Source organism: Ostrea edulis, chromosome 2, assembly GCF_947568905.1.
Source record: "Ostrea edulis chromosome 2, xbOstEdul1.1, whole genome shotgun sequence".
NCBI classification, from domain to species: Eukaryota; Metazoa; Mollusca; class Bivalvia; order Ostreida; family Ostreidae; genus Ostrea; species Ostrea edulis.
The window spans coordinates 101,618,790-101,690,878 of NC_079165.1; the positions used below are offsets into that span (position 1 = coordinate 101,618,790).

The 72,089-nt window shown below is 33.7% G+C and overlaps 2 protein-coding genes across 2 annotated transcripts; both read left to right on the forward strand.

Annotated features, from left to right (window-relative positions):
- The first annotated feature begins 6,938 nt into the window (after window positions 1-6,938).
- On the forward strand, window positions 6,939-36,581 carry LOC125682397 (paired mesoderm homeobox protein 2B-like). Its single transcript, XM_048922935.2, has 5 exons — window positions 6,939-7,305; window positions 11,853-11,894; window positions 33,669-33,862; window positions 34,254-34,473; window positions 35,087-36,581. Exons 1-5 carry the CDS (start codon window positions 7,053-7,055, stop codon window positions 35,254-35,256), a joined length of 879 nt encoding a protein of 292 aa, XP_048778892.1. The 5' UTR covers window positions 6,939-7,052; the 3' UTR covers window positions 35,257-36,581.
- A 9,343-nt stretch (window positions 36,582-45,924) lies between these two features.
- Window positions 45,925-51,451, forward strand: LOC125681805 (zinc finger protein 236-like). The gene is made up of 5 exons (XM_048922033.2): window positions 45,925-47,106; window positions 49,591-50,003; window positions 50,158-50,266; window positions 50,413-50,586; window positions 50,708-51,451. Exons 1-5 carry the CDS (start codon window positions 46,995-46,997, stop codon window positions 51,013-51,015), a joined length of 1,116 nt encoding a protein of 371 aa, XP_048777990.2. The 5' UTR covers window positions 45,925-46,994; the 3' UTR covers window positions 51,016-51,451.
- The last annotated feature ends 20,638 nt before the right edge of the window (window positions 51,452-72,089 follow it).

Consider the following 72,089-nt stretch of genomic DNA (forward strand, 5'->3'; position numbering starts at 1 on the left):
ATACAGCATAATGGAAACAAGAGTTTGTATTACATAATGAAAACAAGAGCTTGTATTACATGATGAAAATAAGAGTTTGTATTACATGATGAAAACAAGAGCTTGTATTAGATAATGAAAACAAGAGCTTGTATTACATGATGAAAATAAGAGTTTGTATTACATGATGAAAACAAGAGCTTGTATTAGATAATGAAAACAAGAGCTTGTATTAGATAATGAAAACAAGAGCTTGTAATACATACAGTGTAATGAAAACAAGAGTTTGTATTACATGATGAAAACAAGAGCTTGTATTACATAATGAAAACAAGAGCTTGTATTACATACAATGTAATGAAAACAAGGATTTGTATTGCATAATGAAAACAAGAGCTTTAAAACGCTTGTATAAAAGTTGCGTCAAGCGAAAGGGGACCTACCGATCAATATTTTCAAAATTGGGTTTTAATTTTTTCTTCTGAAAGCATACATCTTCCTGATTATTTTGATACCAAAGTTTACCTTGAACGTTACACCTAACCCATAGTAACACTGATATGAAATGCATGGATTGATCCTGAGATAACGTCATGAATTATTTGATAACGTCATATAACGTCAATATCGTTGGAACATCATTGTAAAGAAAACAAAGACTTAAATATTCAATACAATTGAATTTAATCAAATGTAATAAAAGATTATACCAATGGTGACCATTTTAATGACTATATAAACAATGCTAAGTTGATTTATGAAATAGTGATCAAATATGGACAAGAAAAATGAATATCGTAAATCATCAACAACAGAATTTCACCATCTTCACTCTTAAACATTTGGACAAGTGGTATCCTTGTTTGGGTCACGGGCTATGCGGAACAGGTAGCGTCGCTCCAATTTAAGGCAATGCACTGGGAGGAATGTCAGGCATTAAAGTAACAACAACCGCGCTCGCTAGGTGGCTCGTCATGTTCTATTTTTATTTCTACTGGAAGAGTAGGACGAGGTTCCACCCTGTTTTTTACGGACTAGTATGAATAAACCTAGAACCTACGACTGATGCGAAGTTGATCGTTCGGATCTAAAATAGCTATATTTATCGTATCTCACGTGATTAGGCACATTCCAAAAAATTCCTTTGAGATTGAAGCGGTTAAGCAGAGCGAATATATGTAAAAATTGACTTAACGGTGAAATACGCAACAAAGAGTGAAATATTAGTAAATTTTATGCATAAATAAATTATACTGAGGTCAAACATGGACGATAATTGCCCGTGTTCATATAGTATTTGATTGATTTCAATATCCAAGGAAAGATAACTCTCAATATTAACGTACACACAACGTACCGGAAGTATACAATAATCAATGTTTATTCATCACATATGAGTGAATCTTTATTTTCATCAGAATATTTTTCATCACACTCACAGACCAGGTCCCCATACCCCTACCAGTGTCGATTTATGACTGATAGTAGTGCGGTATTTAATTTGATATACATGTAGTCTAGGCTAGAGGAAATTCGAAATATAGTGACATTTCTTCCTCACTGAATTAGCTGGATTTTTAGTGTTTAAAGAAAAGTGGAGTATGGACTAGTGGTGGTGGTGGGCTAAAAATGCTATTTGCCAAATTTTCAACAATATTAATTACAAGGCAAGACAAATTTAAAAGGGGTCATAAGCTACAGATGATACAATTTTCACTTGCAAGTTACAGTGCCACTAGTTACGCTTAGTGACTTACTTACAGATAAATAAAGTAAGTTACAGATAAATATTTTATTTATCTATCATTTCATTTCATTTTTTTTTTTAAATATCATGGCTTGTACTTGAAGAGCCATTGCAATAAAGGGACAATATTGGTGTTACAAAAAAATCTGATCATTGCAGTTTTTAAATTTCTGAATTCTGAAAAAATAAAAATAACTAAATAATAAACATTTCAACCTTTCATTCTCAGACAGATTCTGATTCAACTCAGCCCCCAGACTGGTCAGAAAGTCCAGTGTTTCTGTAAATTTTGATACAACTCAGCTTCTCTCCCCCCTCCCCCTCCCCCGACAGCTCTACCAGAAGTTCTCGGAAAAGACTTGCTGATGTTTAATAAATCAGTTTTCCTATTAGTTTTACTTTTGCTCCTGTTCATCAGTTCATTAGGCTATGGCCCAATCTGATTAAATTTAAGATCTTTGATCCGCTCCGTATCTACCTCTTCCTTTCCTGTATCTGTGAAGTCCAGAGGTGAGATATATTTTTTTCCAAAACAACTAAAAATATTCATGGAACAATTTAGTATCAATTGTTTTCCTTTCTAAGTTGTATGCCTTATTTTAAGAAATAACTTTGAGTCACTTTTTAATGTGAAATGGAACATTTTCCGTTTTTTACAACTTGACGGTAGGGCTGTTTAAGACACTATACCTCATTTTCTGTAAAAAAAAAAAAAAAAAAAAAAAAAAGTGGAGTAAAACGAATTCAGATTATAATAATAATAATATAATAAGACCTTTATTTAACCAGGATTACATATTTAGCGATAACGCTAGTTTTCAATATGGTCCTGCATATAACATACATACAGACAGATATTAGTAAAATAAACACAGATTAAAAGAAGTAGAATACATATAAACTTAAGAAATAATTATGAATGTAAGATAAATAGAATACAAAATGAAGCTTAAAAAGTATGGTGATAATCTCTAAGATAATTTCTCTTAAAACACGCAACACTCGTTGAGTTTCTTATGTTTTGACTCAAGGCATTCCACACTGTGCTCCCTAAAATGCTGAAAGATCTTCTATAATATTCTGTTTTTGCCCTGGGTATATACAAAATATTTGAATAAGAATTTCTAGTTTGCCTCTGACTGACTTCTGATACATATTTAAAAACATTTAAATAATCTGGCATTAAACCATGTAAAACTTTATACACTAAAATGACTTTTCTATAGACAAAGTAATCTGATAGAGGCAACCAGTTAAGTTCTGTAAACATGACATTAGATGGTGTTTCAAAATTTCTGATGTTAAGAATTACCCTTGCAGCTCGTTTTTGCAATATAAAAAGCTTATTCACATTTTTAGCATTTCTTGGATTGCTCCATATAGTACAACAATATGTAAAATGTGGAAAAATCATAGTATTAAAAATCTTCAGCAGCGCATCGTTTGACATAAAATATCAAACGATTTGGATTCAGCATACTCAAAATTGGTAATTACACCTGATTTTTATTGTTTTGGATAATGATGTTTCAAGAAATAAAGTTGGGTCACTTTTTGATGTGAAATGAAACATTTTCCATTTTTGGCAACCTGACGGTAGGGGTGTTTAAGACACTATACCTCATTTTCTATAAGAAAGTGGAGTAAAAGGAATCCAGATTTGAAATTAGCATACTCAAAATTGGTAATTACACTTGATTTTTATTGTTTGGGGTAATTTTTAAAAAATGGGTGGTGGTTCCTGCTGTCAAATCTTCTGGTCTGATGGTGGGCTTCAGCAGAATGATTTATATCACTGCATCTTCTGTATCGCTGTTAACAAACAGCTTCACTGTGTATAGATTGATCTATAAAGTATTCCAAAAAGACGGTTGTACAAATATTACGAGTAAACCATGGATATGGAATCTTAATACTGTCCTATACGGAACTATCACATCAAATATATTGAAATTTATATCTAGACAATCCGTCAAGCAAACCTGGAGATGAAAATCTGAAGTCTTGTAAGTTGAATTTTTCGTATGCCTTTGACGGACATGATTCAGAAGAAGAATTCAAGGGAATGGTAAATGTCTTCCAGTCGTACCACTCTCATGAAATCTCACCTGGATTTCTCAAAGAAAACTTTGATATGTCGAAACTTGGACTTAAGTTTGAGGTTTTACTCAAATTTTGACTGCTCTAATAAAAGAAAACTCAAACTTAAGTTTGAGATTTTAAAAAAGAAATACAAGAATATTTGTCTGCATCATTAGTGTATAATTATGATGGAGACGTTAGTAAAAACCTTTGTCTCTCATTTGGATATTAGTTGGTTGCCATTATTATTTCACATTTACCTTTCCCCCAAAATGGAATGAAATATTGAGAACACTCCTTTTGTAGCGCACACTAATATGACTAAAAATATTTGATTTTGATAAAAGTACCTTAAAATTATAACAGAATGTTTATCTTTAATTTTGAAAAATAAACTGACAATATTTTACCATAAATTGTAACCTTAATTACGGACTGACTGTAAAGTCGTGCACTACACCGTACCCGGAGTAAAAGCATTAAACTCGGAAACCCATAACGATGCATAAAACGAGGGACACATTAGACCAAATGAATAGACGGATCATTGAAATTCTTCCGGAATAAAAAAAAATTGAGAGGAGAGCGCTTAATAAATGGGCGATTAATTTTAGTAAATCAACTGTTCTTTTCAATTTTCTCTCCATAAAAAATTAATTAATCAAATCGGTTTTAAGTGTTATAATCAAAATTCCCAAGACAACTTTGTTCTCCAAAAGAAGCAAAATTCATATGGGATGAAATTCATAAATCTTTATGGGTAAAATATGATGAGAGACACCTCGACAATTAAAGTATCGCATTACGAAATTTAATCAGGGCCAATTTTCGGGCTTTGAGGACATCGGGATCGAGTAACACCGCTACAAAGACGCCATGTTTCACTGGCCCTTGATTAACTTGTTGTACCGTTTAGTTGTTCGTATTTATAATGATAATATTGACAAATGGCGAGTAATAGCAACCCGGCCTCTGCTCTCCCCAGTCTGGTGTCTATTTTAACTTCAATGTGGCCTTTCTTTGTTTCAGTCCTTCTTTCTCTTTCTGTTGGTTCCTAGATTCAGTTAAAGAACACATGTAAGACTACTTCACGACTCTGTAATTCGTAATGTTATTTTCCTGGAGAAGAAATAGAAATAAATTATTGCTATGAGCTAAAAGCTTCGGGTTATTTCCATTTCCAGTCGCTTAACTTCATCGAGAGAAAAAAATTCAATGATTTCTTCTAGAACCGATCTAAAAAGCTATTGTATACAACATTCTTTCTAAAAAAAAATTCTTTAAATCGTCTTAAATTTTTTATATACAATTGTCATATAGATTATTGAACTTGTCTCGTTGATTACTAAACTGCAGCGAGAGTTGATAATTGGTAAGACTGACTCCCGAGACAGACGGTACAGATCTTTGAAGTTTCTTTGATATTGATTTCATATTCAGAATAATTACATCGAGTGGATGCTCTCCAGTTTTGGATGACTTTTAAACATTTGGTGTATTATTCTATAATCAGCCCGGGTTGACCTTGCCTTTTGGAAGGCACTCAAGTGTTCTTCTGACCGGATGAGGAAACGAATAACTTTTTATATTTTGTAATTGAGAGAAAATGTTTTCTGCATTTAATTAGACATCTTTCTCTTTTGACATCGCTTGACCATATGACAGCATGGTTGACTTATAATGAGGACACGGTCTTTTAAATAGAAATTATATGGAGGAATCTTGTGAGAATTTAATTAAATTTAATTGAATTTTCTAAATTCCCATTGGAATCTCAGATTTTGATTTGAATTATAAATGGAGAAACAGTATTTACTTTTTTCTTAGCATCGTTTGGTATTTGCATACTTTACTAGGATAAATTTTAGATACATGGCATTGTTTCAGTGCAAAAAACACAAGTGAATGTTTTTAAACAGAGGACTTGTAGCCCATTGAGCAAATAATGATTTCAGATACAATATTTACACGTGTTCAAAAGCGAAAATATGGTTAGACATGGAAAGAGCGTAATAGAATACGAATATTAGCCAACAAAAATCAAATTAAAAGTAAAAAAAAAAAAAATGTTTGGGATAAAACATTTTGAAAAACGGTTACGAATAGACAGTAAATGGAAATACGACGAAACACTACCATTACATAATACTGGATAAAAAAGTTTTTTCTAGTTTTCTTCTTACGTTTTAGCTGTGGTATTGTTTACAAAAACTTCTCGGCCGTTTAAACCATTATATTGGTTTTAATGTTATAAACTGTATTCCAAAACAATTTATAGATCCCTTTGTATAACTGTGTGAATGGTTAAACATAGTTTCTTGGATCGGAATATTCTGGGCATTTGAAGCAGAAAGAAAAGCATCTCCAATTTGATTGCAATTAAAATCTGGATAATTGAATATACGATGATTATATTGTCGCAAAAAGTAAGCATGATATTTTGATATTAATCATACCAGTCATTTTAATTGATTGATTACAAACTGAAACATATTAATTAATTGATATGAATTTTAAGAACGTCTGTGTGTCATCTCTCGTCATTCTGTTTCTTTCATAAATGTCCCCCAAACTTTGGAAAAAATCAATGAAATAAAATTTAATCCATAAAATATTACGTAAAAATTATTGTTCAAACCATGAATTGTCCCTTTCTTAAAACTAAGAATAGTATACGCATCCCATTAATAAAATTATTTTCAATACATAATTTAGAATACGCCTACAATAAGATATCTTATGATATTGATACAGAGTCTATGTTATGCTCATCATGGATGATGTTCGCCGATACGATGGTCAACAAAGGCCGGAGTCGGCAGACTGTCAACAGTATCGTGTTTCACACCACAGATATCTATAAATATTTGTAGAAGTAAACCTGCGTTCCCTTTAGGAAACACACTACCCCGAGAACGTCGGAATTGAATAAAATCGATGATCCCGCCTCAAACTTTCCATTCTCCAATAAACGCACAGCACTTTGCTCATTATTACTCTTCTAAGGAACATTATAATTTAATCATTTTCTCCATAAATAAATGTCCCAGGAGTTTGCAAATTTCTCACTTTGTAAACTTCATCAATACCCATTTATCCTAATCAAAATATAGCTTTCGGGACACCAGTAATTCGTTAAAACATAAGTCCCAGTTCTGTGGCGGGCATCTGTCGTTCCAAGTTTTGCAGTCGACTGACCATCATTTAGATATATTCTCTCTAGAAGATCACCCAGATCTTGATAATGGAGTACTCGTATTTAGGACAGAATTCATTTGATGGTGGTAATTGTACTCTTCCGGGGATGGACAATCCTTTGGTAGGGTGTAACATCCCCTGTACCTACGGGGACAGCAACCCCTTTGGTCAAATGACTGCCCAGGGATACCGTTATAATGGAGTAAGGAGTTTCCCACCAAATCCGAGCATAAGTTCTGCAAGTTGTAGCATGGTGCCTCGCCCGCGAGATCACCCACAACCTCCAGTTTTCCCAACTGGTAAGTAAAACAAAATTTACGCTTATATTGCTCAGCCGTTCTCCAACGAAATAAGATTTGGGGAAAGAAAATTGTTTTACGTGCGTCTAACTGTGTTAGTGGCGCGTACTTAACGCTCATGATTGTCGCTAAATTGGATTACTTAATGTACAGATACACATTTTACATAATTTTCGCTTAAGCTGAAAAAGTTCTGTTTATTTACGAGGCAAAATTGATATAAACAGCAAAATTGTCAGAAAATTTAATAAGAAAGGCCGTTCTTTTCAAAACCGATTTAGAAAATTTGACTTAGTTAAATTTAGTCGCCGCGAGACGGATAATTTGAACCGAGTTGTTCGTGAAATTGGCAAATAAGATTTGGGTCCTCCGAAGAATCGCATTTCCAATTTTGATTCCTTTATTTCATTTTATTCGTAAATTAAATAATCTATCGATTCCAATATACAACAGACACAAAGCCTTTGATTTATTGGAAAACTGATATACAATTGAAGAACAACTTAAGGCATACGCCGAACTAACAAAATTACACGTAAACTGAACCTTTTCATTGAGTTAAGTTGTCATTTCCTGGTAACGTGAATATAATATACAAGGGTACCATTCTGAGAAACATACAACAACGATCTTTATCAATGATTGAGCGTTGATTTGAGGGTTGAATGAACAGGCCGTTTACTGGACACAATTTATTATATTTGAAAAGGATTTCTAAAGAATAATTGTTTATTTGATATGAACGGACTTGGAGATGGAAAAAAAAAGACATTTAATTTTTTTTTACCAGTGTTTCGTGTCATCATCACCAACACCTTCATGGATATATGGATATGTTTAGTTATTTATCTATTTAATCAATTTAATTATTTATTAACATTTGATTATGTGATTCTATAGTTGAATATCCATTGTGTAATCTATAATAACGCACCTCAAAAACAATGCGTGCATGTACGTATATTATACAAATCATTATGTGATGTAAATCAATCATGAAAGGATACTTTTATTCAGTTTCAATACAAATGAAATAAGACAATGCAATTATATTTATGATATGTGTATATATATATATATATATATATATGAATGAGATATGACAGTATATTTACTGCTAAAATATTATTTATACACATCATTTTTGCAAAATATAATTGTGTTTTTTCTTCATTATTTTCTAAAATTGATAGTTAGAATTATTATATATAATTTCAATCAATATTTAAAACAAATATATTAAATTTATCCATTTTTTTTTTATTTTGTGAAAATGAAAATCGAGTTAAAGGTACTAGTGTACCTTTTTTATTGCGAAATTGGGAAATTCCACGAAATATTAAACGGAGGAAAAATTTTCAAATGTTTGAATGAGATAAGTAGTTGAATTGATGATACTTTTCACACGAATTTTGTGTTTTTATCATTGTACATTGTGCACTATCGAAAATCCACAGACCCCAGATTCATTTTTTTATTTACACATTTAATTTACGAGTTGTATAATAGTGAAACAAACACATGTAAGTGTATCAATGAGAATTTATTTTGAATCACATTTACATCTACATCCGAATCATGTATTTTTTTTGGGGGGGGGGGGGGGGGTATGAAATATTGTTAGTGCCCCGTTTAGATTCCAATACTTAATTTTTTCCTTGCATTTTTTTTGGTCATTAGTGATAATTATAACATAAGCACCCCTTAGGAAGTAAGCTTGTATATGCTTCTATGGGTAGTTAATACTATCTGTATGTCATATATATATATATATATATATATATATACAAAGCACTAAAATGACCAACGACACGAACAACCAGATTGTCAAATTTTAGGGACGATCCGTCCCTTCTTCAGGACAAACGAAAAGAATATATATATACGAAAAAGATGTTTACACATTCTTTGATAATAAAATGAAGACGATGAAATCCTGACGTTTATTCTTTAATTCATTGTTTGGTAATGAAAAGAAAATAGCAACAGGTATTATTTATTCCCAATCAATAAAGGAATTGAAGTGGTGAAAATGTTAATTCTGAATATCCACGGATTTTAAAATAAAAATTAAGAAAGTTTTATAGATTTCTTTAATTAAAAAAATTGCACAGAGAAAATCTGATGGCATATAATTATTTACATTTTCCATGCAATGAGAAATGAACGTGATATATATAATTCATTGCCTAAGTAATGAATATGATTCGTGATACAAAAAACACAAAAGTTTTAACAATCATATTGTGTCAAAACACGTGTATATGCATCAACATACATTTCTATTTTTATTTTTTGAACTTTTAGTCCAGAATGATAATTAAATCATTGAATTTGATCAAAACGAACATAAGATAATATCTGTTTGAGAAAAAAAATTATGAAAACAACTGTTTTTTCTTGACCATCATCATATCAATGTTAAATGAAGTTGTATTCACAGATTCGCCAATGTGGCGTTTATCGATGTACTATTTTATATCAATATTTATTTTTTTATCTTGAAACTTGTGACTTTTAAGGAATTAATTTTGTTCAATCGAGGAAAGCCATTTTGCTGGTATACTTCTTACATACATGTAAAGACACGTATACGCTTACACGGTATACACGAGAAATGCTGTCACATTGTTCCAACATTTTTTTTAAGGATACGATAATTATAAATGTCAATGGAATACATTTCAATGCAATTCCTACTACATAATTATAAAAAATTATGAAATTTAAAAACACAATATTTTGAAGAAAAAAAATCCAGCAAAATTAACCACTTTATTTCCACAATGATAATTTAAAAAAAAATGTTTTGCTTTTGACAGTTTCTTGCATTATATTGCCGTGTCCACCGCTTGAGAAACATTTTGTTGTGAAAATATTTAAGCATATGGCTGGAGTACAAAACAAAATTCTCATTCTATAGAAATGTACAATCTATAGACATCAATAGCAGACCCATGTCTATATAACAAAGACAAAAGAAAGTATATGTTCCCTATAGTATATCTACCAGAGTTACAAATTACAAAGTACTACCAATCCATTTGACGGCGGTGCAATTCCCGCTACCAATAAATGTACATCAATGACGATAGTGATGTAGTATGGAGTTTTCTGAAGGGATGTTTAAGAACCTCCTTATCTATTCAAATGTAAATATTTGCTTTAAATTCCGATTTATTCATCATTTATTAGTTTAACTATTACTCAATATAGTTTTTTTTTTATTCTGGAGAAGCAGATGTAGTCAAAATCATGAATAAGTGGCGCGAAGAACGGGATTTCATACATATACTTTTGATTTTCCTTTTGTTTTGAATATTCTTTAAGATGAAACACCTCCAAGTTATTATCCAGCAAGGAATCAAGATTGTTTTGATTTTAGAGTGATAAATATTACTATGTAAACAATAGTTATTATTGCATTTCATCATAATGAATGGAGATATGGAGAGATTCATCAATTTCAAAGTTCCTATTCTCGTCAAATATCTACAAATGTACCCACTGGTTTCCCGTACGTTTTAGAAATGGTAGTATGTACATTGATGTGGTTATCGATAATATATTTCTACGAATGTTTGTTATTTTTTTTAAAGCGTGGGTATTCAATTTTTTAAGAAATGGGAATCAAATCAAGATATATTTAAGAGAATTTCATCCTACTTAGAATTACATTAGATTTAATTATTCGCTTTGGTGGCACTGATAAACATTTTAATTTCTCTTACTCGATTAATCGGTAACTTTAAATCTTTACCTCACGCTGATGAAAACCTTTTTCAGTTGTCATTTCTTTTTTAACATATCATTACATTTTAGTAACTAATTCCTTGCTTTCATATGATCAATCGCTAATGTAAAGTATTTATCTTTTTATAGTTTTAGACACAAAGCTCTTTATTATTTCAAGGTCAACAGGAATCAGTCGTTGATGATAAAATAAGAACTTATTTCCTGAAGAATAAAATTGAATCAATTAATCAAAGAATATGAATACAAATTGTCTCTTGTGTTCTTTTAAAGACGACAAGCATCTTGATGTGCGGTGGAAAGGAGAAACGATGTATATCGAAATTTATTTAAAATGGTTGCAGTTTCAAAACCACATTCAACTAATGATTAGCATTATTTTTCTCTTCTCCATGTGTGATATGAAATCAGCAAATGGATACATTCCATGGCTCAAAAAGAATTTTATTTCAGTAGGGGGTCCTAAGCTTATTATCTACATCTTGTGTCAAACATCCATCATCCAAATGTGTTTCAATGTGGTGAAAGTAACACATCATGGAGACACATCTACAATTCCAGTTCTTCGAAAAATTCATTTTTATTAAAAATCTTATCGGGAAATTTGTATTCTTTAAATGGACTTAAAATAAACCTTGATAAATGAATTGGGTATTTGTTGACATCCCTACGAGAAAGTCATATTTACCCGAAAGATAAATGTCGTATAAGGCAAAAATAGCAAATTAGACCTTCCGAATGCTCGGTATGAGAGAAAACAACAGCCATTTCATGGTCACTTTTTCTTTCTGTAGGTGCAAGTCCATGGCTTGGCCAATCCGAAAGTTTTACGAAAGGTAAGTGTCTTTTGCAGCTTTCTGTTGTAGAAAAAAAAAGATTTAAAGAACCCCACCCATTAAATTGCTTCTTCAACACTTTTAAGAAGTAGGTCGTTTCATCACAGACATTTTGCCTATAGATGGGCTTTCCATTCATCTATTATGGATACCATGACAGAAAATTAAGGCAGTTTAATGGAGTCGGCAATTTTAAACCTGTATTTTATACAGTCAGCAATGATGCTTTATGAAACAGAAGATGAACAAGGCATTAAAGTTGACTTGTAACTCTCCGGAGTAGCCCCATGTGTAACTTCATTTTAGGCATCTTTAATTATTCATAATATGACGGTAATTATATAGTGGAGAACTAGGATGATGCCTGCCACAAGGTGTCGCTGTGTTATTGCTGGTATTCCATCCCTTCACGTCGGATGATCGGTGTGTATCGGCCGTCGTCTCCAATGTCTTCTCTCCATTTACACGTGGAATCCAGTGCAATTTAATTCTTTCCTTTGTTAGGGACAATATGTTATGACTAAATGTTTTGAATATAATATTTCTACTTTATATTAATATTGTAAGCTATTACATTTTGAGAACAAATTTCGAGAATTGTCCGAGTCGTATATTGCATACGTATTAAAAATGGCGAACAGCAGAAATAACTCATTACTAATAAGATTAAGACGCTGTAAAATTAAATATAGAATCAAGTAGCTCAAATATATTTAAATTCTAAAAATTGTCAATAATAGCGAAGTTAAGTTACAGTTCATCGTCAGCAAATTTAACTCTCTTTTTTCTTCTTTTAATGTAACAACTGGACCGTTCAGAGTTTCCTAGCTAGGAAATGAAACGAATGATAGAATTAGTATCAACACAAAAAATGATCTTTTTCAAGAAGAGGTAGCGCTTTCATATTTATTCATCTGTAAGCAATTGAAAACAAATCGATCTTCCGATCTCAATCTGTGTCCTTCCTGTGAATTAGTGGGGAACCTCTTTTTATCGTTCTAAAGAAAAATACGTTAACACAAAACTTTCGGATTTTAAAGCTGATTTTGCTGTACGGTGTACAAATTACAGTGATATCAGTCTCTTAAGGACACAAAGAAATGGAAGCATGGGTTGATATTTTTTTGGCTTAATTTGGTTATGATAAATACAAATATAAAATTCCTAAGACATTTTGGTGTTATGATGTTCAAAATTTGAAATATATTACCTACCCCCCTTATATAATTTTTGTCGTAATTAATAATCATTAAAATAAATTACATTGGCATACGGTAAGTTGTATTCATCATTTTGTTTTTACAAAGTGTTTTAAAACAAAAAACTTTTAAGAAGAAGGCGGACAAATGTCTATCAAATCTATTTTCATAAAAGTCTTAAAGCTACTCTTAAACCACAAAGTAAAAAAATAATATTGACAAATGATATTTAAACGAATATCATAATGGCAATACTACAGTTTAAGCCCTTGTTGGGATAGAATTCACGCTTAAAGAGTTCTAACAAACCCCTAGACACTCTACCACTCATCTCGCAACATCACGGTGTTACTTAAATTTTCCTTGTGATTCAACCCTCAAGAAGCTTACTTCATTTTCTAGTATAATCACAAAAGATACGAATGTTGATTACAGACTTCTATAATCAATGGCCTGGTGGTTCTCGGTCCCTGCTCTCGTTAGCTGAAATTTTGAATTCATCTACATGTATAGCAGAAACTGCCAAATATTTGTAGCTGAAGCAAAGATACTCTCACATAAATGGCTCAATGTACCTAGTCACTTTCGTGCATGTTATACATAATTCCCATATTGATTCGAGATAGATTTACTGATAGATATGGAAGAAAAGTGATTACATTTTTTTACCCGTCATGCAGTGGGAAGTATATTTGTTATACTAGTATTCTAAATTGGCATTATCTACCAAACAACAATACAACAGATGTATGCAGTATATATCTGTTTTGTGAAATGATTTATTCATAAATTAATATGCAGTGCATTGTGGCTGATCTAAAAGTCTTCGCATTCAGCATCTTCTAAACCCTCGAGCCAAACAATATAGACTAATATATTTTGTTAGCCTCTCAGTTCCAATTAAGATTTTCTTTTTATTTATTCATCCATTTTTAAAAGGATTGGGGGGAAACCAACATAGACATTTATGAATAAGAATATAAAGTAGATGTTGAAATTATTTCAATCCATAATGATATTAATAAGAATTGTTTCTAAAAAGCTACATGAAAGCTGGCATGATATTTAGTATTGATCTCTTTTACTCAGAAGGGAACATCAGAAGCCATGATAGTAACACTGAGTGTGGTTTAAAAATGAAATTGTTGAACACGTTGCTCCTAAAATAACAGTGTTAGAAATAAAAACAAAATCTCCAGTGCATCTCAATTTCCTTAAAAAATGAATAAGAAGGGTTGTAAGGATATATATGATATTTTCAGGGAATCGCAAAGAAAAAATTCTCTAAATGGAGAGGCGGTGGTTATCCTTTTAATCAATCTGATTAAAATTGAGATTCTTTGATCCGCTCAAGAGAGGATCAAAAGATTTAATTTTGATTAGATTGACTTTGAAAGAGAATGGAGAAGAATATGATATACTGTACCCGTGTTGTGATGAAATAAACCGTACACAATCACAAACCAGTTCCCTCTCAAAGTTTTACATTGGTTACAGTTACTGTACAGCCTGACTCCAACAAGTTAATACAAAAAGTAGGTCGTTCATTAAAATTAATACAAAAAGTAGGTCGTTCATTATGCAATTCTTGCAATTACAGCGTAGGACTGAACGCTTTTGTATATTATGCAGCTGAAACCAAATTGAAGATGAATTTCATTATATTTGTGGAAAATAAAGCATTTTGCAAATTACGTAGAGATTTTTTTTTTGAAATATAGAATATTGTCCTGCCTTAAACATTAAAAAACAAATTGTGAACTCATGTCTTCTAAAGATTCGGTATCTCTAAGAAAGCTGTGTATGTTTATTTTGAAAATCAATAAGATTGTTTGTTCTCCAGATTTTTGTGTCTGTGTGACCCCTGTTACTGTATATATGTAAATATGTTTCATGTACATGTGTACCTCATGTACCATTCCATGGTTTGAGCGAAATGAAATGAACTGAACTGAACAATTGAATATTTGTGGAATATTTTGAAATCAATGATGTTTGGTGTGCCAATTCAAGACATATTCCTGAATGAATTGATAAAGAATCCATACTATTATAGTAACTGGGATATATCTAATTAGGTAATGTAATATGAATGGGATATAAAACCTATCAATACATTTTTTTAAATGATACATTACACACCCGGTACTGCAAATACGCAAAAAGGTTCCAAGATTTAACAAATTTACTCTACGTACATTTAAAATGATGCAGTTATACAGACTAGTAAAAAAAAGTTATTTATTGTAATAGAATAACCCGTAACAAAAGTATTTTACTCCCCCCTCTTCCTCTTTCTCTGTCGTTATATGAAACTGTTATAAACAACGTTAACTAAACAGCAATCAAATTGACTCTAAAGACTTTTTACAGCAAAACCGTCTGTTACAAAGTAAAATTGAATTCTAATGCCATGCCCTGAATTAGTAATTGCAAATTAATTAACAGTGATGAAAAGAAGACAGTGGTTGATATTTGTTAATTTCATCTGAGGAAATATAATCAGATAAGACATGAAAACGGTAGTGTCCCGGAATTTATGCATTAAAATGGGAACCGAATTGTTAATGTTTATTCTACAATCAAAACATGTCGCTGGATTGCTCATTCCGGATGAGCTTTTTATATTAATGTTTGGGTATGATTTGATTAAACAAAGCCCTAGCGATTTCCATCTCTTATTGGTTAAATTGTAATCGGTTAGTTAAATTACACGCGTACTTGAATTATCAATTTAATATCAATCAAACAGAGTAATTATAGGAAATGCTGGTTCGTTTTCAGTCGATCAGATACCAATTATTATCCGGAAACACGAAACCTAAACAGAAAATGGTTTCGACTTTTATTGAACATCAATCACTGAAAAAATGGCGAGTAATTCTTCTAATGTACCGCTGAGATTTGAATTCTTAATTAATAAATCCTGATAGTCGCCCTTTACTTCGGCTTTGAGTTAACACAGTTTAATCAAGCCAATGTCTTCCGCCGGTAGTGAATGAAGACACGTTCTACGTGTGACCATATTGTCTCTGCAGACGAGTAATATTGAAATATCCATTACCAATGGAAATCAGCCATTTTCTGGTTATCAATATCGCTTCTGCCAGCCTTTTGCAAAACTTTAACGCGTGGTTGATTCTAGTCACGTGCAGAGTTGTCATGGATATAAAAAAAATTAGGCTAAATCAAAGGCATGGATTGTTAAATGACTTTATAATAACTATATTAAGAATAAAGATGCCCTTTGAATTCCGTATCCAAACAAGAGTTGTGAAGCTTTCTTTTTGCATATTGCGTACCTAGATCCTTCAATACGTATATATGAAAAAAGAATATTCTTCTTTTTACCACAAAATCATCTTTATGTAACTTATCATTTTAAAGTTTCTATACTACACAGTATGTTTCACTGGTGTATTTCAGAACTACGAATTATATTATTAAGAATATGTATTGTAAATGATTTACGTGTATCATCCTGCACGTGGTTTGTAAGTGTGATACAAAATTAAGACACGACAATATTCTGTATCGTAATTTACACATTTATCTGAGCATTTGTTCCACACAGCAACATTGTGATCCAGAGTAAGACATGCAACTGGATTTTTGAAAAAAATAATTTTATGAAATTTACTTTACATTAATTGAATATTTGTAAAACAAAATATTTACGTTTTTGAATGTCAAAGGGGTGAGAAGTATATGCTTTTTAGAACTTGTATTGAATCCCATTGTCAACAAGACATGTCAACCTTACTGGTCTCTAACTTTCACTTCAGTCAAATTAAAAATTACAAGAATTTTATAGCATTATAATTTCTTACATATATGTAATAGCTGTGGAAAAAAGGACAAAATTTAGAGACACGGATGATGATGGCGGCGTGACAGTGGGTTTTATGACGATTTTGTCTTGTGTAAGGTCGATTCATTTCTCGTTTACTGTACGTGCATCCCTCTTAACTGATGAGAACATTTCAGGTTTTTTGTTCAGTTAATGACATTTAAATAAGATCTTCTCCAAGTTTAGTACACACTGTCTAATTTTCTCGAGTTACCTCGGAGCATCAACATTTCCCCGACAAGCTGTAAGATATACACAAGGAAAATTAATGGGAAGCATCTATAATATATCGCTTTGTTTCAAAATATAAGATAGAACAAAGACATTGTATTTCTGAGAATGAAAGCGAATAACAGTCTCATTTAGAGCAACTACACATTATATTTTATTGTTAAGGGTTATAAATCAAACTGGTTTTGTTTAAATATACTGCCTATTCTCCAGTGTTTTGCATTTAACATCTCTACAAATTGTAATGATAGCCATTTTCCATGAATGCGCCGCAATTGTGAATAATGCGCGCATGAATCTTGATAAATATAGTACATCTATTAAACGGCTGGGAATTGAAATGAAAATAGAACGTATATATATATTGAGCCACCTCTAAGCATACGATACAAAGATGTTTTCTTTTAGAACAATCCAAGAAACATTTTAGAGGAATTTTTAAACTATTGATTAAATTGTCTATTAGACAATAATGGCATTGAATACTAATTCGTGTACATATAGTTAATATTACAAAAGTTTAGTAATAATTCATGGTGTAGACACGAGATATAAGATATTATTAAACTAATTTTGAGCCTTTGGGGGTATATAAAGCATAAAGTTATAAACATAAGATAAAAAACATGAATTAGTTCAAATAGATAGCATCAGTGTGACATGAGAAAAACACTTTACATATTAAATATACATTGTTGTATTCTGTTTTGTCATTATTTGATACACTGTAACAGAGTTTACAACGAATTTTGATGTTTCCATTGATACAAAGTCCTGAGCTTCTATTTCTCTTTAAAAATACGACAATAAAATATGTCCGATGATTTATGAAATGTTATTTCCATTCCAGTATGATTTTGCTATTCAATATTAAACATAAAATATTGAGTGTGTCATAAGACGTTTCCATGTCTCCTGTTTCTTTCTTCCTAAATATTCTATACACTATAATTACAAGAGTACAACCCCTAAATACCCGATACACTAAATACTACAGTACAGCTCCTAAATACCCGATACACTAAGTACTAGAGTACAGCTCCTAAATACCCGATACACTAAATACTAGAGTACATCTCCTAAATATCCGATACACTAAGTACTACAGTACAGCTCCTAAATACCCGATACACTCAGTACTACAGTACAACTCCTAAATACCCGATACACTTAGTACTACAGTACAGCTCCTAAATACCCGATACACTTAGTACTAGAGTACAACCCCTAAATATCCGATACACTAAGTACTACAGTACAGCTCCTAAATATCCGATACACTTAGTACTAGAGTACAACTCCTAAATACCCGATACACTTAGTACTAGAGTACAGCTCCTAAATATCCGATACACTTAGTACTAGAATACAGCTCCTAAATACCCGATACACTAAGGACTAGAGTACAACTCCTAAATACCCGATACACTTAGTACTAGAGTACAACTCCTAAATACCCGATACACTTAGTACTAGAGTACAGCTCCTAAATACCCGATACACTTAGTACTAGAGTATGTCTATATACGTACACTAACACTAAAATGTTTTACTTTTTTGCCTTGTTTAATCTTTTATAGGCCTAGAGTAAACTGGAACAACTTCGTTGATTCAGAAAAAAACCCATTTGTAAATCCACGGATTTGAACCCATAACCACGCACTTGCAAACCGTTAGGCCTCGGAATCTATTACACATATGAATAATCAAGTTTACCACTTTCTAATGTAATGGTTGTAAAGAAAACTTGTCCAAATATTTGATTAATACAACAAATAATAAGTTATTATACATTTTAAGTTATCATCCTTTTTTGATAATCATTCACCAATAAAATGGCAACCTATCGATATCGCGTTAAAATGTTACAGAGTTGTGTAAATTGGGTCAATAATTTCATGTGTTCGAAAAAAAGAGCAGAAATGTAATATATTATTAGGGGAATATCCTCACCATCCTCGTTGTGCATTATTTATCACACTATACAGAACTTGTGTAACAGTACCTGACGCTTTCATCACTAGAAAACTGTATTCATGTTACTATTCCGCATAGTCTTCTTTATTAGGTCATAATTTATATGTTAACCATATTATTGTATAAATTGTTTTATGTGTATACGTTAATCCTGTATGGTTCTTGGTAATAAACAATACAATACAAATTCACATTAATTAACATTGAAAGCGCTTTCGGGGTGATCGCCCTTTGCTCTTTGAAACGTTAATATTTTGAATAAAACTTTGACAGTCCGTATAAGAATTATAGGCTAATAATGTTACGTACGACATGGCAAGCGCTGCAGTATTTCATCTTTTCCATTTGTATAATATTTCATTTGCATTGTATGATATTACAACCCAGGTGACGTCACATTGGCATCACAGTCCCATGCTAAACAATGACGTTCAAGTCACAGCCCAACCAACGCTTTGGTTTACACAACGTTGCGTTTACAGGCACTTAAAAACATTTGATGCATTTAAACATGGTAACATTTAAACAAAATTTGTTAACTGAAAAATGTACTTTATTTTCTGCTTTTACGATTGTTTGATAATACAACGAGGATTTCTGAAACGTATTCTTGGTCTATTATCATTATGGTGTTTTTTTGGTTTTTTTTGCACACATGCAAGTCTAAAACGTTTGTCGAACTGTATATATACTAACACGTGAGTTACCGGGATAGACAGACAACATAAACAAAGAGAAATATGAATGAATGCAAAGCAAGCGTGAATAGTTGTAAAATAGATAAATAAAGACTACGGATGTTGTAATAGTTGGCAAACTGGAAATGTAAAATAGATAAATAAAGACTAAGGATGTTGTAATAGTTGGCAAACTGGAAATGTAAAATAGATAAATAAAGACTAAGGATGTTGTAATAGTTGGCAAACTGGAAATGTAAAATAGATAAATAAAGACTAAGGATGTTGTAATAGTTGGCAAACTGGAAATGTAAAATAGATAAATAAAGACTAAGGATGTTGTTGGGGAGAAAGGAGACAAACTAGTAAATGGCCGTTCTAATTTTAAAATAACCGTACTACTTAATAGACAGCTGTGTAATGAACGGATGAAAACACATAGCCAAGGAATACATCGCATAATACAGAGAAAAAGACTCTATTACAGGAATCCAATCGTTTACAAAAACATTGTGGTTGATTAAATAGGTTTTGTAGATAGAAACAAAACTACTATACATGTATTACTATTGCGCCTTCGACAGGTCGTGTTATTTAACATATAATTTACAGAACGAAATGCATGCATATCTTAAAAGATAACACTGGTAAAGTGAATAAAATTTTCAAGGTTTTTTTCTCTCTCTCGAATGAATAGTTTTGATGGTTTGGGCCGGACTGTTAAATGTTACAAAAAGTATATTTGTACAAGTGAAACATGTTATGATTACAAAATTTGTAGCCAAATATAATGTGTTTATAGAATTTTAAAATTTATTTTTTCTCAATTTTCTGTCTGTTCTTGTTGCAATAAATGAAAGTCTACCCCGGAAAGCTCAAAATATTTACAAGTATTGCTGTAGTTGGCTAAACAGTATTTTACTTTATAAAATGATAAAATAAAATGCAGTTTAACTTCCCCTTCGCAAATGATGAGATTGGCAAGAATTGTTTGATATTGTAAAAAAGATTAACATTTTTACTAGAGATCCCGATATCTCGCAACCGATTTTAATTTAAATATTTCTCGTAAAATAAAGGATCTATTTTATATGAAAATAGATGCTAATATTTTTAAAATGTAAACACAATGTCTATATATATGAGTTATTTTCAAAACTCATATATGAAATTGATATACATGTAGATCCCGACATTGATTTGAAATATTTGACTGGTTTTGATGATATTGTAAATTAAAGTAATACGATGTTTTTAGACGAATCCTTGTACTTGTTCATAACTTGATTTATATCAGTAACTTCTGTTTTTAAAAAATAATTTTAAAAAATATTCAGATATCAAAATAAATATTACATGGTTTTTCTTTCTAACTCTATAAATGCAAGTAAATTGATCGAAGCAATTTTCCTCTTTAAAAATATAATAGTGAGACAAAGTTTGAAGAAAAGAGTAAATTAAAAAATATTGTTAACTCATTCTATAAATACAGAGATGTTCACAAAAGGAGTACCATTTTCAAAAAACAGACTGTTCATTTCAGTGTCAGTCATGTTTTCAAGATGGCGACTTGACCTAAATGCAATTATAACACATAACAATGACAAATATCAAGCAAAAACAAAATCTAACCGATAAACTATTCACATTTTTAGGAACCGCGAAATAGACCACTGGTACTAAATAGATATACTAATTCATTGCATTCACAAATAAAATTCTATGCTGATTCTATATCTAAGATGCTAAATAAATTGCTATGATTAATATCATAAGCTACACAATGAATAAACATTCCCAAACGTTTATTCCAATGGCATAATCCAAAGTATAGTAAAAGACAACCAACGAAAAAGAAACGTATATTCTGGTATTTTTCATCGCGGAAAAACAGTAAATATCAAATACACATAATGTTGATTCCGAGCCACGACAGTTAGGAACATTCCGTGTGTCCGAGGCACAGGAACGGACGGTTTATCAGCTGTCTGCCCAGTGCCTGAAGTTTTCCAGATGTCCCCGCGCCTGTCGGGTCGTCAGAAATCAGTCGCCCGGCTGGAAACATTAGTTTTCTCTTTTTCCTGACATTGTCAAGAAATATTGCATTTTGGCTGGATATAATTGTATTGTCTAGGAAGATAATTCGCCCTGATTTTACAAATGATCTCATACAAAGTGATTATAGATCTAGAGTTAGACTAATCATATGTTATATGCGAAAATTGAGATAAATAACCTCCCGGTTTTATTGGTGGGACAGTGCTGGGAATGGACATAAATTGCTGGGTATAAGCATAACAGACAGTGGCAGAAGCTTTATGATTTTCCTATATATCCATAAACAATGAGGATAATAAATTCATAGCCAATGTAAAACTGTATGTTGTCATTCAGTGGGTTCAAACGTTTAGTTTCGGGAGGGTACGTCACTCAAATAATTGAAAGATGCTTCATTATTAGTACATAACCTTTTTAAGCCACGCCCCTTTGTAAAGATATCGATACCAGTATCGCACAATCTCAAAGTTTTGTCTTTGAAATAGACTTTGTGTCATCAGAGTAATTGTAAACATTTAATTACTGTATGTTTGATGACAGACTTTCATATCTCAGTTGATTATTTTGGAATTGGAACATAATGGGGAGAAATGTACCTATAATTCTTCAATGCAAAATGAAGTTCAAATTTGAATCTTTCAAAGATTAAAAGAAGTAATTGTTTTGTACTATATACCAATCTGTTATGAAATGTGAAGAGTTTTCATTCACGTGTTCTTTCATCAAACAGGTGTGGTAGTTTTCTCTGACAGAAAATGGAGATAAAACGCCATTCTACTGCATTTACATTCACACATGATTAAATAAGAAAGTCGAGGTTTTCCATTTTTTATCCGCAAGTCATCCAAAAAAAAAATTTAATTCTTGATGTTCTGTAAAAATCGTTCTGAAGTGAGAACGTCGAGGCTAGTAAGAGATGGTGGGCACCAAGTGATAGAAAACAGGAATAAATAGAACCCGTCATCTTGACAAAGATGATGGCGGTCAAAATTGAATATTCATCGATTTCAGATGCGCCTACCATACCCACTATCATCGCTTCTGTATAAATACTGAAATTAAGATCTTTGCAGACCATTGTGACAAACAGGAGACAAGGCATGGACAGTTTCATTAGAACCTTTTCACACAAACAACCAAATTTCATTACCGTAACCACCATTGATTTGCTGCTGATGAATGACATGTCTATTCGCACCCTTACTAATCTTTTTCTCCCCTTTATTCAATAATGTTTAAAAAGGAAGGTATTGGGATGAAATTTTTACAGACTCATCTTCTTTCTAGAAAACTCTCTCGTGCGCTGTGCGTGCGAAGATTCTCTGATTGTAAAATAACATGCCTAAGCTAAGCTCGATTTCGGCCTAAATTAAATTAAACGAATATAAAACTGATATCAAAAAGCAAATTGTTCCGTCTTTTATCGTGGTGCTCCCAAACGAACAGCTATCGTGCCGCGGGAAAAATCGGGGGATATCTTAATTCTTCGTAATAAAACGAGACATAGTAATTAAACCTGTGAGATTAATATACATAGCTCTGGAATGGTTTCCGATGTGAGGCACCATCGTAATAGGGTTATAGCGCCCAAAGGAACCTAAGGAAAATGACAAAAAGTCACCAGCCGGGCCGAATTTACGCAATTCTCCAAGAACGTTTGTCGTACCCAAGTTCATTGGACCTTTTAGTGACAATATCAATTCGAATAATTATGCTACATTTCTCTGATGAATTCTATGTCTTCTGTTTACATAAGCATAATAAAATCACAAAAGGGAGATGCACACACTGTACTAGATTATTGGGGATGAGTAGTGTAGAGCAAATGCTCAGTCCTTGTATTGAAATATTGACTTTCAAATTTATATTGAAAATATCACTACTAGTGAATTAAATGGGGAAAGGTTTGGTGTAAGTTCTCACACGACATTAGTGACACGGCTGTAATTCATATTAATGCTCACATTTTGTTACATATGACTTAGAGAGGAATGCAAAGTGTGAAATTGAAACAACCTGTCAAATTAATTAATAAGATTGTTGGTTTATTTAGTTAATTTTCAAGGTACTCCCTACTGTTGTGAAGATAGGGGAAATGTTTTCATGGATTTGTCTTCTATCCGATCAAAATTTTAGCGATTTTTGGATTTTTCTCGTGTCGTTGATTATGGAGTACTTCGTAAATAAAACTTTCAAGAGGGGAATACTTGTTTCCACGTGGTTTCTTTGTGACAGGAATGTTGTCGCTGTTGAAATAAATTATTCCATGCCTATATACTGCACAACAGGAATTTACCGTCTTTGATTTGAAAAGAAACAAGATGACAGAGTACATGAATGACACCCCAGTGGAAACAAAATTAATGTTGTCTATTTAGCTCTCCAGAAATTCGCCCCGGGAGATTTCTACGAATTCTCTCCCTTTGGTATAACGTAAGATTTGACAAAAACCACGTGTGTTTATTGGAAAGTGTAATTTTCCTTAGGTCGACCTCCCATTCTATTTCGCTAATTTGTTCTCGGCAAATAAAGAGTAACAGACCCCGTAATGGAAATTATTAGATCAAACTGCCGATAAATGAGGCATCGCTGATCGCTGCTTTCCTTTATATGAGAGAGGAGGGATTTAGGCTCAGTTCTGCATCTTTATCGAAGGTCGTTTGGCAGTGCCCAGCCTTTTCTTTGTTGTATTTTCTACATTTTTCCCAACATCGATACTGTCTTATATTTGAATTTGCAATACGACGATTTTAATGGTAGAAATGACGTGCTGGTGGCGTCGAGTTACCAGAATGTCTGCCATGATCTGAAGTTGATAAATGGTACAGAGACCCCCTAAGCGCTGAAAAGGCGCAGAACCGTTTTATCACCGTAGTCTCAGCGCATCGTGTGACTGCTTTCTACCCTATATTTCAAAGTAAGCACTTTAAAATCCGTTGCGATGTGAGAAACTTCTACTTTGAAAACATTACATTTTAGTGCAGATATCCACACTGGGATCGTGAGAATAGCGCGTTTTGTAGAAGCGACACGAGAGGTTAGGGATTTCTCTCCATTTCAAACGACGATGCCAAGCAAACACAGCTACAAAAAATTGTTATTTGTTGCAATATCAGACAAACTTCGTTCGACAAGCAATGAACATTTAATGGTTTCAGATACATCCCGAAATATCGCATTGCGCATGCTGCATTGGCTTGTAGGTTACCGTCTATATACAATAAAACCCGGATGTTATATTCTATAGAGACAGAGGTGTAGTCTGATGTGGCACGTGATATATTACCAATAACCACAACTAAAATGGGGAAAATTATTATCAACTATACGGGCAATAGTTATTTGCAGATTTCATGACAAACTGTTTCCTAGGGGATTTCCGATTAAAACTTCATCAATGCCGATTCCGGTCATCACAATATTCTCAGTTTTAACCTATAATCCTTACTTAGATTCCACTTCATAAGAAACATTATATAGGCCTACGTACACCTACGGAATATTTATGCAACAAGAATTATGTCGGAACAGTTATCGTTCTTACTCTATAGAACAGTAGGAATACTTTTTATATTACACATGGCTTTGTAGTAATAAAATCAAATACAATACAAAAAAGAAAGTTTTGACATTATACTGTATCAGACAGACATCACATAATAACATTTATAGTGTATCACACAGACATAACATAATAACATTTATAGTGTATCACATAGACATCACATAATAATATTTATAGTGTATCACAGAGATATCACATAATAACATTTATAGTGTATCACACAGACATTACATAATAACATTTATAGTGTATCACACAGACATCACATAATAACATTTATAGTGTATCACATAGACATCACATAATAACATTTATAGTGTATCACACAGACATCACATAATAACATTTATAGTGTATCACACAGACATCACATAATAACATTTATAGTGTATCACACAGACATCACATAATAACATTTATAGTGTATCACACAGACATCACATAATAACATTTATAGTGTATCACACAGACATTACATAATAACATTTATAGTGTATCACACAGATATTACATAATAACATTTATAGTGTATCACACAGATATTACATAATAACATTTATAGTGTATCACACAGATATTACATAATAACATTTATAGTGTATCACACAGATATTACATAATAACATTTATAGTGTATTATACAGGCTTAACATAATAACATTTATAGTGTATCACACAGACATCACATAATAACATTTATAGTGTATCACACAGACATTACATAATAACATTTATAGTGTATCACACAGACATCACATAATAACATTTATAGTGTATCACACAGATATTACATAATAACATTTATAGTGTATCACACAGATATTACATAATAACATTTATAGTGTATTATACAGGCTTAACATAATAACATTTATAGTGTATCACACAGACATCACATAATAACATTTATAGTGTATCACACAGACATTACATAATAACATTTATAGTGTATCACACAGATATTACATAATAACATTTATAGTGTATCATATAGACATCACATAATAATATTTATAGTGTATCACAGAGATATCACATAATAACATTTATAGTGTATCATACAGACATCACATAATAACATTTATAGTGTATCACACAGACATCACATAATAACATTTATAGTGTATCACACAGACATCACATAATAACATTTATAGTGTATCACACAGACATCATATAATAACATTTATAGTGTATCACACAGACATTACATAATAACATTTATAGTGTATCACACAGACATCACATAATAACATTTATAGTGTATCACACAGACATCACATAATAACATTTATAGTGTATCACACAGACATCACATAATAACATTTATAGTGTATCACACAGACATCACATAATAACATTTATAGTGTATCACACAGACATAACATAATAACATTTATAGTGTATCACACAGACATCACATAATAACATTTATAGTGTATCACACAGACATCACATAATAACATTTATAGTGTATCACACAGACATTACATAATAACATTTATAGTGTATCATACAGACATCACATAATAACATTTATAGTGTATCACACAGATATTACATAATAACATTTATAGTGTATCACACAGATATTACATAATAACATTTATAGTGTATTATACAGGCTTAACATAATAACATTTATAGTGTATCACACAGACATCACATAATAACATTTATAGTGTATCACACAGACATTACATAATAACATTTATAGTGTATCACACAGATATTACATAATAACATTTATAGTGTATCACACAGATATTACATAATAACATTTATAGTGTATCACACAGACATAACATAATAACATTTATAGTGTATCACACAGACATAACATAATAACATTTATAGTGTATCACATAGACATCACATAATAACATTTATAGTGTATCACACAGACATCACATAATAACATTTATAGTGTATCACACAGACATTACATAATAACATTTATAGTGTATCACACAGATATTACATAATAACATTTATAGTGTATCATATAGACATCACATAATAATATTTATAGTGTATCACAGAGATATCACATAATAACATTTATAGTGTATCATACAGATATTACATAATAACATTTATAGTGTATCACACAGACATCATATAATAACATTTATAGTGTATCACATAGACATCACATAATAACATTGATAGTGTATCACACAGACATCACATAATAACATTGATAGTGTATCACACAGACATCACATAATAACATTGATAGTGTATCACACAGACATAACATAATAACATTTATAGTGTATCACACAGACATCACATAATAACATTTATAGTGTATCACACAGACATTACATAATAACATTTATAGTGTATCACATAGACATAACATAATAACATTTATAGTGTATCACATAGACATAACATAATAACATTTATAGTGTATCACATAGACATCACATAATAACATTTATAGTGTATCACACAGACATCACATAATAACATTTATAGTGTATCACACAGACATTACATAATAACATTTATAGTGTATCACACAGACATCACATAATAACATTTATAGTGTATCACACAGACATTACATAATAACATTTATAGTGTATCACATAGACATAACATAATAACATTTATAGTGTATCACACAGACATTACATAATAACATTTATAGTGTATCACACAGACATTACATAATAACATTTATAGTGTATCACACAGACATCACATAATAACATTTATAGTGTATCACACAGACATTACATAATAACATTTATAGTGTATCACATAGACATCACATAATAACATTTATAGTGTATTATACAGGCTTAACATAATAACATTTATAGTGTATCACACAGACATCACATAATAACATTTATAGTGTATCACACAGACATTACATAATAACATTTATAGTGTATCACACAGACATCATATAATAACATTTATAGTGTATCACACAGACATTACATAATAACATTTATAGTGTATCACACAGACATCACATAATAACATTTATAGTGTATCACACAGACATCACATAATAACATTTATAGTGTATCACACAGACATCACATAATAACATTTATAGTGTATCACACAGACATTACATAATAACATTTATAGTGTATCACACAGATATTACATAATAACATTTATAGTGTATCACACAGATATTACATAATAACATTTATAGTGTATCACACAGATATTACATAATAACATTTATAGTGTATCACACAGATATTACATAATAACATTTATAGTGTATTATACAGGCTTAACATAATAACATTTATAGTGTATCACACAGACATCACATAATAACATTTATAGTGTATCACACAGACATTACATAATAACATTTATAGTGTATCACACAGACATCACATAATAACATTTATAGTGTATCACACAGATATTACATAATAACATTTATAGTGTATCACACAGATATTACATAATAACATTTATAGTGTATTATACAGGCTTAACATAATAACATTTATAGTGTATCACACAGACATCACATAATAACATTTATAGTGTATCACACAGACATTACATAATAACATTTATAGTGTATCACACAGATATTACATAATAACATTTATAGTGTATCATATAGACATCACATAATAATATTTATAGTGTATCACAGAGATATCACATAATAACATTTATAGTGTATCATACAGATATTACATAATAACATTTATAGTGTATCACACAGACATCACATAATAACATTTATAGTGTATCACACAGACATCACATAATAACATTTATAGTGTATCACACAGACATCATATAATAACATTTATAGTGTATCACACAGACATTACATAATAACATTTATAGTGTATCACACAGACATCACATAATAACATTTATAGTGTATCACACAGACATCACATAATAACATTTATAGTGTATCACACAGACATCACATAATAACATTTATAGTGTATCACACAGACATCACATAATAACATTTATAGTGTATCACACAGACATCACATAATAACATTTATAGTGTATCACACAGACATCACATAATAACATTTATAGTGTATCACACAGACATCACATAATAACATTTATAGTGTATCACACAGACATTACATAATAACATTTATAGTGTATCATACAGACATCACATAATAACATTTATAGTGTATCACACAGATATTACATAATAACATTTATAGTGTATTATACAGGCTTAACATAATAACATTTATAGTGTATCACACAGACATCACATAATAACATTTATAGTGTATCACACAGACATTACATAATAACATTTATAGTGTATCACACAGATATTACATAATAACATTTATAGTGTATCACACAGATATTACATAATAACATTTATAGTGTATCACACAGACATAACATAATAACATTTATAGTGTATCACACAGACATAACATAATAACATTTATAGTGTATCACATAGACATCACATAATAACATTTATAGTGTATCACACAGACATCACATAATAACATTTATAGTGTATCACACAGACATCACATAATAACATTTATAGTGTATTATACAGACATAACATAATAACATTTATAGTGTATCACACAGACATCATATAATAACATTTATAGTGTATCACACAGACATCACATAATAACATTTATAGTGTATCACACAGACATCACATAATAACATTTATAGTGTATCACACAGACATCACATAATAACATTTATAGTGTATCACACAGACATCACATAATAACATTTATAGTGTATCACACAGACATCACATAATAACATTTATAGTGTATCACACAGATATTACATAATAACATTTATAGTGTATCACACAGACATCACATAATAACATTTATAGTGTATCACACAGACATCACATAATAACATTTATAGTGTATCACACAGACATCACATAATAACATTTATAGTGTATCACACAGACATCACATGATAACATTTATAGTGTATCACACAGACATAACATAATAACATTTATAGTGTATCACATAGACATCACATAATAACATTTATAGTGTATCATACAGACATAACATAATAACATTTATAGTGTATCACACAGACATAACATAATAACATTTATAGTGTATCACACAGATATTACATAATAACATTTATAGTGTATCACACAGACATCACATAATAACATTTATAGTGTATCACACAGACATCACATAATAACATTTATAGTGTATCAAACTGAGTGATCCATCCACCCCAACTCTAATCTTAATCAACAGCAATGTTATTTCTAGTTTTAAAAGTTAACATAAATAATGTTTGACTTTTAAGGTTGCCGTATAAGTTATACCAGCAGGAAGCTGATATTAACCCATAGAAATATAATAGAGATTATGAAGTTAACATATGACAATATTTGACTTTTAGAATTATCGTACAAGGTTTTTTATTATATAGCTAATAATTAGTCTATTATAAAATCTGCGTAAAATCTAGAGAATGTTAGCGTTCAATATCCTGAGAATTTATTGAACGCTAACTTTGCATTGCGTAAATTGTATGCGCCCGAAACATTCTAAGTATGAGTGTTCAATATTGACATTACCTTAGGTGGCAGGGGACAGTTTCTTTGGTTTTGAAACATGTGGATAGGGGGTATACACCAAAGTCAGATTATGACAGACTAATGAAAAATCATATTTCCCTTTTATGTCCATACTTGTATTTCATATTAGTGTAGTTAATAAATTATGACCCTAAATTACATGTAATCTATAAATACTGGTGCTGGTGCACAAAACATGCTCTGAGGAGGTTCCCCTTTTTTGCTTTGATTTTCCCTCATTTGGGCTAATCTGCACCACCCCCACACCATCACAGTACCAAACATGGGGATTTAGACACTGTGCACAATCAAGAACCCTATCTGCCCTTCTCAAAAATCTACCTCTCATATGGGGCCATCCACCTTCCCTCACAGCTACAGACCTTTTGCTAGACCCTGCATGTTTTCACCGGAATTTCTTCAGCAACTGACCACGTGTCTTAGTTTCGTATTTGCACCCATCTATATGCTAGGAATCATGGTGACACCTACATGTTGTATATCAACATTTTTACTAAGCACTCAGCTACATTTGACATGCATCCTAAAATTATTGTATACATTTTTACACATGTAATATCACTTCAAATACGGGGTAATTCCATTTTTTGAAAAAGTTGACCGGGCCTATAGTGCGAAACTGTCCCCTGCTACCTTAAGGTGGCAGGGGACAGTTTCTTTGGTTTTGAAACATGTGGATAGGGGGTATACACCAAAGTCAGATTATGACAGGCTAATGAAAAATCATATTTCCCTTTTATGTCAATACTTGTATTTCATATTAGTGTAGTTAATAAATTATGACCCTAAATTACATGTAATCTATAAACACTGGTGCTGGTGCACAAAACATGCTCTGAACAGGTTCCCCTTTTTTGCTTTGATTTTCACTCATTTGGGCTAATCCGCACCACCCCCACACCATCACAGTACCAAACATGGAGATTTAGACACTGTGCACAATCAAGAACCCTACATGTATCTGCCCTTCTCAAAAATCTACCTCTCATATGGGGCCATCCACCTTCCCTCACAGCTACAGACGTTTTGCTGGACCCTTCATGTTTTCACCGGAATTTCTTCAGCAACTGACCACGTGTCTTAGTTTAGTTTCTATATGCTAGGAATCATGGTGACACCTACATGTTGTATATCAACATTTTTATTAAGCACTCAGCTACATTTGACATGCATCCTAAAATTATTGTATACATTTTAACACATGTAATATCACTTCAAATATGGGGTATTTCCATTTTTTGAAAAAGTTGAACGGGCCTATAGTGCGAAACTGTCCCCTGCTACCTAACGACGTAAACAACCCAAAATGGCAGACGACGGTCCTCTGAATCTGACAGAGCCGGTATTTGATATTTACTTAAGCAAAATGTTTTACTGTACATGAATTATGATGTCCCCATTTACAAAATCAGTTTGCTTCATGCATTAATGACGGGTTGAATATTGAATAGTTAAGAAATGCATGCTGATATTGTATTCCTTCAACTTAGATGCCAATATTGACGAATTCTCTTCTATTTTAGAGCATTTTGAGTGAAAAGGGATATAATTTCACAACTAAATACTTTAGCTATATAATACAAGGGTTATGGAACTTATATAGGTGAATATTGGCATTCGTTGGCTGTCAAAATACGCTCGCAAGTTCGTGCATTTTCACAGCCAACTCGTGCCAATATTCACCAATATAAGTTCAATAACCCTATATTAATATTCATATATAGCAGAATTTATTAAAAACTTCTACATGAGAAGAAAAAAATCTCCTGTTGTGTCCTTCAATACATTTAGATATATCGACGACGTTTTATCTATTAACAATGCTAATTTCCATTCATATTTCGATTCGATATATATATATATCCATGTGAACTCGAAATAAAAGGCATCACAGAGTCGTCCACGTCTGCTTCATACTTGATTGTTTTATTGAAAATAGATATTAACAGCAAACTAACAACTCAACTTTATGATAAACGGGATGATTTAAGCTTTTCCATCAACTTAATTCCCATATTTATGTAGCAATATTCCATTATCACCTGCATATGGTGTTTATATCTCCAAACTGATTTGATACGCAAGAGCTTGTTCTGTGTATGATCAGTTTTTAAATCGAGATAGGCTACTGACAAACAAGTTGATGGAGCAGGGGTTTCAACAGTCTCGTTTAAAGTCAGCATTTCGCAAAATCTATGGTCGTTATAACAATCCTTTTTGCCAATAAATCTATTATTGGGTCAAATACTTCATGTATCTGACTTGTTTCATACCGATTGTTAGGCCGTTCTTGGCACATTAATTTTGACTACGGATAACTTCGTTTACCTGATCAAGATATAAGGCTCACGGCGGATGTGACCGGTCGACAGGGGATGCTTACTCCTCCTAGGCACCTGATTTCACCTCTGGTATATCCAGGGGTCCGTGTTTGCCCAACTCTCTATTTTGTACTGCTTATAGGAGTAATGAGATTAATCACTGTTCTTTATCTTCATTTTTCATGTACCAACATGAAGCTGATATAAGCCCATAGGAATATAATCGAGATTATGAAGTTAGAGAGATTATGAAGTGAATATAAGATATTCTTTGACTTTTAGGGTTGTCGTATAAGATGTACCAGCATGAAGCTGGCATAAGTCCAGAGAAACGCAAACAGCGCCGTATCAGGACAACATTTACCAGTGCACAACTTAAGGAACTAGAGAAAGCCTTTGCCGAAACTCACTACCCCGACATCTACACTAGGGAGGAGATTGCCATGAAAACAGACTTGACCGAGGCCCGAGTGCAGGTACAGACAGGCTTCTGTGAACAGAGATAGGCTTTACATCAGTCATTTGTTACAGAGTTGTTTTCATACAGCGATGTACGTCTGACACCGGTGTATGTTTTGCCGATTCTGCAACTAGTCTCGAATAGTCTATGAAAAAAACCCAACATCCTCCAATTTGTCACTGTAAACATTAGATATATTTACGATTCTACAAACATTATTTGTCACTGTAAACATTAGATATATTTACGATTCTACAAACATTATTTGTCACTGTAAACATTAGATATATTTACGATTCTACAAACATTATTTGTCACTGTAAACATTAGATATATTTACGATTCTACAAACATTATTTGCCAATATTTCAAGTTATAGAATAGATATCAAACATTCTTGAATTTAGGTCTGGTTTCAAAATCGTCGAGCAAAGTTCAGAAAAATGGAAAGAGCAAAACAGCAGCAGCAACAACAGAGCCAGACCACTTCCTCCGTGAAACAGGAGCCAAGCAACACTAGTGGAAGCAACAACAGCAACAATACGACCACCAACTCCAGCAACAACAACAACAATAACAACAACAACACCTGCAAAGACAAGGTCATCAAGTCCGAGGACGTCCAAGGTGAGATAACAATAGACATTTTTATGTATTTCTTATTGACAAACAGTTTCCTTATAGCCGTTATAATGTTACCGACAAGGATTTATAATATTAATTCATCTCCAAAAATATGTGTACATTTATCGTTAGATCGTAAATTTTATATCTAATGGATGGTACATGTAGTTAATTGCAAAACTACAATATGTAAATTGTAAAATTGTAAAATCAGCATTTTACAACCACACTTCACCGTATGAAAGTACAAACAAAAATGGTTTAAAAACTCACTTCTTCAAACTCGATCTATGATAATTTTGTTTTACTTAGTCGGTAATTCTTGTTAATCAATTTTGCCAAATTTTAAGCATGCCACACCGATACATTAGAATTACAAACTAATCAATTAAAGTGACCACATTTGTTTATGTCAGATAAAATAGAATAAATAAAACTATAGGTGTATGAAAAAGGAGTAATGCTTTTGTTTCGGTTCATTCATATTTAATTGTCGACAAGGTATTCCAATATCCAAATAATTAAGTTCACATATTTACTATGAAAATGAGAATGCATGAAAAATTTAGTGTGTTATAATTGTTACATTTTTTTCCTTACAAACCTTGAATCACAGAAGGATCAAAATGGAGTTCCAATGTATCAAGCGGTAAAGTGACACCTTCTCTCTCCAACACAACGTCACTTCCGGGACCCTACTCCAGCGTTCTAAACTCTCATGGACATGAATTTCATCATACCTCGTCTCTGGAAAAAGGCGTGTCTCTGGCAGGGGGGATATTCTAATACTAGTACAGAGATATAACTTTTGAATCATCGGCAACATACGATTTACATACACAGGAATTTCCTGACTGGAGGGAGCCATTGCGTCAGCGTCTTCCCTTTAACCGAGAAGTTCTTGTTTTCATTTTGATTCACTCCAGTTTTAAGAGCACTTATCAAATATATCTGTAAAGTTAAAAAGATTTATTCTAATGTAACAGAACTCATGACGAAATATTTTGTGTACTGATTTCTTATATTGTGTGATGAGTGAAACATTTTGTGTACTGATTTCTTGTATTGTGTGATGAGTGAAAATTTATGTACTAATGTCCAGTACTATGTGATGAGTGAAACATTTATGTACAAATTTCTTGTATTGTGTGATGAGTGAAATTTTAGGTCCTGGTTTTTGTATCATGTGATGAGTGATTTTCAGTATTGTGTGAGTTTATTTAAGTGAATTTTTCATTGTAGATAAATCTAGCGTTATGTTCAAGGAATGAAGATGTTTGTCTATCAGTTTCCCATACTTCCACATTACAGGAACTATTTTAAACATTGCACAACCATGAATGACACTGAATTAAATGTGTATTTACGTGTATGTTGTATATGTGGAGGATTGATATTCAGCACAAATCATTACACAAAAAATAGTCCGTGTGATTTCAGAAGTGTCGCGATCATTTATTCAGGTATAATAAATCAAAACTGATTTATTGATCGCGATGTATTCCCAATGATTCATATGAGCAATACGTTTCAAAAAGTGTTAAAATAAACAATACACCGAGATTTTTTTTTTAATCTTTCGCATATAATTGATGGGTAATTAAAAATAAGACATTTTATAAGTGGTGACGAGTCTTTCACAACCTACAGTATTAGCATGCAAATGTACACACATGTTCTGATGGGCACCTACTGCATTAGTATTACACTGTAAATACAAATCTATTCATAAAATGCGCAGAAACTAAACGGGTTTTTCTTTATTTTCCTAAGGGAAGTAATCCTTTGGTTTACTGATGGTAGGAATAGTTCTGATTTACTGAGAGAGAAAAAAATCTTTTCCATATTCAGTCTGTTTAACATGTGAAAATAGATTTTTATTTTTTTTTAATAGTATATGTATATATATATTTATGTACGTTTTTTTTAAAAATCTGATTTCATTCATTCTTAGTGGCAGTAATTGAGGGAGCCCAACACAACATATTTCTCTCAATCTCTGTATTTTCATTTATATGAAATATAATAAAGTTCTGTTATTTCACATTCATTTGTAATAAAATGCAATAAAAATGTGAAAACATATTAAATGTTCTTATTTCTCCCACTACGTCTCATAAAATATGTCTGATGTTATGTCAAGGCGCATTTAAACGAATGAAGTTGGTTTCCTTTTTATCAGAGCTCATCCTAATTAAGAGATATCAAAGGACATATATTGAACATTTAAATGGTTTCATAAGAATGCTCAAAGGTTTAAATAGAAATTATAACATTTTAGTTAGCGATGGCACCTGATAACAAATGCATACCTCAGTGGATCCGTAATATAGCAGTAAAGCGGTGCCGAAATTTTACTTCTGTATTTCTCTTCATTTCCACTATTTCCTTCCCATCTCATAACTTTGATGTAAGATAAAGAATACAAATAAACAACAATCAAACGAGAAACTCTTGCTATCATTTCAACATAAAAGGTACACTCCCTCTATAGAAGTGATTTCTTAAACAAGTAGTAACAGTGGACTACGTTCAGGGGAGAAAATCAACCTTTGCCCTACTGAAAACTTTGGCTTTGGTGAAAATCGTATCAACTAAAAACAAGTTATGAATTCAATTGACTAAACTAGATTTCTATATGCTGATTGGATGCTCATTTACTACAAAGACAGAACAAAATATCGGGCTGAATAAAGATGATTTAAATCTGAAGTTTGTCTGCAAAGAGAGCTGTTGACGGTGGACTGAGAAGATGTTTTAAAAATAGCATACTATCGGGGTATCTTTTCCTTTCAGTTTTTTTTTTTTTTTTACTTATTTCGAATATTTGATCAATAAAGGAATGTGAAAGTATATGTATCAAGTCGATACATATACTTTCACATTCCTTTATTGATCAAATATTTGAAATAAGTAAAAAAAAAAAAAAAATAAGATAATTGAAAGGATTTGTGAAATAATTCACCACCATATGTTCATTAACTAGTCTAAATGTTTATATGTGTTTTGGGATGACGGACAAAATATACAGTGTTCAAAATATCTGCGATTTTGGAGACCTGTGATTGCTAGATATAAGATGGGCTTCTGTGGCAAGATAATTTTAATGAAGTTTTGAAATTACCTTCATCATAGAACACAAATCTCCTGTTAGAGCAAATAAAATAATCAGAAATGCATTTATCAAGAATAATATTGAAAACCTGACACAACTTGCAATAGGTTCAAGGATTCAGTGATGCCTAGTATCTCAAAGATTGTATTTTTGCTGTGAATCTGTTATATCTTGTAATTTTAATGTGAATAAGAATTTAGTTATGTATAATTTTATTTAAGTGTATACTGAGTAATTTCACAAAATCAATGAAGTTGACGAGTTTTTAGAACTATGCAACATTTTTAGTATTGGTCGTAAGTTCTTTTGTAAAGCATGGCACTAGGCAGTAACATTTTTCGTTGGACGAGAATAGGAGTCAGCTGAAGAGATTATTATATTTAGAATAGGACGACGGGGACAGCCATGGGTGGTACTTATCAAGGGAATAGCATGTATATTTAAAAAAGAAAATATATTTTAAAAGCGTTATTACAAAATACTTCGATCAGGGTTTGTACCCTGTAAGAGTGCTTTTAGAGAAGATAAGAAAAGATAAATACGGGGTTGAAATTTTTTTTATATGCACTTAAAAAGTTGTATATTCTGTCAGATATAGATTTATCACTTCAACATTTTTGTGGGTATCCACGTTAATTTTCGCCATCAAGAAGCAATCATTTGTAAAATTCAAGTAACACTGGGTTAAATGATTGAATTGATGTTATTACCTATATTTGGAATTGTTGAATTAGATAAAGATCAGGATGTGTGTCTGGGTGTGCGATACTAAAAAATACTTCAAACAAACCCATGAATCTGTCATTCATCGCAAGGCATTTCCACTGACAAGTTAATTCTACCCTTAATCTTTCCTGTGTGACTTTTAAGATGATTTTGACAAATACGGATGAAATATTACGCAAACGCATGAGAAACGAAACTGGTGATCCTCCGCAGAGGGTCAAACGGCAAACTACTGCTTGCATTAAACCCCGTGTTTACCGTTTTATGACTTCGGTTAATTATAGGTTAAACATAAATGGTCTTGTGATACACCGGATATATATCATCTACTGTTAGGTTGCAGGACGATGAACCATCTGTTCTGTTTCATACAGAGTTCCAAATGAACAGGTTCAGGAATACGTGCGACCAAAGTGGAGTGTTTATTCACGGTGTAAATTCAAATATTTGACGTGAAAGAACTTTTAGACTTGAAAATACTATAAAACACCTTTTGTTCTTCGTGGATATGCATACAGATACTGGTAGAGTTTAAACATATCTAAATAGACTCGAAAGTAGTGCCAGGATTGTACATACATGTATAAAAAGAAACAGGCGCCTTGTTTTTGAACAACACTTCAATCATCCGGGTCCTGGTGGACCCGAGATGCAGGCCTAGGACGGCAGGTGGCGCACTGTGAACCCGTCTGATGATCACAGTTTAATCATGATGTCGTAGCTGTAATTAGGTTACAATCGATCTCGATTTTTATAATTGGTAAAATGATTTCCCCGAAGATTCGAGGATGTCATACTACTTCATCTCAGTAGACAATGAAGCATTATCGTTCCTTTCATAAATGATTGGAAGTATTTTTATTTTTCAAACCATTTCCATAGCAGAAAATTAAAACTTCTCTCGGAAACAATCTTGATAATTTAATTACTATGGAATATTGAAATAATTGGCCTCAAATCAAGTCTTTCGGGAGTGCTGATAGAGTGAAATTTAACGAACATGTTGCATATCTTTTCAATTAACAACAATGCCTTATATATATATATATATATATAGAGAGAGAGAGAGAGAGAGAGAGAGAGAGAGAGAGAGAGAGAGAGAGAGAGATCCTAGACAGTTTTGATTGATTAGTCATGTAATGATTACAATGACTTGATGAATTGAATATCTAAATACAAAGTGCTAATTTAGACCTGTGCATGACGCTCTTGAAAGATCACGAGGGTACTTTGTTTAACCAATGTCTATTTTGATATGGACCTCCATTTTAAGGTCATATCCAAGACCCTTCACTTTCACTTCTGACATCAGGCATTTGTCCAAGGAACAGTCACTATATTGAACGCATTAAGTTTGATTCGGCACCAGGGTTGAGAATCGAACACCGCTCCCCCATGCAAACAAACGCACTAACCCCTTAACGACCACTAGATCGGGGAACGAAATGAAGAAATATTTGAAGAACATCCTGAAAAGACCCGAAAGATTTTAACAATCCAGAGAGCAGGACGTTGCATGCATCAATCTTCTTCCAAGGAAAGAAACATTCTGAATTCTATAATTATAAGTGTTATTTAGTGCTTTGATACAATAGTAATTAGTAAGTATATAATTTATTTATTAACGCGTCACGGGTTGTATATACAGAATTAAACCACACACACACACAGAGAGAGAGAGAGAGAGAGAGAGAGAGAGAGAGAGAGAGAGAGAGAGAGAGAGAACTACAGCCTATAACGCCTATAGATACACGAGACAGGTAAGAGTCATTTCAAATACACACAGGAAATATGAATAACATACATGTGATAGACTTCCTTACCATGTGCATGAATAAAATCAATATGATTTACTAATTTTCATTTGTTTAATCTTTGTTTCAAAATATAAAATTGTAGAACATATAATAAAGATTAGCACGTTTTGATACATCATTTACAATAATGTGACGATAAAAACCTGTACTTGAATCATACAAAAAAATCGTCACACTACAAATTGCACATAACAATGACCATTGTGCAGAGGCAAAAAGGTTTGAAACACATCAAATCGTTAACATTTCTGGTATTTAAATTATTCACATTAAAGAAAATACAACATTTGAAAAATCGAAAGAAAAGAAAACAATCTCCATGTAGTAACATCGCGTGCTGCAATTTCTGTTCTACTTTGTGAAAGAACTGGATGAAGCAACCCGATAAACTAAAGGCTTTAAAAAAGAATCTTCTGGCCTCTTAAAGGTGATAAATTCAAAACCGCACATTGTGAGATGACCGCTTTCCGCATAATGATAACGGTTTTTATTTTCAAAAAAGTAAGCCACGTGCATCCAAAGTCAGCACGCAACCGTATTAAAATCTTAGTATCACTTACAAAAGTTACATCTTGTTAGTTTTCAAAGTTTTAAAAAAGATTGTATTCAAGATGTAATTACACAATGGTGTGAGATTCGATAGTCTTATCTACAAGATGAACTTTGATTGCAAAGTCAAAATTCTAGTCACGTGACCGAGGCCATGCCTTAGTCCGTATGTAAAGAATTGTTACAATAGCCTAGCACTGTGGGTATATATTACTTGGAAATGGAAGATATTAATTTCCTTATTGGTATTTTTTCCATACATATTTTAAATAGCATGGAAAAAAGTTTAACAATTTCACATTCATCTAACCAGGACCGTTATTGAAGGGTCTTATACCTGTGTAAAATATATTCACAATAGATAGTCAGCAATATCCATGATGTAGTGTTCAATAGTGTTATTACATGCACATGTATGATTTCTTATATTTAATTCTTTCCCCCTAAAATACCAATTATAAATTGAACATGGGTGAAAACTTTCGAAATAAAAAAAAGTAAAATGAAAGAAAAATTAATAGAATTCTCTCTTATCTAAAACTTAATTGTTGGAAACTGAATATTTTTGTCGAAGAAAAGCGATCATGTAACAATGGAGGTGTCCACCACGCCCCTATGAACAAAACCCCTACCGATCCCATCCGGTTCCGTTAGACCATTTTGTTGAAATTTTCACTGCAAACATCCAAATCTAATTAGGGACGTCAATTCGAATGACAAATGGAATGTGTTACCTGTAATTTGACATACTAGTCAAATGATTGTCCATTGTATGTCGACAATAACCCTGGCGTTGCTGCAAAGTTTGCTCCCCTATCGTATTTAGCCGGAGTGGCGGTTTGGTAATGGGTCTTAAACAAGAAGATTAACTTCTCAATTGATACAGCTTAGCACGTTGATTGTTTGGAGAGAAGGACGAGTCGTTATCTATGTGCTTCAATTATTACACAATTTACAATACAACGTCTCCGAATGGTATTTTGCTGATCTTTACAATCGATCTTGACACACTCTCGGTGGATTTTTTAAAAGTGACAAATTAGTTTTTTAAAATTACATATGTGATAGAAATTGCGATTGACAGATAATTTTTAGCAACACATTATTCATGAAAGCCTTTTTATAGAATTCAACTGTAAACTCGGAAAATATGCCAAACTATGTAAAAAATATTTGATGGATTTGTGAAAAGTTCAATGTTTTTAAATGCATGGTAGACTTGTACCCTTCTTGGTCATAAGTTTGTCTTATTGGTTTTTTTTTCACTATATACTTCTCAAAGACACATTTGTTTTTTTTTTTTAAAAAGTGTTCCGAAGTTATCTCTGGTTTGATGTTCATAAAATGAAGAAATATATCAAATTTATAATAAATAATTAAAATTGTCTTGAATATATATATATATATATATATATATATATATATATATATATATATATATATATATATATAATGGCACAGTGACTCGGCTAATTTAATTCCTTTAAAAAAAAACAATCTTATACAGTCTTTATTGTATTTCAGAGGTCTTTTTAAAAATCTACATTCAGTTTAAAATCTTAATTCTAAGGAACAGTAAGAAATATCACATTTCTGTATATATCATATACGACTTCAAAATAAGTTTTTGAAAAAGAATGAAGTATACTTTCATATATCGTGAAAAAGAATATAACATATTTATCACCAAACACTGTACAACCACTATACCTGTGAAATGGTTGTGTATATTGACAGAGAAAACAGCCTCCACCTGTAGAGTGCTTCGATAATTTGTTTAACGTTCGTTCGAGAAATCTAAGACGTAAAACATATGTAGTGATTGCTCCTTCGCCAAAATGCTCGGCAATTGAAAGTGGGAATCACGGATCTTTCGGATATGACCTTAAAAACGGAGGGCAAGTGTCGCTGCAGGAGTTGGCACGTTAAAGAACCCTCACTGCTACGGCTCTGTGTGGTAAGCAGTAAGCATAGGTCTATTAGTTGTGGTATTTCACCTACAGCTGATGACGTCTCAATATGAGGGAAAATTCTCGACTGGACTTAAAACAAACAATAGGTAGAGTTGAACTAATATTGTTCCGTACAAATTGCGAGCTTAAACAGACACTATCCCGTATGCAGATAACGAACAGTGATCAATCTCACAACTCCTATAAGCAATACAAAATAGAGAGTTGGGCAAACACGGACACCTGGATATACCAGAGGTGGGTTCAGGTACCTAGGAAGAGTAAGCATCCCCTGTTGACCGGTCATACCCGCCGTGAGCCCTATATACTGATCAGGTAAACGAAGTTATCCGTAGTCAAAATCAGTGTGCCAAGAACGGCCTAACAATCGGTATTCATGAAACGTGTTAGATAGCAATTGACCCAACGTTATAACGACCATAGAATTTGCGAAATGCTGACTTCAATCGAGACTGTTGAAACCCCTGCACCATCAACTTGTTTGTCAGTAGCCTGCCTCGATTTAAAAACTGACCATACGCAGAACAAGCTCTTGTGTGTCGAATCAGTTGAGATATAGACACCATATACAGGTGATAATAGAATATTGCTACATACATGAAGGAAGTTGACGATGGAGAAGCTGAAATTATCCCGTTTGTCATAAAATGAGTTGTTAGTTTGCCGTTAATATCCATTTTCAATAAAATATCTAAGTATGAAGCAGAAGTGGAGGACTCTGTGGTGTCTTTTATTTCGAGTTCACTAATTAAACAATAATTATAACGAATCGACATATGATTGATTATTGTTTAACGCCCCTCTCGAGAATATCCTACACAATCTTGACGACAAAAATCAACTCGCAAAGTTTAAGTTCAAAATTTGAATAAGAAATTGCTGTTTCAATTTGTATGTTGTATTTTTTCGTTAAGTATAAAATACAATATTATCGCGTGCATTGAAAAAAAATCTGATGCTCGTAATATTTGATTATTTTGGAAAATTAACCTCCAATGCTAGTTTTTGTATGTGGTTATCAACAACGTATAAGACTATCATTGACAGGGGGACTAATGTAAGGTTGGAAATCTTCATTAAATAAACGTTGATAAATCCAGTATGGTTTGAAATGTAAAATTGGCAACACGTGTTTCTCAACACAATACCATACCATCTATGGGCATTTTCAGTTTCATGAATAAATTCATTACGAATTACAGTGATGCCAGTAGGTATTTTCTTTAAATCATATAATATCTACAAATATACATGTATATGAAGCATTGCAATAGATACGTGTTTCGGTTTTCGACAACATTGTAAACTTATTCATTTGGAAAGGAATCGTGAAACCGTGTCCTGAAATATGAGTGAAAGCAGACAGGAAAGACGAAAATTAGCTTTATTATCAAAATATTTTTCCATGACATTGTAGATGAAAATGCTCATGAACAAACACAGTGTCACAAAGGAGCTTCCTACTTAGCGGCCCTGTTGAACAATGTCGGAGATCAGATGAGGATCAGAGGTTATAGCGGTCCCGCCGTTACTGTTTACTGCTATGTGCCACTTGACCCCGTGAAGTGTCGGACTGCCAGGGGAAGGGAAGGCAGAATGAATGGCTAGGGTCCAGTTGCACTGCTAATCCGAGATGCTGAAGAAATTACAACGGTCAATCATTCATCAGATAAGGAGGAATAAACATTCATAGGGAAGTATTATTGCTTGTCATTTTCATTCTTACGATGAAAGGAATAATAAAAAATAAACTCGCTGATCTGAGATCCAATACTTTAAAAAGCATATATGAGCACCTTATCTATGTATAATTTTGATAATGGTTTTAGCAGGTGACACTAATTCGTTACTTGTAGTCGACTTTGATTTATATACTCCCAGCCACGATTTAAGAAAAGGTCGTACATTAGAAAGCAAACTTTAAAGTATGACCGTGTAGTAAAAATGGTAAATGCAGTAGAAACAGATAAAATTGAATGCCACGCTGTTATATATATGAATTAGAGAGTGAAATTGAAATTAGTATTGGGAGATATCTGAGTTTAAGGTAAACTGCCTTTCTGAAACTAGTCATGGGGTATTTGGGTTCAATTATCGAATTTACGTCTTTAGAAGGTTCCACAAGGCAGGACAGCCTCCTGTGACGTGGTATTGAGGACGTTTTTCTCCAATGACCTTCAACCAATAGGAACTCGGGCCGCAAATCAAATAGCAATGCAAAATATAGTCAAAAGTAATATCTCCAGTGACCTTGACCGTATGTATCTAACTTTGAAAAACTAACAGAAAACAGATATTTGTTATGCAATGTACCTGTATCAGCCATGCAAGTGTCACTGAAATTGTAAACAAAAATCCCGACACAAGGACTTATGGAATTACCCATCAATTAACTTGACCTCATATTTAACCTTGAAACTGAAAAGAAACTACCTGCACCTATTTTACGAGGTAGCATGCATAAAAACCGGTGAATAAGTTTACGTCTTGTACACAAGGGTGAACCAACGAACACCAAAATGAATGTACGATACTATAGTCCCCCCCCCCCCCCCCCCCCCCCCAGCATTCTGGAATCTCTCCCTAAAGTACATTGTACAAGTGCATAGATTTTTTAAAATTATTTAGTGGCTTTTTATTGATTTTAACTAATTTCCAACTAAATATTTGTGATTCAAATATTTAAACAAGAGTATAAGCTTCAACTTTATTTCATGGGGATTTATTACAAAGGTGCTCTCCTTAAGGGTGTTTCACATAACATACGAAAAACATTTTTGTCCTCTTTTTGGTGCGATTTTGAGTGTTAACCAATTATCTGATGAAATACATTGTATTCATACCGCTACATCTTTTATTTAAAGTATGATCAAGATGGTGTATTTTTGTTGAATCCAAGACAATACAATAGCTCTTTTGACTTTACTCGTAGTTTATGAAGTAAACTTTCGTACTCGAATCACATGAACAATAGAAAGGAATTCTCTTAATTTTAAAAGTTTACGGAGTGTCACATGTTGACCATATGTCTCTGATTGGAAGTGCAGGAAGCTTACCAATGCGATATTTCTCAGCAATGGCTATTCAAAGTATTGACGTTGATTCAGAGGAGGTAGAGATTTCTCCAAAAGAGCCTTTAACAGCGCGCACGATTAAACATGGTTAAATAATTCCACTGTGTCTCAATGTTGCACAGACCGTAACTTTTAAAGATTTTTAGGTTTCTCGGCCGACTAATCTGGCTTTTCAGAACTTGATTAATTTGGTCCGTAAGTCGTGTGTTCATCGTTGCTTTACTTCCGGTGTGATGGTAAGTTGTCAGTTTCAGGTCATACCTCGGTGTCCGATACACAGGTCCGTTTTATTTAGATTATATAAATCTTACTGAGAGATTGTCTTGTTGTTTCGCTCTCTATTATTTTACAGCGTTTTCTACAGTTTTAGCTGCCATTAATTTTTCAGTTTTTTTTTTTTTTTGCTCATCCAAGTTTCTAGTGTCTTCGCAGGTTTAGATAGAAAATCCGATATTTTCCATTTGCTGCCCAAGCATGTACTACGATGTTTCTTAGATTGATGAATAAATTGCACAAGAAGGAGAGGCACATGTACAAGTCGGGCTCGAACTCACGACCTCCCGGTTACGAAGCGAACGCTACCGCGGTAGATGATGAAAGAATGTCTTACTAATAAGTCTTAGGCTTATTCACTTATATCTAAAAAATAAAATAAAATACAGCAAATAGAAATCGAATAGCGTGAAAATTAAATTATTCTGTAAGATCTAATATACATTACTATTAAAGAACGAAAGATCTCCCGTCTTCATCAGAGTTTTAAGACCCGCTCTCTGAATGAAACCATGTATGTGACGAACTTATTTAGAAACTTGTAACCACTTGAATTAAATATTCAAGTTATAAAGTTTTATTTCAATACGCTAATTTTCAAAATAATTGTTTAAGTATCTCAAAACTGTTATATACTTTTAGAGGTTTCAACTTGGAGCGGTATAATTCTCATGAATTAAATACAACAGGTAGACCACAGTTATCTTTAACAAACACAGGTGTAGTCAGTACCTCATACTCGTCACAGGTGGTTGAGTCAGACACTTTTCGGTGATCCGCATCTCGTGGCGACAACTGATGTACAGTTAGAAGGATACCCGTCCATCACCCGAGGAGGCGGTCCGAGGGCAGACACTGTATAAAACTTGACAGTTACCCTCTCACTTTTCATACATCATCTTTCAAGTTATATATTGCAATTGTCTACAAATGTGACATTTTCCCTGCACCTTTAATCAATTTTGTGAATTCATATTATGAAAATTTGAGTTTGACCATGCCAAAATCATTTTTAGTACGTGGTCAGCACAGACCAAAGACTACTCAGGATGCCCCAGAATCACAGCTGGACCATAAAATTTCTCACATTCAGGAGCTAAAAGAAGAAGGTAAGAAAGCTGAACTTTGATATAAAGTCAGTGAAAATAATCATCAGTTATATTCAATTTTATTCAATATTTCTTCGAACGTTTTATATGTACTAGACCGTACATGTATTTTACCAAGGTTATATTTGAACCTTTGAAAAAAAGTTTGTTTAAACTAATGCGAGATGTGAAAATTAAAAACAATTTATATCAGTTAAAAATCTATAAAATTTATACATACGTTAAAAAATTTAGGTCATTTTGTTTCATTAATAAGTTTTCCTGTGTCTATTCTAAATTCATTAGAGGGTAGGAGAGAGAGAGAGAGAGAGAGAGAGAGAGAGAGAGAGAGAGAGAGAGAGAGAGAGTACATACAGAATACACTGCGGATAAAATTTCAAGATGCCCTGGAAGTTAATCTCATAGGATTGTAATGAAAGCCCTTTCTGTATATTACAAAGAAACACTTTCTTTCCGTTTTACGTTCAAAACCGCGAGACGTCTCCCTACATAAACAGCGTGTCACAATTTCTGTATCAATGGGAAGAGTTTATGGAGAAATCAGAGTAAATAGCCCCGGGCCCTGGGCCGTTATACCCATCTAGTGTATTGGCCAGGAATTTAAATTACAAGTATTGAGCACGTTATGGAGATTAGATTTCGTCAAGCGGGTGGAGTGTGGTTTAGGAAAAGGAGAGTTATCTATTGGTTTTCATTAAATGAAAACCCGTGAATGTAACCGCAAAAATATTTTTTTAAGCTAAACTTGCATTCTTTTCTTTAGAATTAGTTTGAAAGTTTTTTTTTAATAAGATAGCATACTTGTACACATTCTTTGAAAAGATAGTTAGAAGTAAAATAAATAAATCAAAAATAAACTTTCCTTGAGTTTTGTTGGGTTTTTTGTTGTTGTTTTTGTTTTTTTGTTTGTTTTTTGTTTGTTTGTTTGTTTGGAAATTAACATTTGCAAATGTTTCCCCTTAGTGAACGTTACTCTAGAAATGATGCCTCTTAATGAATATCAACCCAATCGGCAATCCTTGGATGATTCCGCTACGCCAATGTGCGAGGAGTTCCGAGTGATATCACCCCCAATCAGATCACGCTTGTCTTTTTCCGTAACCACGGTTATTTGTGGTTACGGAAATAGCCGAGTAGTTACGATTGATACCAACCCGTCATGAGATATGATTTAAGGTATTCAATGTGTAATGACCATATTTCATATCTAATAAATGGATGGTGGAATTTTTGTAATCATGGTATCATTTTGAAGGGTTCATCAAATAAAAATAATCCACCGTAGGAATTTTCAAAATTTTGTTTACTGCTTGATTTATTTCACCTAGGATTTAACATTGAAGTATATGGGAAAAGCATGTTTTATTACAATATTTTAAAAAGAAATTATATTTTCACACAAATCTCTTGGTAGAAAGTTACAAACACTTTCTCTTAGTGAAAATATGAAATAAAATTAATCATTGACCACACACATTTTTAGAAAATTAGATTTTTCTTGATTTTACAAAGGGCAGATAACTCTTCCAAAAAGTCTTAAGTGCAAAAAGGTCAGCTTCTAATCATTTACCAGTCATGTGAATTTCATCTGCTTCACTTTCATCATTATTTAACAATAAACATTTATGTTGATCTAAATCCTTCAAAACTGTTCATTATCCTTTCATTATACATGGAATACCTTAATCATGCCGTCATGTTGAAACCGCGACGTCATAATCTAGCTTCGCTAAATATTTCTGAATACGAGATGTTGATACATGAGAACTAAAAGTCGTGGGGATGGAAATGCAGTCGACACACAATACATCTTTTAAAAACATTTTACTTAATTCAAGAAATAACTTTAATATTTTTTCGATCGATTTTATATCAACTGAAATATTGGACGGAATTCTTTGATGCATGCTTCCATCCAATCTTTGGTCGTTAATTGATTTTAAAAGCCTTTTAAAATAAAGTTTTATTTAAATGAAAATGTTCCGAACTATGGTTTGTTTTATTTATTTCAAATTGTTTGTATGTTGTTTTACGTCCGATCGAGAATTTTTCACTCCTATAGAGGCATCACCAGCTGAAGATGGTGTGCCACATTTTTGTACCTATGCAGTGCGCTCAAGGACGTAGCAGTGACCCCCCCCCCCTCCTTTTTAAAGGTCATATCCGAAGGACCCACGGTTTTCACTTCAAATGCCGGGCGCTTGGCGTAGCAATAGTCACTACCTAAATGTTAAACGTCTTAGTCTTGACACAGCTCGGAACCTCCTGCATGCAAATTCCCTACTCACTAACCTTTAAGCTACAAATTTCTAAACTCCGCTTCGAACATTAGCAAGACGCCATGGTATATTTTTCAGATGATTTGGATATCAAAAACATTTCAGCCAATCTTCATTGTCTTCAGTCTAAGAAAAACTAAATGATATTGAATTCTTAATTTTTTTTTTATGTTAGTTAACATAGATTTATATGACTTCTTTTCAGATAATTCTTATGTGAAGGAATCTGAGAACGCAGAAGGCATTAAACTTTCGGATGAGAAAACCACTGAAAATGAAAAGAAGAGACCAGAGGGTATACCGAAAACTCCGTTATTTTTACCACTTCCGTTTGAACACAAAATGTACAATTTAATGCTACACTCTCCAGGAAGTGACAACTTCGGATTTAACAACCTAATGTCTCCTCTACCCTGCCATTCCTTTCGGTATCCGGAACTATGTTCTCCAACGTCCCCTGTCGCTCCTCCACTCATTCCGAGCCCGACTCATATGATCGACCCAGGGTTTCCAAATCGTGCAACCTCAAATCTAATACATCCTTCAAAGGAACCTGTATATGGTGAACAGTTAGAAGGCGATAATAACTTAATAAAACCATCCATTTCATTGCTCAAGGTAAGCAAATTACCGTACATGTCAATACCACGCGATAATTGCATCCAAAATGAAGAAAAAACCGCTCTTTTCAAATTTTGACAATTACTTTAATGTATAGCATTTTGAGAAATATTAGATCAATTATTTGAATACTTTTTCTTTGATATTCTAGCATTCAGTGGTGCACGGAGTGGAACTAATCAACGGTGGTTTTGGAATGAAAAACCCTATCATTGCGCATACTCATGACCAGAAAATACTGAGTTCTCAAGGCAGAAGTAGTAAGCATAAAACATTTCCTTCTATCAATATATCTTTATCCAATAAAAAAATCATATGCACATTAAACATACATTATAAGTGTAGAACATACCCGATAAACACCTTCATATCTTTCTGTGTACTGTTAGCTTTTACTCTTCTACAGCTATTAACGGCCAGGATTTTACCTGCAACATCTGCAACAAGTCGTTCCCATTGCAGAGGTTGCTTAATCGTCATCTGAAATGTCATAGTGAAATCAAGAGGTACCTTTGTACGATATGTGGCAAAGGGTTCAATGACACATTCGATCTCAAGAGACACACAAGGACACATACAGGTGAGTGTCGTCATTTTTGTCTTTGAAGTAAACTTTCAAAATATCACGCGAAAATAAAACCAAATATTTGAAATCAATTTGCTGGTATTTATTTCATGCGTTTTTCTCTCTCTGTGTCCAGGGGTCCGTCCATACAAGTGTATCACATGTGGAAAAGCGTTCACACAGCGTTGTTCTCTAGAGTCCCATGGGCGGAAGGTTCACGGGTTCGAGTTTCAATACGCTTACAAGGAACGCCGGAATAAGCTGTACGTGTGCGAGGACTGTGGACACACCACTTCAGACCCGAGTCAGCACTTCGTCCACTTAAAACATTTTCACCCACAAAATCCCGTTCTTCTCAAATTCTACGACAAAAGACAATTTAAGTTTTCTGAACTCAGCAACAGTTCTGAAGAAATCATGGACCTTTCAGTGACCAAAAGGTGATTCCGAACCAACCAAAAGGTGGTTCTGTATCAAATAAAAGGTTATTCCGGGTCAAACAAAAGGTGATACTGACCGACCAAAAGGTGATTCCGGATCAATCTAAAGGTGGTTCTGGGTCATGTCGTATTGAGAGTGAAGTTTGCATGGTTGTAAATGCATATTATATACTGAAAAAGATGTGTTTGTTTAATATTTGAATATATATGTTTGTTTTACATAAATATATTTTTACATATTTTATATTGTATGAAGTGCTAAGAGGAAGTTTCAAGCAACATAACATAAGGACACGGTGCAATATCAGAGGCGGGCCACTCACATGCAATATACATCACCTTTCAATATCATCTGTGATTATATTTATGCATTCACGCTATAAACATGTATTTCATTATGTGGTATTCGATTAAAAAAAAAAAAAAAACGTTCTTAAAAAGGGGTGTTTGAATTATATTTTTGTTCGCCGTATGAACATCACAAGGAACAATAGTTCTGTGTAGATGCCACAATCTTATGATTTTGTTGTAATATTCATTATTATATGATGTATGGCGATAACGTGTTTTAATTATACCATATGTAGATGCGTAATACGTAGATATGAGTGATAGATCGGAGGTGCCTTTAAAGTTGTGAAATAGATTGCTGCAATCTTTTCTGTCAACATGGTACATGAAGCTTGGCTGCAGGCAGAATGTTCAGAGTATGGGCTTATTTTATTTAGGGTTCAATCAAGTATCCTTTTAATTATGGGTAAAATTCCAGTCATACAAAATGCAATTAGATTGCAATAAAACCTGTTATTTAAGTATTGGATTGTAATTGATTGAGTAAGAACCCGTTTTTTGTACTCATTACCTGTGAAGTCTGTGATCTGTCTCCAGATAAGGTTAGGAATCTGCCTTATCATTGCGTTAACAATACCCGTTGTGTGGTTCATAAAGAATCGCAAAGAATCGCTTCTCACTGCTTTTGGCATTTATTGTTGTATCCCGTTTAACTGCATTTTAATTCCACCCTTAAAATCGATCACAGACTATTTACTTCAGAATATTATCCGACGAACGGTCTCTTTCTAAAAAAAATATATTTAAATCTAAGTTTTAGAGCAATTTTATTCTAGATAACGAACTGAGAATTACGATTTAAAGATGGGACATTGTTCAACGTGATTTTACTCTCTTTTTTTCGTGAAGAAGGAGAAAAGATGTAAAACTGTGTGATAAACTGTCTCTCCACTTGACAATAATCCTGACACAATGGTATGTTTGTTGTCTTCATCGCTTACCTACAGTTAAGGAATACTCGAGTGTAAGTGCACTGTTAGTTCTACATAGAAGGTTTTTACGTTCCCACGGTTTCCTCAATAAAAGGACAACCTTCCCCCTTTCACCCCGTTAGTGTAACGGTTGTTACATGTTCGGGGTGTAAAGTGTCTCCCTCTTCTCATATATATGTACTGTCTTTAATAAGAGCGTCTCGCGACGAGTTTTTTGAATTTCAATGCGGGGCGAGGAGACATGAAGTTTGTTTTCTTACTTATCTCATTCTTAAAAATGATCGTGGTTCAGGTTTCCCCTTTAAACTTAAAAAGATACCCCGATCCCTTCTTTCTCTCAACGTGTTTTATTGTGATAGATATGTATATAATATGATACCAGTGACTCTTCTTTAATTAAATGTCGTGGGAAAATCAGCAATCTCATTTCTTTATTATAATAAAAATCGGAACTAATCACAAAACGGCGACAAATACGACATTTGTCTTTTCTAGTCTCGTAATAGTTCACAATGAAAAGTAACTGTTTCCCACAACTGCGTGACATTCAGCTGTCTTGTGAATATCTCATATTGTACAGAATGGTGTAGAGTGCTGAGGTACAAAGTTATTTAGAATCGTATTGCGATTTTCAGCCCTTTTCGTTAAACGGAATTTTCATTGGTCGATGCAATTTTCTGAAGCCGTTTGCGAAATTGGTGATTATTTTTTTCATAAATGTAAAAAATAAAACCTTCCATAGAATTGTGATTGAGAAACAGACACAAGTAAAGAAAAGTAAAAAGGTTGATACTTTAGTGATTTGATATTCAAAGGTTATCACTGTCTTTATCTCGACAAAGGTTTGTCATCTCCGGTAAGAATGTTAATTAATCGGGCATATCAAGCAGCAGTGAATTTAAGTGAGAAAGCTTAACCCCTCAACATGTGAACGACACGAAATTTGCATTTAGAAAGTTATTTAATGAGAAAATTACAGTAATAAAGTTCAGCAGACCCATGTGGTCCTCAAATTTAAATCTGGTAAAATTACATTAAATTTCTTAAATGTTTCAGCGCGGTGAAAACCCCGGTTACCCAACGGTTCTTTTATTATTACAGCCATCAGACCATCTAATCCATTATAGTCCGATAGTTGTGCCACTGCAAGCCTAGCAGTTTGAACTAGTGAAGAAAATTAAAGTTTGGATAATTGTATCCGTACAGGCGCGACGTGGGATTGTCCCTGTGCCCGCCCCGTATTGTCCGCACTGTATTGTGTAACTGTTTTAAAGATAAACACGCGGGCTAACGACTCCCAGAATCCCTAGAGCTTGTCTATTGTAATGAAGACATTTATGTCCCTATTGAGATTTGTCAAAAAAGAAAACACAGCTGACATGTATCTAAACATTATCAGTGCAGTGAAGAAAATTTTACAAAGAAAGGCCCAAAGGTGAAAAGAAAAAAATTCAACAAATAAGAAAATGTACACGTCACATTCAGTAACCATGACGGCCAAGGAACGGTTAAATGATGTTGACAGAGTGTAAGCGTTATCAGATTTTCCCCTTCTTTTCCATTTTGATATTAATGTACCGGAGTAACTCCACAAGTCAAAACAAATCATAATGCATAATGTTTTTCATCAAATTTCTTTCATGTTGATTTGTACAAATGGCATACCCAATGAGTGAATTAAGGAATTTTAGTTATTTAAAAATGAGATCAAAAACATCGACTGGTCGAGTATCAATATCTCCAAAAAAAAATAACACAGATTCTGTTGTAATATGCCATAGTCCACATTTTTACATGGTTCATACCAAAGTTAGTTACTAGTTACATGATACTTATTTTTATGTTTGGTAATCACTATTATTGCAACTATGCGACGAAAATGTAACAACATTTGAAGAAAAGCGACACAATAACTTTCAAAGATTAAGCGACGTGAGAATCACTAATGATACAGTGACGTAACAACCGTTAATGATACAGTGACGTAACAACCGTTAATGATACAGTGACGTAACAACCGTTAATGATACAGCGACATAACAACCATTAATGGTACAGTGATGTAGCAACCATTAATGGTTTAGTGACGTAACAACTATTAATGGTTTAGTGACATAACAACTATTAATGGTTTAGTGACATAACAACTATTAATGGTTTAGTGACGTAACAACTATTACTGGTTTAGTGACGTAACAACTATTAATGGTTTAGTGACATAACTATTAATGGTTTAGTGACGTAACAACCATTAAAGAAACAGTGACGTAACAATCATTAATGATACAGTGACGTAAAAACAATCAATGATACAGCGACGTAACAATAATTAAATATTCAGCGACGTAGCAATCATTAATGGTTTAGTGACGTAATAACCATTAATGGAACAGTGACGTAACAATCATTAATGATACATTGACTTAAGAACCATTAATGGTTTAGTGACGTAACAACCGTTAATGATACAGCGACTTAACAACCATTAATGAAACAGTGACGTAACAATAATTAATGATACAGTGACGTAAAAACAATCATTGATACAGCGACGTAACAATAATTAAATATTCAGCGACGTAACAATCATTAATGGTTTAGTGACGTAATAACCATTAATGGAACTGTGACGTAACAATCATTAATGATACATTGACTTAAGAACCATTAATGGTTTAGTGACGTAACAACCGTTAATGATACAGCGACTTAACAACCATTAATGATACAGTGACGTAACAACCGTTGATGATACAGTGAACATCCGTTAATGATATAGTGACGTAACAATCATTAATGATACAGCGACGTGACAACCATTAATGATAGAGTGACGTAACAACCGTCAATGATACAGTGACTTAACAACCGTTAATGATACAAAGACCTAACAACCAATAACGACACAGCGACGTAACAACCAATAACGACACAGCGACGTAACAATCATTAATGATACAGCGACGTAACAATCATTAACGACACAGCGACGTAACAATCATTAATGATATAGTGACGTAACAATCATTAATGATACAGCGACGTAACAATCATTAATGATATAGTGACGTAACAATCATTAATGATACAGCGACGTAACAATCATTAATGATACAGTGACGTAACAATCATTAATGATACAGTGACTTAGCAACCATTAACAAGAGGTACTGTGAGCAATACTCACTAAGAATACTCCCCGCGTACCCCAATCTCCCAAGGGTGATGTTTTAAAATAGGTATAATTAATCAATTTTGACCTTGAAATCAAAGTTCAAGGTCATATAGAGGTCATGAAGGTACCCGACAGATCGTTTCATAGTGATACACTCATGTGTGAAATATGGTATGCCTATGTCAAAGAACAAAGAAGTTATGGCCCGGACACGAATCTGCACAGACAGACAGAGTGATTCCTATATACCCCCTGAACTTCGTTCGCGGGGGGTATAATGATACATAGACCTAACAATTATTAATGATACAGCGACGTAACAATCATTAATGATACAGTGACGTAACAACCAATAATGATACAGTGATGTAACGATCATCAAACACACCATGGTGTCATACTTTATAACCTTTAATGATACAGCAACGGGACAACCGTTAATAATACAGCGACGTTAGAATCTTTAATGATATAGTGACGTATTAACCGTTAATGATGGAAGTAACAATATTCAATTACGTAGCGGCGTAACAAATGTTAATGATTCAACGACGTAACAATCTCCAATGATACAGCGGCATAGCAATCGTCAATTAATGATAGAGAAATGTAAAACCGCCAATGAAACAACGACATAACAACTGTTAATGATACAGTCGCAACGGTTGATAAATCATATATAATTTTTCGCGATAGATAATTCGAACTCAACCAAGATAAATCATGATTGCTCAAGGGTGAGTAAAGCATGGTATGTCCCGATAATCGAAGGAAAAATCGTTAATTATACCTACCACTTTGCTATACTATGCTTGAAACTCTAAAAAATTGACTGCCATGTCATAATACTGTTCGAAGGGAAATGCTAGAGAGGTTTCACAGAGGTGGAATACGATATTTATTCTAGGAAAATGCGATACTTATTCTCCCCAGTCACATGACCGAATAGACCAATCAGGTATGAAGCATGGTAACAAGAGTACCGCAAACAGTACAACATACACCAGTTGGACCTTCAGTGTAATATCTGTATACATGATGAGAAAAATCCAGAAAACTGTTTGACCTACTTTAGCCCTAAAGTACATGTAGGTCATGGTGCACCAATCAGGTTGAAATGTGAACTGATTATGTATTTCTCTGAGAGGAAGGTTGTGACTGACATTTCTGGGCAATACCTGTATTCATAACGAAAAAAATGTTAAAAATTGTTTGACCTACTTTTACCACTAAAGTAGGTAATGATGCACCAATCCAGCTGAAATGCATATTGAACTTATACTCCTCCTAGAGGAAGCTTGTGACTAAATTTCAAGGCAACATCTGTACCTGTAACGAAAACAATCTTTTTCTACTTAGTAATACTACGACTTTGACTTTGAGAAACAATAGACATCCTCCCCTTGGCATAAGGTGTATGTTTACCAAGTCCTAGCCACAACGGTCTGTTCTGTACTCTGCCTACACGTTTTTCCTAGTACGCGATACTACGACCTTGATATTTGACCTTGAAGAACAAAAGGCATCCTTCACTTGGCACAAGGTGTATGTATACCAAGTTTGACGGTCCTAGACCCAATAATTCGGTCTGTGTTCTGCCTACAATGTTTTCTTATTAACTTGTAACCGGAACCAGTCTGTTTGTATACCCACAGTGCTCCCTACCTATACCGAACTCTGCAGGACCATCACAAACTTAATTATCATTTGTTTTAGAATGTCACTAAATTCAATTCAATTCCAAATATATTCATAGGCACATGAATCTAATACAGACAGAGCACACTGTATATACAGAATAGTATAAATACTATTAATGGTTCAAGATATTTGTCAACCCAGGTTCGTGTATTCTTGAACTATGTCCCTTATGAGACCAGAATTCCTGAATTAAAACACCAGTGTAAGAGTTTACAATTTCTTAAAGCTGTATGGTCCGAATTACAATATTTTTTTTCCATCTCGTAAAAACGGTATTAAATCATCGTACGTATGTAGTTATGAGACTGTACGACATATCATAAATTATTTCACCTGTTTTAACCCAAATAATTTGATTTTAAATCGATGTTTACAAATAACCGCGTCACTCTGCCATTTCAAGTGACAGTCACGTGACCAGTTCAAACTTTCAGATCATCGGTGGTCTTATCTGTGTAAAGCTGTGTATTTTGTTATAACAGTACCGTACCATAAGTTTAATAGAAATAAAAATATCATATACCTCTTAGTAATTCGTTGTTTTACGCTCTTTCAGCCTTAAAACTAGACGGTTGCGTATGAGTTAACACATCATGTTGGAATTCCCCTGACGCGCGTGGGTCTATTTATAGACGTTTATTATGGGATGATTTATATATGTAGCCACTATATTTACTATATAAATAATATTCGCACTGTTTTCTTTTACATGCAGATGTTTTCAAGCATGTAATTAATGGAAAGTTAATAACTTTATAAAGTAATTAATCTGCTTTAAAGTAATTATGTATAAAAATAATACATGAACATCGGGTCATACAGCTTTAACAGATCAAAAGTTAATGTAATATAGGAATAACAACTGTGAACTTAGAAAACTTAACAAGTGAAAATAATGAAAAATACCCTGAGAATAAGGGAAGGAGTAGATCCAAGAAAAACAAAATATATCTATAAACTACACCAGTGGACCTCCATACTTTTCAAAGTGATTCAGAACTTTGAAAATAACGTCAAAAATATCCTACACTATCTCTCATGTAGCAATATAAAATTACTGCCAATAAATTATAAGTTCTATGTAGAGAGAATCGTATTTAACAAAATAAATTATATTTCCCTTAATAAGAGATCTACTTCACCTTGAGCCAGACTTTAAGGTTGGGTTTCAATAACAGAAAGAATTTAATTCATTGTCAAAACGGGACAGTAAGAGAAATTTAGGCGAGAAAATCGTGCAGCAAAAGCTCGCACAATGCCTAGCTAATATTAGTAAGGAAAAAGAAAAGTGGTCGAACCTTGAGATTCTTTACCACAACTCAAAGTAACTCGAACGAGCCGCGTTCACGTTTTTATGTCCCCTCTAACCAATCAAACTCGACTTTACAATACCTCGCCCAACGAGTGAAACATGAAATCTGAAACGTTTAAAGCTGAGACCCCGGACCAATCGGAAACGTTGTTTTATAAATAACTTCGAGAGAACTGTCAAAATGGAGGACCTTTCCCTGTCAAAATACACGTGTTTCCTCAAAACAAAATAAATGTGGAAATAGTCAAACACAGGAAAAAAATCAAAGAATTAAGGACAGGAAAATAACTGAATAGTAAAGGTAACATTATCTACGCTAGATATAAGAAATTTAGACACGTTTTGGAATTATAAAAATCAAAACTAATACACTCCCTTCCCCTTAAAAACAAAATTAACAATTTTGTTATATATTAAAAAAAAATACCATAAGGTCTTACAATTCTGTAAAGCTTATGTGTATGTTGATTTATATCTTCACAGAAATGGATGTGCTAGATCTTTCTATCCCGGACGAGCCCCCACAAATGTAACAGGAAGGGAGAAAATGCCTCGGAACAGGCCGGGATTCGAACCCGGGCCCCCTGAATTCTCTGAGTGTTCTACCAACTGAGCTGTCTGGCCACCGGCGATCGGACCCGGCTGACCGCTACATTCCCCCCTCCTTAAATGTCTTCAAACCTGAAGACATCAACCCTGATCTCTATCCCCTGGCAGTCATTTTCACCTGTCAGCTCCAGATCCTGGTCACGGCACCCAATGTAATTGGTGCACTCCTAGTTTGGGATTTGACTGTCACTATTAGGTAATTGGTACACTCCTAGTTTGGGATTTGACTGTCACTATGAGGTAATTGGTACACTCCTAGTTTGGGATTTGACTGTCATTATGAGGTAATTGGTATACTCCTAGTTTGGGATTTGACTGTCACTATGAGGTAATTAGCACACTCCTAGTTTGGGATTTGACTGTCACTGTGAGGTAATTGGTACACTCCTAGTTTGGGATTTGACGTCACTATGAGGTAATTGGTACACTCCTAGTTTGGGATTTGACACGGGACCTCGGTTTTTGCGGTCTCATCCGAAGGACCGCCCCATTTAGTCGCCTCTTACGACAAGCAAGGGGTACTGAGGATCTATTCTGCCCCATGGACCCATGTTAAGTAGATCATAAAATCAAACAATTACAATTGTTTTTCTATTTCAAAATATACAATGTGAAAGGAATCTGTGATGATGTATAAACAAAACACCAGGAATCTGAGATAATTAAAATAATCAGTAAAGTCCATTAGAAGTATTCAAAGAATGACGTAAATGTGTATATAATGCACAGAAAAAAATATATGTGGATACCCATTTCCGACTAAGTCAAATGTTGAACCCACTACATGTGGAACCAGTACGCCAGACCGCTCGACCATCTAAGTAAGTTAAAAAACATTGCATTCTATGACGTTGAATTCTTGCTACTCTGTCACACGCTATAATGAGTTCTAAAAGAAATGGTTGTTTTACGTCTCGTAGAGTTGTTACACGTGCTAACGCCTGCCGCGAAACGTGACAGGAAATGATCTACACGATTGATTGTTTGTTGGTTGTTCATTGTTTAACGTCCGACTCAAGAATTTTTCACTCATAAGGAGAAGTCACCATTGTCATTGAAGGGCTGCAAAATTTAGGCCTACGCTCGGCGCTTTCGGCCTTTGAGCAGGAGGGGATCTTTATCGTGTCACACCTGCTGTGACACAGGGCCTCGGTTGTTACGGTCTCACCCAAGGGACCGCCCCATTTAGTCACCTCTTACAACAAGCAGTGGGTACTGAGGACCTATTCTAAACCGGATCACGACTTGTTTGTTTGTATTGCGTCTCGTCGAGAATTTTTTATTTATATTGAGACGTCACCAGCTGTAGGTGTAGTACTACAACTTTAGACCTATGCTAAGCGTTCAGGGCCGTAGCAGTTTTCTTTATCGTGCCAACGCCTGCCGCGACACTGGACCTCCGTTTTTAAGGTTATATCCAAAAGACCCGAGCGTTTGGCGAAGGAACATCACTATCTTAGGTTTGACGTGGCTGTGGCACGAGCGGGGCTGGAACTCACGACCTCCCGGTTACGAAGGGACCGCTCTACCACTGAACTACCGACCGGGTGAAGTGAGATAGATAGATAGATAGACAGGTAGATAGAATGTTTTAACCTTTGATGATTTCTGTATCAATTGTAATGAGTGAAAATTGTGCGTATAAAGCTTGATAAATATAATAGTATGTCTTTTTAATGGCTGAGAATTACGACAAAAATGAAAGTAGATGTAAATATTAAAAATGAATTTCAATTTAAAGATTTTAGTATGCTGGCATAAAGAGTCGCGGTTCATGCCCTCATGTATTTCAGAGATGAAATATATTCTCTCTAGAGCTCTTACTTACAATCTATAACAATGATAATGAAGTCCGTCCCCACCGTCACACACACACACACACACACACATATATATATATATATGTGTGTGTATGTGTGTGTGTGTGTGTATTTATATATTGGGATAAATCTCCGATATAATCTGCTAAAGTGCTAGACGTGGCCTCACGGAGCTACATAAATTGATGATCAGATGGATTTATCCACCTGATCATCAATTTATACGCATATATATATATATATATATATATATATATATATATATATATAGTTCGACCCCGGGCTGGGGCGAAAATTTTCAGTACCTAGTTGTGATTATTTAGTGCTTTATATATATATATATATATATATATATATATATATATAAAGCTCCTATCTTCTGTAACCAATTCTTTTGTTGCTAAGGAGCTTTACTATTAATATTTTATACCATTAGAGAAAATTTCTTCATGGAACAATATTACAAAACAAGTAAACAAACTGTGGGTCACCCCCTCATCCATCGCCGTTAGATGACTGTTATATAAATGTCTCGGTCCTCTGAGCCCATTCAAAGACATAGAAAGAATGACTTGTATTTCACCATATTTTTGCCCACCTTATTCATAAAAGCCAAACATGGAAGCCACAGACCTGTAGTTTTGTATACAAACGAGATTTCTTTCATGATTGGTGTATCTTATTTCAATATGTAATGTAGATTAAGATTACCATCAGAGCAAGTCACTATCAACACATCTGAATTTACAGCTCAAAATTAAGCTCTGTGAAATTTCATAATAAACCCATTTATCACTTGTTTCCAACCTTATGTGGCTACAGATGACAGCGTCCTACTGTTGGTTAGTCACAGTACACTCTCATGTCTTATCAACTGCATAGTTTTACATAATTTACTTTGTAAGTTCCCATCGTTTGAAATCCATTTTCTATTTATGAATGACAAAACATAATTTAAATTCAGAATAACAAAAAAGTTTTATTTGGTTTACGAACATAGCACGTGTTAAAACTGATCATAGATTGATAGTGATTGAACTACAAATAACGGACTTCCTGAGGTCGCATACCTGATCTATAAACACATTGTTCCCCTCCAGGAATTTGTAACTGAAAAGTACTGTATACTTATACGTACATAGCATGAAGGAATGTGCGTGGCTGGCTTGAATGGAAAAAAAGTTCTTTTCTTTTCTTTCTTTTTATTTTTGTACATTAAACACCACAATCTAACAGTATTTCAATACATGTTATCTTTTTCCATTAAGAAGCTGATAGGGAATTTTTTCTCCAGTATTTCGAAACTCAAAAGTACTGTATACCTATGTACGTACATAGCTTGAATGGAAAAATGTTCTAGTGTTTTTTCGTACACTAAACACCACGATCTAACAGTATTTCAGTAAGAGTTCTCCAGTAAGAAGCTGAGAGGGAATTCCAGTCGTTTCCACTGATACATTTTAAGTCATATCAGCTATTCGATTCCAATAACTAATATCATGTAAAAAATTGAGTGATGTCACATACCAATAACGTTAATCAATGAAATGCCGCTTTGATAGTAATCAACATTTTGTGATATCACTGCGTGATGTCACGTATGGGTATCAGTAATGCCATTTGAATATTAATTTTACTTCGCACTGTCAACTGTTTTCGCATTACTAGAGAAACTGCTGCACTGGCTCTTGCCTGGGATAAATCCCTATAATCGTTTGTTGTCCAAACGTTTTATACCACGTGTAGGCTCTCGAAGCGGCAATATGGATGTTCGTGGTACGTTTTTGCATAATATCTCAATCTATGGATGTATTTCGCACTACAATATATGGCGATGCACAGACAATTTTTTCTTGAATTGTATTCAAAGCAATTGGATTAATCCATTAACATCAAACTAAATACTTGAATTTTTTTTTTCCAAAATAGATCTAGAATTACCCCTACCATCTCACCTTTTTCGTCAGCAAAAAACAATGCAGGCCGTTTCGGAAACTGCCATGACGTCACAGTGGCCCAATTCGTAGCTAATAGAAAAACGATTGGCTGTATATATCTGAGCCGTAGTAAAATGGAAATAAAGTTCTTGTTTTCGTGCAGGTAACGCGATCATTATTTCTTAAATCAATGCGAGCCACAATAGATATTAATCACAAACACCTGAAGTATGGACACTTCTACCCCCTACCCCCCTTCTGATTTTTTTTTGTTTTTGCGGCGATACTTTCTCCGAAATCTGTGGATTCCCTGTCTATCACATCCCGAATCGAGTGGGACGTTAAACAATGTACAACCAACCAAAGTTAATTTGTAGGGTAGGGATCCACCACAGGTACATCTAATCGGGGCATTGACCACACATCAGAAGTGATGGATGAGTCGCAAGACGAGGCTTGAAAACAAAGTTGCCCACGGTACAATCACGGACACCCCAAGATTGTTCCATTTGCCCTTAAATTTCGGGTCCATAGGGACTACGTGCCCAAAATCGGTGGATGAGTGATCTGGGCACAAACCTCGTGTGACTTGGACAGAAGATATCCATTGTTGAATTGGCCAAACTATATTTCAACAATTGGAAATCAACAACGTCTTAAAAACTCTCGTATTAACTTAGAAGATTGAAAAAGTGGAAATAAGGGACTGATCATCATAAATACATAACAAATTATTTACAGTTAATTCACTACCATGGAAATGCCATTAAATACAAACATACAAAAGTACGTACCATCTATCCTTCTGTGTTTAGTAAACCAGAAGTGATAAAAGAATTAGATAGGTTACATGAGGAATGTTTTGGTTCCAGCTGACAAAGCTTGCAACAACATTGTCTTTGTTTACAGGGCTTATTAATACAAATGTATTTTAAACGAACTTGGCATTAATTCCACTTTTGGTAATCGTACTTATACTTCAACTGCCCTTTCAAATAATGAAATTCTTCAAAATCGTGCTTCAGTTTTAGACACATTTAATTAATATCCCAGTCAATGGGATGGATGAATGTGAATTACAGTATCTATACGGGATCCCTAACAAAACATTTACAAAGATACATTGCTGGATAGAGTAAATGTTCTACCAAGCCCTTAACTTTGCTCCTCACGAAAATATTAGCGGAAATTGGGTCAGGCATGCGCCAGACTAAAAATGCTGTGAAGGAGAAACTTCAAACGTACTGTGCCACAACATATGCCAGAAGTTGTGTAAATCAAATGGCGATTCTAAAAACAAAAACGTTTAGTAAATTTTAAATCACAAAACTTTTCTCAAATCAACATCAACTTTTCAATACTTTACACGACGAGTCCTCACGATAAATTAAAGACTAGACTTTCTGACACCATAGACAGTGGCTTCTTCAACAAAAATGGAAAACGGAAATAGTCATACCATACTGGCTGATGATGTCACATTGTGGAGTCTATAAGGGGCACGGGCTCCAGCAGAATAATTGGTGCCCCTAGGATCACTATAGTATCCTCCGATATATCAAACATTTGTCATTTGTACAGTCGTCAAATAGTCAGCTTTGGTACAGAAATGAAAATTCGTATACCCCAATTAAAAATTGCCACGTTCCATTAAGGGATATTTTTTTATTATTCCTTTTTAAATCTCATGTACTCAATCTCTAAATGTTAGATATAAAAAAAAAATTGTAAAACTTGTGATATACATTGTATCGATCACTAGAAATTCATTTACTAGTAAACTCACCGTTCGTAGTCTGTATCAAAACCTTTGACCTGTAAATCTTCTAACGTTGTCTACGCTATTGGGTGTAACCTCTGTGGCTTAATTTGTCAGGGAAACTTAAAGAGTTCACTTTAAAAAAAGAATATCAGGACACAGATTTCAAATAAATAATGGTGGTTACCAACTTATTTATAAACATTTAAATTCCCCTGAGCACTACACCGTGCCCACGAGGGTCAGGGTTCTAAAAAAAAAAAAAAACACCATCATACAAACCATCCGACTTTAAGTACCCCTTTTCGTAGACAACAAGAAGATCATTGGATCAGGACTCTATGTACTGCATTTCCATACGGATACAATGCTAGTGTACACAATGTAGTAGCTAGTCCACACAAAAAAATAACGTAAATGTGATGGGACTTTTTTCAAATACACAAAGACGTAAACGCAGTCATGGACATCATTCGTATAAAAGATCAATAATACATGATATCACGCTTGATTCACTTTTACCCTACGTCAACAGACAATTAGGTCCACATCATATTCGCACAACACCTTACTCTATTCCATAAAGAGTTTTGAATACGTTATTTGAAGAAGCCAAAGCTAGTCTATTCTTGGATTTTTCAACACCAGAATATAGACTGGTATTTATGATTATGGATGTTGTCCATCACAAGCTCTTTAAACATCTACGGGTTTCTTTCGATATCATGCCTTCAGATTCGATATGCAAGAGCTTGTTCTGCGTATGATCAGTTTTTAAATCGAGACAGGCTACTGACAAACTAGTTGATGTTACAGGGGTTTACACAATCCCGTTTAAAGTCAACTTTTTGCATATCCTATGGTTTTTATAACGATCTAGTGTGCCAACACAACCTGTCTGTTAGGTCATTCTTGGCGCACTGATTCTGACTACGGATTACTTCGTTTACCTGATCAAGATATAGGGCTTACAGCAGGTGTGACCGATCGACAGGGGATACGTATTCTTCTTAGGCACCTGATCACAGTTCTGATATTTCGAGGGGTCCGTCTTTGCCCAACTCCCTTAAAAGGGTTATGAGCTTGATCATTGTTCGTAATTTTCCCCCTTCATAATACTGAGGTACGTCTTAATGTAATGTAGTATTGTGATGAGCACTGAATTGCTACAAGAAGACTATGGATTCAGCGACTGGGATTCGAACATTTCATGTTGTAACTGCATGTAAACTAGAGCAGAATCTCTCTCCCGAAAAACTAACACTGTAGTGGGATTTTCTTGGGGGATCTTACTTTAATACCAGTTTTTCCGGAGATTATTTTATTGAAGGGGGGGGGGGTTACGCTATATACATAAGAACGAAATTTGTGAGTTATCGTAACTGAAATTAACCATACACAAGTACTCGCGAAGAATCTAACAGTCATTAACGCACTGTGACTATAGACAATTCTATGGATTTTGAAATTATTTTGTTGTATCTTATTCTCTATACAGAATTCACAAACAATTCAGTCTTCCTAACATACTGTCCAAATTATGAATACTTTAAAACCGATATCTTATATTCTAAAGGACTGTTCTGTTTAATCCGAAACTCTTTTTCAAGTGTAGGTCATATTGAGAAAGCTACCCCTTTTTAAGTACATGTATCTGTTCGTAATACTAGTAATATACGTTGACTTGTCCTTTTTGCGTGTGGTATACATATACGGCAAAATCCCGCTGTTGCATAATTCAAATTTTGATTTTTTACTCAGTCATCGTCAAGAATTGTTCTATATAAAACACAACCGTTTAATGGAAATGCATTTTTATTTTTTGTAACTGACGATACAGTGTAAAGCACACTTAATTCAATGTCAGGATTATTTACAAGGCGTTACCTTCTTGACTTTTCATTTCCTGTATCAACTTTAAAGTTGTCTATAAAAACGGCCATGTTTACTCGCCTTGTTTCTTTTATTACCGTTTTGTGTTCAGTCTTAATGATTTTCCCCTACATTGTATTTCTGACTTTTTTCAAAGTCATGCGGTTCTTTTGTTTCTTTTACTGAATATTTATATTTTTTAGGTGGATAACACCCTGTTAATAGACTTATATATCTACATACACTTTCCTAACTTACAGGTATGGTGACGTATATGTCAGTAAATTAGCTTTTTCTCTTCATTGTGGATAACTACGTACACTCTATTTTTATGGCACTTAGCTTGTATCAATAGTAGGAGCTATAAAAATAACCAAGCTTTGACATTTGTTACGGGCACCTGCCGACGCACAACGGTCACCATCTCATGAATATGAACCGACTGGGAAACTGTACACCGAATATATCTGAAAAGATTCTCCGTTTAAAAGCAAAACCGTTTGTATAATAATAAACTAAGAAAAATGTTGAACATTCCGGAATATCATATTCTTTTTTTACTTGCTGCTCATTATATTTCACTCTCAGAGAAGGGTATAAAATCAGAAAAATGATATCGCGAACTTCGGATTATTGTATCAAATTTGACAATATAAAAAATGAACGTGTAGATACGTCGCTCTTCGTTATTGATGGTGGTGAGGTTAAAGGATTTGAATTTTACATCATTAAGTTTGTGGAGAAATACTTTGATGTGCTAGTGTGATCTGTTTTAAAGCATTAAAATATTTTTATTTAATTTTTTTTTATCAAAAGTTGCGCAATTATCTACTGAAATATGTTTGGGTGAATGAAGCGATCTTAGATCCGCAGACTGTGAACTTGTTAAAATAAAATTAGGAATAAAATATTCTCATTCATAAAATAAATTACACCAATTTTGTTTAATTTTCTAAACGATTGAGTAATGTCATAAAAATAAACAACAGAATTGATATAAAAATGAATCAGACCACGGGAAAGAGCCGTTGATACAATTCAAATGTTTGGTTTTAGAACTCCGATAACATCAGTAAAGACAGACTACTAAACATATCTTTTCTGTAGCATATACTCATTAACATAACGATACAAGAAAATCTGCTTTTAAGAAAGACAAGGTTAAAGTGTGTGGAATCACACCCGTTTTGCCGACAGTTATAAACCATTCCACTGTGAATTATATCGATATAATAACTTTGCAATCACTTTGGTTTATACAACGTGTGCCAAGGGGCTCCCTTTGGAAGAGGTCTGTTTTCTTTTCCAGGCGACAGAAGACTTGGATAATTATGATAATACACTCACGCTTCATCAATATCCAATGTGACCTATTTGATGTAACACCATATAAGCCCTATTTATTCATGCAAACAAAGTACTTTATTACAAAATGGTTTATATATAGTACATGCCTATATGGAAGACCTTGATAATCAACTATGCGTATCAATAGCTTCCTCACGTTCGGAACCGAAAATAGAAGGGCAATGGGCGGCAATGAGATGAATAGCTAGAGCACAAAGATGCGATGGAACAATGATAATTTCGCTCCTTCGCCCTCTCATCTTCCCACTTTCATTTATCACCCTCACACCTACACCCTTGCAGTTTCACTCCTTCGCCCAAAGCGAGAATAAGCGAATGGGCTAGTGACCTCCTCAACTCACCTCATCAAGCGGGTAATATCTCTACATAAGTGAAAGGATCTAGAAGGAACATAAAGCTACAAACAAAACGCGTTATAAGATTTGTCTGATGAAATATGTATTTTCTTATCTGCTCTTATAATGAAACTGTTTTATTTTCCTTTGACCCGGAGCTTCCTTTCGATTACTCCTCTTGTTTTCTTTAATATGTCGGGACCGGGACCGAGACCGGGTTTTAGTCAATACCCGATAAAGAATATGATCCTTTTTGAAAAACTTCTTGGATAATTGTATTATATGACTACTCTGTAATACACTACTGTGATTTCTATCATCTACAATTTCATTGATGAACACTCTGTGTGGGGTATTTGTACATCATATTATCTATATTTCATCACTATATATAACCCGTGTTGATCCGGGTTAGAATAGGTTTTCAATACCCCTTGCTTGTCGTAAGAGGCGACTAAATGGGCTGTACTTAGGATGAGACCGCAAAAACCGAGGCCCCTTGTCACAGCAGGTGTGGCACAATAAAAAACCCTTGCTGTTCAAAGGCCGCAAGCGCCAAGCACAGGCTTAATTTTTGAAGCCCTTTATCGGCAATGGTGACGTCTCCATATGAGTGAAAAATTCTCGAGAGGGACGTTAAACAATATACTAATCAATAGACAGTTACGATGAATCTCTCAGATCCTAGTTCAGTTAACATTAGCTGCTTCATAAGGAGAACGTCTGTTTGAATACGTCCTTACATACATCATGCTATAGAATATTAAATATAACTAAGAAATGAACCGGGGGTTCGTAACATAAAGAATACTTACGCCATAGACCTAGCTGCAATAATATAGTCCTCTCTGGTTGTTTTTTATTCTGACGTTTTCGGGAGAGGATCTTCGTAATGGTGCAAAATATTTTTATGATGAACCTGTTATAAGCTCCGTGTATTTGTCTCCAATGTTGTTTACACTGAAAACAGTACCAACTTTGCGCTAAGGCATGTCTAATAATGTCTTTATCATTAAATATGTACAACATGCAAAATTTCTTCATCTGCTCCGCCATGCTTGTCATCGCGAGACATTGACAATCAGCGCGAAAATGTAGCTAATCGAGCTATTCCGACAAAGAAAGGAAAATCATATGGTGGAAGAAAAAAATTACACTCTGCTTTTCGTTTTTTAACTTGATATAAAAAAAACCTTTTCAATACCTACGAAATCGCTTTCTCCTCCGTACTCGTCCATTGATGTAAACACTACCTTATATGAGCATATGCAAATAACTTGACAATCGGAAGTTCATCAAACATGACGCACCAATTGGAACATATCGAAATTGTAAAAACGATAGAATAGACTTTCACAAATCGTAAGTTGCAGGTTGTGAATTTATTGATTAAGAAACATACGTCATTTTTATTTACGTAAAGAAAGCCAGTAAATGTTTTGAATGATCGAAACCATGATAGGATCTCCGTATTGGTGGGACTCCGGGTTAGAATAGATCCTCAGTATCTCCTTGCTTGTCGTAAGAGGCGACTAAATGGGGCGGTCTTTCGGATGAGACCGCAAAAACCGAGGTCCCGTGTCATAGCAGGTGTGGCACGATAAAGATCCCTCTCTGCTCAATGGCCTTAAGCGCCGAGCATAGGCCTTAATTTTGCAGCCCTTCACCGGCAGTGGTGACGTCTTAATATGAGTGAAATATTCTCGAAAGGGACGTTAAACAATATTCAACCAACCAACCAACCGTATTGGTGCATGATGCGAGAGTGATGCTGCTCGGAGTTCAATTCCTGGTTGGTGCGGAAGTGGTTACCTACGTAGTGTGAATTTTTCTGTGTTTATCATGCAGTGGCCTTCAACTCTACATTAGATACATCGACGGCGATTTATTTATTAACAATATTCACTCGAATGTTGACTGACAAGTTTTATGCCAACTGTTAGACGGTTCTTTACCTAATAAATGTTCCTCCATTTACCTGTTCAAGATATAGAGCTCAGCCCCGGCTCACGGCGGGTGTGACCAGTTTAGCTAGGTTCATGTTACAAATCCCAGCTTAAGGCATGTCAGACGTTGCAATATATGATCTCTTCCATACTGTACTGTATAATTTTGCATTTTTGTTGTATGATTTCATTTATGTTGTATAATTGTGTATTTGTATTGTATAATTTCTATTTGTATTGTATAATTTTCCATTTGTATTCTATATTCTCCATTTCATGTATAAATTTTCATTTAAATGTTTTTTCATTTGTATTCTGCTCAGTGGTAGAGCTTTCGCTCTGTAATATGATGGTCGTGAGTTCTAATCCCGCTTGTATTCTGCTCAGTGGTAGAGCTTTCGCTCTGTAATATGGAGGTCGTGAATTCTAACCCCGCTTGTGCCATGGCTGCGTCAAACCTAACACGTTAACATCGATAGAGACTGCTACTTCGCCAAACACTCGACATTTAGAAAGGTGAATACAACGAACAATGGTCAATCTCTTGAGGAATACAAAATAGAGAGTTTGGCAAACACGGACCCCTGGATATACCAGAGGTGGGATCAGTTATCTAGGAGGATAACATCCCCTGTCGACCGATCACACCCTTCGTGAGCCCTGTATCTTGATCAGGTAAACGGAGTAATCCGTAGTCAAAATCGGTGTGCTAAGCACGGCGTAACAATTAGTATGAAACACGTCTTATAGCATCTGACCCAATGATAGGTTGTGTTGGCAAACTAGATCATTATAACGACCATAGAATTTGCGAAATGCTGACTTTAAACGAGACTGTTGAAACCCCTGTAACATTGACTTGTTTGTCAGTAGCATGTCTCGATTTAAAAACTGATCATACGCAGAACAAGCTCTTGCTATCAAATCAGTTGAGAGATATAAACACCATATGCAGATGATAATGGAATATTGCCAGTGGCGGATTTAGAGGGGGCGCAGCCCCTAAAATTTTCAAATTTAAGGTAAATCGCGGTATCTTGTTTCGGATAATGTACTAAACGATAAAAGAAGCAATAATTTCTTCCACCCCCGGAGAAATAAATGACAAAATCCTTTGATTTCTTGAATGACTTAATTGGGAGAACCTAATTTTTAAAAAAAAAACCCTTAAAATTTGGGTCATTTTATTAATTTTCACCTTATTAAAATTAAAGAAAATAGTACAAATGACTTAATAGGAGAAATATTTCACTGCCCCATAAAGTGGCGCCCCCGTAACCACAGTTCCTGGATCCGCCCCTGATTGCTACATAAATATGGGAAGTTGATGGAGAATAGAATCGCAGGTCTTTCAGATGACCTTAAAAACGGAAGTCCCGTTTCGTGGAAGGCATTGGCACGTTAAAGAACCCTGACTGCTACGGCCCTTAGCACTAAACATAGGTCTGAATGTGATACTTCACCTACAGCTGGTGAAGTCTCAGTGTGAGTGAAATCAATCAATAATTTTTCATTTGTATCCGGGGGATTGTTTATTTTGATTTGTTTTGACTATTTTCATTAGTCGAGTTTTAGCCTACATTGTGTTGAAAACGGGCGAGATGTTCCGGATGCTCAACCAAGAGATAAACTAGTCCCCTGTTTCCGTGCAGGGCTAGTTAAACACGAGGTTGATAAATGAGAGATAATTCTGTAGAATCAACATGTGGGTTAACAGTAGTTACATTGTGTCAAAAAGATAGACAATCGAACCAGAGTTTAAACGAATTAAATCCTTTGTACTAAACAAAATAAGCAATCCCTCGGATGCAGTACAAATGAAAAATTACACAATACAATGCAAATGAAATATTACACAATACAACTGAAAATTATACAATACAAATCAAAATTATGCAATTATTTGTTTTTAATGTATCATATTTCTCGATAAAAGCATTTCTTGAAATAAACCTAAATAT

Coding starts and splice junctions, on each gene's coding strand:
- LOC125682397 (XM_048922935.2), top strand. CDS start 7,053: ATGGAGTACTCGTATTTAGGACAGAATTCATTTGATGGTGGTAATTGT. Junction 7,306..11,852: donor ACCTCCAGTTTTCCCAACTG/GTAAGTAAAACA, acceptor TTCTTTCTGTAG/GTGCAAGTCCATGGCTTGGC. Junction 11,895..33,668: donor ATCCGAAAGTTTTACGAAAG/GTAAGTGTCTTT, acceptor TTTGACTTTTAG/GGTTGTCGTATAAGATGTAC.
- LOC125681805 (XM_048922033.2), top strand. CDS start 46,995: ATGCCAAAATCATTTTTAGTACGTGGTCAGCACAGACCAAAGACTACT. Junction 50,004..50,157: donor CATCCATTTCATTGCTCAAG/GTAAGCAAATTA, acceptor TTGATATTCTAG/CATTCAGTGGTGCACGGAGT. Junction 50,587..50,707: donor ACACACAAGGACACATACAG/GTGAGTGTCGTC, acceptor CTCTGTGTCCAG/GGGTCCGTCCATACAAGTGT.